The 72,089-nt window shown below is 34.9% G+C and overlaps 2 protein-coding genes across 4 annotated transcripts; both read right to left on the reverse strand.

The window, feature by feature from the left end:
* Window positions 1–21,837: 21,837 nt before the first annotated feature.
* Window positions 21,838–46,263, reverse strand: LOC137401830 (uncharacterized). Its single transcript, XM_068088302.1, has 8 exons — window positions 46,100–46,263; window positions 44,566–44,722; window positions 35,641–35,824; window positions 35,129–35,319; window positions 34,417–34,587; window positions 33,626–33,734; window positions 30,426–31,163; window positions 21,838–22,004 (listed from the first exon to the last, which is right to left on the reverse strand). The coding sequence occupies exons 1-8, from the start codon at window positions 46,261–46,263 to the stop codon at window positions 21,838–21,840; spliced, it is 1,881 nt and encodes a 626-aa protein (XP_067944403.1).
* Window positions 46,264–52,981: 6,718 nt separating this feature from the next.
* LOC137401770 (uncharacterized) lies at window positions 52,982–55,055 on the reverse strand. 3 transcript variants are annotated; one of them, XM_068088253.1, is made up of 4 exons: window positions 54,858–55,055; window positions 54,382–54,598; window positions 54,076–54,226; window positions 52,982–53,575 (listed from the first exon to the last, which is right to left on the reverse strand). In XM_068088253.1, the coding sequence occupies exons 3-4, from the start codon at window positions 54,177–54,179 to the stop codon at window positions 53,224–53,226; spliced, it is 456 nt and encodes a 151-aa protein (XP_067944354.1). In that variant the 5' UTR covers window positions 54,180–54,226; window positions 54,382–54,598; window positions 54,858–55,055; the 3' UTR covers window positions 52,982–53,223. The 3 variants fall into 3 exon arrangements, 2 of the variants coding, with proteins under 2 accessions (XP_067944354.1, XP_067944355.1); XR_010979391.1 differs by lacking the exon at window positions 54,076–54,226 and having other exon boundaries at window positions 53,474–53,575; XM_068088254.1 differs by lacking the exons at window positions 54,382–54,598; window positions 54,858–55,055 and having other exon boundaries at window positions 54,076–54,343.
* Window positions 55,056–72,089: the final 17,034 nt, after the last annotated feature.

The following is a 72,089-nucleotide window of genomic DNA, read 5'->3' on the forward strand; positions in this document are numbered from 1 at the left end:
ACTAAAGTATAGAAGACTCTAAGTTAATTTACCTCCATTCTGTCTTCTTCTGCAGCAAAACGCTGCTGACGCCTGTCAGCTTTGGCCATAGGCTGTCTACTCTAATCTTTTACTAAACGTTGCTCAGATAACTCTGAGTAGCGGTCGCTCGAACTTGAAGCCATTTTAAAACTATGTATAACTTGGTAATTGTTGAAACGCGTTGAATCAGTAACGATGAGCATGAATTCTCTAGCGATGAGAATCTTCGAGATCACAGACAACGCGTTTTACGAGTGATAACATTTATTACGGTCTATATAAAAATTTCGCAATCGTGATTGGCTAACGAAGCGACCTCATATTTATCGCTCGTGGTTTCGTTTCAGAAAACAAGCTAGTGACGTCACGAAATTGGCACCCGCTGGAACGTGAGCTTTTTAAAAGAGGGCCTCATTCAAACGCATATATCTCTGGACAGGGTTGGTCTACAAAGACAAAAATGGCATCAAATTGTAGCTTATGTTTTAGCCTTTTATGGGTCCTAATTTCATTTTTGACGCAACTACATCTTTAATGCGATATTACAAAAGCCTCAACAACAACAAGACCCTGCTGCCAGTTTAATTTTGCAGCTTCTTGAGTAAGTTGTGGGCTCGGGCGTAAGTCATCATTATAATTTTCAAACACCAGTTTCTTTTAACAGTACACAGCTCTGACTTGTTGGTAGTTTGCCTAAATCTTCCAATCATGGTTTTTTGAACTCTCCATTTTCTTTTAGGCTGCATAGCTTTCTGCTCACTAAAATAAACAAATAAAGTAACTCAATATTTATAAATATGGTCTATGTTATAGTTTCTTATTCAGTCACATATCGCTGCTGCACTGCATACAAAAACTTAAAAATGTTAGTTGGAAACAATGCATGGACGCAACTCAGTTACTGTGATTGCTAAAATGAAACTCACACATTTTTCCTTGCTGTGCATATTATCTACTGTAATAATATGATTTACTTGCACAACATACTTAGTTACTCAATCTAACATACAATAACAGCAATGTCTTTCTATTCATCTTAAGCCACTCTTAGAACGTTAAGTAAAAACATTTCCCCACTCGGGGATGGAACCTGGAGAGTCAGGTTGCAAAACCGGCGCAATACCGCAACACCATAAATTGGGTAGATTCCAAACAAGCCTATTGTGTCTATGTAGAAACCAGGAAAAAAATTAATGTCACATAGAGAACCAATGAAATACAATAAACATTCTATTTTGAGGGCATTTTCGCTTTTCAAAACTTTTTTTGACTGCAATTTATTGTTAGCGATGATCAGTCGGGCTGAACCTAGCACAGCACAAAATTTTTTCTAACTTCAGATCTCTCGACTTTGGGTGGTTTTATTGATCAATAGTAATACTGAGTCCTATTATTCACATTTTACCAGTAATAATAATGCCCTAAACTGTCAAGAAATTGATAAAACATTCTACTCAGACACATTCACTTAAATTTGGAAAATGACCCAAAAAAAGTTATTTCTTATTTTGTAGTGAATTTCTGATTTTTTTAGTTAATCCAGTAGAATACCTGGCATAATTACTCAACATTTTGCTTGCATAACTAGTTCAATGGGATTATTGAGGATTAGGTTTTGCTTTGATCATTCAAAATAAATATGAACATTCTTTGTCTTGTAATACAGGTATTTTGTAAAAATTAGCTCAGTTGATTAAATACTCTGGAGTGGCGAGCAGAAAAACTAAAATTTGGTTTAGTAACTAGTTTTACCAACATAGGGCAGAGTACTGGCAGTAAAAACTGAATAGAACATGGTGTTTAATTAAAATTTAACTTAAAAAACGTTTTATTTTGTTTTGGTAAGCTTGGAGAATATATACTAGCTATGGAGCAAAATATTATTTTGCTCCAAATACTTTACGAAACAAGTGGTAATAATTTTGTTGATGCAAATTGTACTGAAATTATATTTGCTACGAGCACCAATGGAAGTCAAAATAAGTAATAAAATTCTTACAGACCTTTTAAAAAACAATGGCCTTTGCTGCTACAAAACAGTGAGTAGACCCATAGGAAAAGAAGTATATGTTCTTATACTGCTAAAACTACCTTTGGCTCAGAAATCAGTTTTGAAAAGAGCAATGAATTATAATATTGGCATTGGCATAATGTTTGTGATGGCTAGGAAACAAAGCTGGGTCTTGCACATGAGGGTAATTTAGCTAATGTAAATAGATTTCCTACACTATCTAATTGAAAGCATCAATGCGAAATCTAAATACATGTAACTACTTACTAGCCATAGTACAGAGTGACCTTTTATTGTTGGTCCACATAGCATCCGTCCGCTTTGAGCATCTTTAAACTCTATTAAAGTTGATTTCATTATGAGCTCCCATGATATTTTAAAGTATTAAAATGGGCAAATACAAATTGCAATTTCAGAGAACTATTCAATTGAAGTCATATGCCACAAAAATTTATCTACTTTGTTTGTAGAATATTCTATAAGTGCAAACACTACATTTGTTTTAATTTTTAAAGTTGACACCAATAATTGAGCAAATTATGTAGCTTATTAGTAAAACTTTTGTTAACATCAGTAAACAAACCGCATACATGCTGCCCAATACCAAAGGCCAAAAATAACAATATATATTGCTATTTATATTTTTACCAATAGTTTTGCAGTTTTGTCTTTGTATTGCAATTTATATGCAACCTATTGTATTTCAGGTTTGAGCAACTATGAGTTTTAGTAGTGTTCTGACCCTTCCTATCAGGTTGTTTCAACATTTTGAGGTAACAATGAAAAGCCATGAGTGGAATTTCTAACAAACTATTAAAAGCAAGTCATTGTGCAACTGCAGCAGCATCTTATATATATCATTTGCCAAACTCATGGTCTTGAATCATCAAAGTTCACCAAATCATTCAAAAAGAAATACAAATATTTGTACCGCTAATTATTCTATAGCTTAAGGAATAGAGAAAACAATATTATTATGTTTTATTAGTTTCTTTGAGGCATTGACCAATGTTCTAAAAAAAGAATCAAGGAGATTGACCCACTAGGAGCTGAGATATAGCCAGCCAAACACAGGTCTACCTAATAACGAATCAAAGGAAAACTCTTCGAAAATCCGGAGATATATGACATATGAAATCGACTTATTGGTCATGTGCCGGTGTTGCACACCCTTACCACCGTTACGTATAATGATTGTTTTAGGCTACGAGATGTGAAACGCTTCTCGTGATAGTAAAAAATTTACAGACTACATGTAGCTCTGGTTTCTCAGAAAAATCAAGCAAACATGTGGTAAAGGCATTTGCCCACAATCCCTTGCCATGATTTTTCAAAATAGAAGAGCAGATTTTGACTCTTGTGCTTCAAATTTCAACTCGATTTCTACGGATTTTCTCCGAAGATCCTCTGTTCAACGAACAACCTGTGTATAGTCTACATGCGACATCCGCAATTTGCAGTTTGTTTAGAATAAGAAATGGGATTGTGGATTTTTGATCATTCATCATTTTTCTACTGTGTACCTACTGCAGCATTCAGTAGATTATCATGATTATCGCCACTATTAACAGACGGTAAGTTCACTACAGCCATAATTTAAAAAAAGAATAACTTGACCGTTTTGCTCTTGCTGTATGAAAAGAAAACGATAAATTTTGATTTGATTTTTCTATTTATCTATTATCTTATCTATAATTATTTTTATGATTAATATAATAATCATAATGCATATTATACAAAATAATAATATAACTGCGTATGGAATAAATAATGTAACTAATATAATTTGTACATAAGTCCAATTGATAACCGAGATTAATGATTGATTTAATTGATTCCATTTATTAGCTATAGTTAAAGAAATCTGAAAAGCGCTAAATATGAGTCTGAATAAGGAAGCTAAGTAAGAGAACAACAAAACTGAACTGAACTAGCAAGATAGCGAAATGTTGCAAAATAATAGATGCGTGTAATCATTTTATGCTAAAACTAATCTACACGTCAGAGGGACTGGTTCGGAATTCTCAGAGCAATGATTGTTAGGCTCAATTTTATTGTTCTATACTTCCAGGGATTAAACCAATTAAAAGGCCGTGATTCTTATAGGAGAGCACATTAGTTGGTTTAATTGACAAATGCACACAAGTCGATTTCATACTGTTTTCATATACTGATTTCACATAATGATGATTACCAAAACGCTTATGTTTTTTGGTAGACTTGGGTTTGGGTGGCTATATCTCAGCATCTGGTTGGTCAATTTCCTTGATTCTTTTTTAGAACATTAGTCAACACCTCAAAATAAATAATAAAGCATAATAATATTATGTTGTAGTACAAGACTTTTTATGGTATTGACAGTGTTGTTTGAAGATTTCCCTGTAAAATTACCCTAAACTCACGAAGCAATTTGAAATTTTTGTTTAGGACTTTTCAACCTAAAAAGAAACATATTTTCTTTCTGATTTTCAAATTAGTTAGTGCTATTATAGCTTTCGCAAGTACATCCAGAATTGAAAAACAGAGAATTACTTATTTTAATGACATTATTGATGATTGTTGATGACCGATTCAGATTTTAGTGATTACACATATAATTAAAGTAGCAGCTCCAATAATGACTCCAATGGTGGTCAAAGTAATAGTTTCGTATTGTAAGGAACATGGCAAAGCAACGTTTTTCGAGCTTCGAAGTGATCGTAGCTTCACATAGCTTTAGCAATGCACGAAGTAGGAATGCATTAAGTTTTTTGAATAGTGCTATTTTATAATGTGTTGGAAAAATAAAACCTATAACAAAAGTGTTTTAGATAGAATTTGAAGCTAATAAAAGTTGAACATATACTATGAAGCACAATCGACAATTTTTGCCACTATAATTGGAAGGGTTAAAAACTGCAGTGCCATGGCATTCAAACAAAGGTTTTACAGTAATCTTATTTCTTATAAACTTTGTGAAATAAAACTTTTATTAATGTGGCGCGCTCTTGTGTAGATTTACCGTTAATCAGCAACATACCCCCCTTCAAAAAAGCGTTCAGCTGTGCTTTGTACCATTTTCCATCATGTGGATATAGTGCTTGGATGCGGTGACCAGGTTTCTACCAAAATAAGCAAAACAATTTGAATAGCCCAAACAGATGTTATGCAGATTAAAACTTGATGCAAAAGATGCCTGAATTTTTAGGTTTTTCAGCAAATCCGTGTCCATTCCTCCCATTACTAAAATTCCATGAAGCAGTAATATTTTATCTCATGCGATATTCTTCTACAAAATTGAAACATAGATTTTAAAGCTTCGACAATTTAAAGGGTTTCATTTACACCAGTCACCTACTTATGACTCGGCCTCTAGTTTAAATCTGTATCAAATTACCACTAAAATGCATCAACTTGTTAATTACAATATAAATAATACATTATCATAACTTTATACTGCCCTAAGCAAGCAAAACGCCCTATCTGACAAGTTTTTCAAAATTCACTTTTTTGTGCTTATATGTAATTTAGGTTGAGATCTAACATGTCTCGAAATTTCTTAAATCTGAGACCACCAGAAATAGCACTTTTCACAATGTGCAAAACGCCCTATCCACATTTACCACACATAAAGTGGCAATCAAAGCGCTCTATCTGCAGATACAGCGTTTTGATTGACCTGAACATACACAAAGTTGGACATTATGAGCAGCATTATGTAATCAAAGAGTATATAAACAAAGGGAAGCGAAACTGAAGCACATACATTTGGTTGTTTTAAGGCAGCTCATACAAGCTAGTGCACTTCTAAGTGCTTAATCTTATTGCTATAGCAACATATATCATTTTGTTGACTAATTGCGGATTAATATCAGAATTTAAACTTGTAATCCTTTGATAATCCAGTAATGGCAAATGGTCTTGTGGCAAACTAACAATGATAAACCAGTCCAATTAAGCAATCAAAAGGCCCTATCTGCTGTGATAGGGCGTTTTGATTGCCTAGTGCCAGCTTAGTAAATTGTCAATTTAAGCAAACAAAATGCTCTAAGTGAAATAACTTCTTTGATTTTAAAGTTTCACGAAAAAACTTTTTCGCTAAAAATTGTTGGATATCTCACCATAATAAATAAAAAAACAACTAAAATACTGCTAATACTGATGCCAGGCTCGACCAAAACGTGTTTGTGCTTGTGCTTGTGCTGAACAATTCACAAATATCAAGATGCGGCATTTTGCTTGCTCAGGGCAGTACAATATACTAATAATTCCGCCTGTTTGGTGCTATCAATCAGCTAACACTATTAATCAGAATAAAAAGCATCCATAATAATTTTAATGTTTTTTAAAAAGTTACAAAAGTTAGGAGCATCGACAGAGTCACAGATATTCATCAATTGCTGGCTACCATGCTATATGTTACCATAATAATTTTAATGTGTGTCGGTTAATCTCACAAAGCTACCCTCGTGTATAATTACAAAGTTATCATTTTATGAAAATTAGTAATAATTTCATTCTTTTAGCATTATGAAGTTGGGGTTTCTTGACCTTTTTAACTTGACAATATTATGATCCTGCAATTAAGGCAGTAAAGTCCAAATCCAAAATAGCTGCGAAAACCTACGCATTGTTGTTTGCCGTCACAATTTGATGACACGAGTAAGTTGCTTAGAAATAGTATTTAAACTGGCTTGCCCTAAATATCAAAATAGGCCACTACCGGTCTAACCTTTTGCATTGGTATTGAGGCGAAGTAAAATACTTTTCATGATGCCTTTTCACCATAATATGGTACAATTAATTCAATGACAAAATTGGCAAAAGTAATATAAAACAATTGTGACAAACAAATATACCAATTGTGACATGCTTAGTCTGTTCTTCTGCTGCTACAAAACCCTAAATGGCTAGATGCGTGAAAAAAGCAAAATGTTTAGCGGCTATAATCTCGCTAGAAGGTTGAGCTTATGTGATAAGTCTTTAGGTTGTGTAGGAATGAGAGGTTGACTTGTTTCTTCCAATCTATTTAATCAATTGACTAGCATGCAAGAAGATAGCAAGCCATGCCACATTAGGACAATGAGTCAAACCATTCTCCTAATGTGGCATGGCTAACGAGCCTAATGAGCACAAACCACAATTGCATAAGTACATAGGTGATTTCTGCTAGTGAGAAGACCTTGGAGAATAAGACCACATTATGCAATTCTGTGCAGATTTTATTACTGCAGTTATAATTGTGCTGCAATACTTCTAATAGAGTGAAAAGCAAATGAGCTGCCCAACCACAACCTCCTTCATTATAAAGTTACCAAGAATAGGAATAACAACAATAGCTTTCATTCGGAGGCTGAGGCTATTGAGAAGTAGAAAGTGAATTAGCTAAGCAGGCAATAGTAGAACACACATAATAAGAGCATAGGTATCATGATTGACGTGTATGCAGGCAATGAATTTATGTACAATTTCACTACCAAATTTTTTAGTAAAGCTAGACACCTTTGGCTAAGGAGTGCTAGATATAGGTCAAAACAAGCCAGTGACAAATTTCATGTTATGCATCCTTGTTTGGACACTTTATTTCTAAGGTGCTTAATGCATTGGAAGTTTAACATAAAAGTGTGCCAAGAATGCACAAAGAACATTGACAGCAATAACTGCATAGTACTGACAGCAATAACTGAATAGAACATGCTGTTTAATTAAAATGTAACATAAAAATAAACGTTTTAGTTTGTTTTGGTAAACTTGCAGCAAAAATGTTTGTTGTGCACATAAAATATTGTTTTGCTCCAAATACTTTACAAAACAAGTAATAATAACTTTATTGATGCAAGTTGTACTGAAATTATATTTGCTACGAGCACCAATGGAAGTCAAAATAAGTAATACAATTCTTACAGACCTTTTAAAAAAATGGCCTTTGCTGCTACAATACAGTGAGTAGACCCATAGGAAGTGAAGTATATGTTCTTATACTGCTAAAACTACCTTTGGTTCAGAAATCAGATTTAAAAAGAGCAATGAATTATTATAAGCATTGGCAAATGTTTGTGATGGATAAGAAACAAAGCTGGGTATTGCACATGCTGGTAATTTAGCTAATGTAAATAGATTTCCTACACTACCTAATTGAAAGCATCAGAGCAAAATCTAAATACATGTAAATACTTACTAGCCATAGTGCAGAGTGACCTTTTAATGTTTGTCAACATAACATCCGTACCGCTTATAGGATCTTGAAATTATATTAAAGTTGCTTTCATTATGAGCTCCCATGATATTTTAAAGTATTAAAATGGGCAATTAAAAGTTGCATTTTCAGAGAACTTTTCAATTCAAGTCATATGCCACAAAAAAATCCTCTGCGTTGTTTGTAGTATATTCTAAAAGTGCTAACACTACATTTGTTTTAAATTTTAAAGTTGACACCAATAATTGAGCAAATTATGTAACTTATTAGTAAAACTTTTGTTAACATCAGCAAACAAACTGCATACAAGCTGCCCGATACCGAAGGCCAAAAATAATAATATATATTGCTATTTATATTTTTACCAATAGTTTTGCAGTTTTGTTATTGTATAGAAAATTGTATAAAACCTACTGTATTTCAGGTTTGAGCAACTATGAGTTTTAGTAGTGTTCTGACCCTTCCTATCACGTGTTTTCAACATTTTGAGGTAATAATTAAAAGCCATGAGTTGAATTTCTAACAAACTATTAAATGCAAGTCATTGCGCAACTTCAGCAGCATATTAAATAATATTATATATCATTCGCCAAACTCGTTGTCTTGAATCATCAAAGTTCACTAAATCATTCAAAAGGAAATACATACATTTGTATCTCTAATTCTTCTATAGCTCTTCCCTTTTTCTGCCACCCATGTACAAATTAAGCTACCGGCCTACCGCCAGCCATTTCACCGAAAATTGCCAATTTAGCTTCATGATATGTATACAACTTTGTTTCAACTTCAAACTTTATCTAGAAACTTTTTGTAATATATTTTATTTTGCTAAAATATTAACATATAGTGCTATGCAAAAATCAATGTACCTTCACTTTGTGCATTGCTAAAGCTATGTGAAGCTACGATCGCTACGAAGCTAAAACGATGCTCTACAATGTCCCTTACACTTACAAAACTATTACTTTCACTATCATCAGAGTCACTGCTGCTACTTTAATTATCTGTGTAATCACAAAAATCTGAATTTGAATTGGCTATAATGTCATCAACATAAGTAATTATCTGTTTTCTGACTTGCGCGATACTTAACGAAACCTACACAAAAAATGTCCATTTTTATTTTGAAAATTCCCAAAAAAAAATTTGAAACTGCTTGGTTATCTTAGACTAATCTTTTAGAGAAATCTTTGGACCACGCTGACAATACCATAAAAAATTTAAAATCATCGGTTATGTTTTCAACGGAGGATAAAATTAGGTGACCACGCAATTGTTGGAAAATTCGCATAAATGTGCATACGGCAGTAGCTGATAGATTTAGCATAAATTTGCATACGGTAGAGTAAGAGTAAAAACAAACAAAATATTTGTCAATCACTTGTCTCTAAACATGATATCTCAAACCTGATAATTACTCTCAGTGTTGGCAGAGTAACTAAAAGTGGTAACGGGTAACCATAGAAAACTATTCATTTTATATAATTATGCAATTGCTAAGCAATTGCTACCATGACACATAAAGACTAAGAAGAGCAATACTAAAACTCTATGCTATGCTACATTCCTTTGATTGGTTTGCGCTATTTATATTATGTAATCTGCCAATAATAGATGAATAGAACACAAAAGTGGCATAATGGTTTATGTAAGCGTTTGAAATAATACAATGCCTTTAAAAATTGACAACTTTTCTTACTGAAGCTATGGCTATATCAAATTATCCCACTAATTTTTGGCTCATATGTATAATGTGCTATTTTACAGCAACTTATTGCAATATCGCATACCTTTAATTTGATGTCTGCAAATCAGTCTTTGGTGTGGGCCATCAATGCTTCTCATCCAGCAGTTATCTATAACTAAAGCGTCATTGATTATTTGCAACTATACAAGGAAAAACTACTTTTGGGCATGCTGTTACATTCTTACGTCAGGTATACATTTGCTAGTTACAGTAAAACTTTGTACAGTATATTTTGTGTTGGTGAATTTAAAGTTTTGCTTATCATAGTAACTTTGCCAAAACGTCAAACATTACTACATTTCAAAATACAACCTTACTGATATAATGTTTTATAGTTTGTAATCTATAATTATGAATATATGTTCAAAAATATTATAAAATTCGGTAGATGAAACCTTGATTATTTTGACATATTTTTAATGCAAACCAACGTGTAATTAGCAACATACCTTTTCTATAAAAGAACATCCAACTTTTTCTAATACTCTCTGCCATCTGATGAATATGCCATCTTGGCAATAATGCTTACCAAGTTTCTACAAAAAATGAAAAGATAATTCAAATAGCATAAACAGATATACAAACCAAAATGAATGCAAAGTTCACTGGTTAGGTTTTTTTGGCAAACTTGAATGTCTGCCTCCTACTTCTGAAGCTCTATAAAACAGCTAAGCTCTTAGTTACTACACAATTACTACACAAGACTCAAACTAAATACTAAAAGTTTTAAAATTCAAATGTTGCATATACCCCACTTACTTGCTTATGCCTATGCATGTACTACTATTACTTACAAAATCATAACTGAGATACGCAAACTCTCACTATTCATGATAACAATAATACAATTACATAATGATCATGTTATTCTAATAACAGTTTTGACTGTTGGTAGAACCACATTAATAACTTTACTTATCATTATAAAAAAGCATCAACAATTATAATAATAACTGAAAGTAGATTAAAGTTGGAGAATTAACTGATTCACTAAAATAACTATTAATTGTCAGCTGGCGTGTCTGTGTTAATGTTACAAAACTGAACATTCGTGTAACAATAATGAAGTCCAAATTTAGGATTTTACAAAAAGTTTTGATATTCTCCTTTATGGTCTTATAATGCTGACCTTTCTTTATTTTCTATGCAGAACAGTATCAGCAGTTGGATGACATAAACGGATGTAAAAAATATATCAAACGTGTTCTATGCTACATTCCTTAAAAATTATAATAATTGAAACATACTTTTTTCACGCTAGTTCTATTTCAATATTAAATAAAATCTATACTGCTTTTATACAACTGTATGTTTCAAGTAAATAAACTGTAAATTGACTAAAATAACATGAACAACTTACCAAATGTGACGTGCTCCCTCACATGTAGTTATTCTGCTGCTACCAAGCTCTAGTAGACTACATGGGTGACGAACCAATAGTCCTAACAGCCACAGCAACATTATAACAGCCACATCTCTCTAGCTGTTATATACTGTTGTTATACTTTTGCCACTTTACTTCAATAAATTTAAAAAATCTATTCTTCGACTAAAAAACCATCTCTCAGGTATTGCTTTCGGATGCAAAGTTTCAAAAAAAGATTTATTTTGTGGCTGGATGCAACGGCAGCAAAAATATGAATTGTACTGATTATAGACTTATTTAAACTTTTACTACAGCCATGCTTAAACATCATTTGAAACCATAATGTGCAATTATTGTGAATTTTCACAAAAAAGAGCAGATCAATGAGAAACCCTGCAAAAAAGGGAGTGCTTAAATGGCAGTCTTGAAAACCATAAAGAGGGTCAGCAAATAAATTGTAATGTATTGTAGTTTGTTAATATACAACTTTATTTCTCAATAAAGCTACATATCATGAATATTAGCAAAACTGACTGTATCCGACATAGCTGCTAATTCCTTGTATTGGCTGATGCTTAGTCATAAACTTATTGCAATATGTTTTTAAATAGATTGTGCTATTAACTGAAACGATACCAAAACAATTAAAAGTGAGAATGTTTTATAATTGATATATGCCTCCTAGTTCCATATATAAGAGCCTCCTAGAGTTGATAATTTATTGATAGAAAATTACACATTTTCGTTGGAGTTGTCTCCTCTTTTCCATATATATGAATATAGATATATAAGGTGATTATGGGAATCATGTTTAAAATACTTCTATAGGGTTGTTAAGCACTATAAACACTGCTAGAATTAGGAGGCTCCCTGGACGCCTCCTAATTTTTCAGAGCCTCCTAACATGGATTATATATTGATAGAAGCCTCCTAGTTGGAAAATATAGTTCTATATATATATATATATATATATATATATATATATATATATATATATATATATATATATATATTTCTCGAAGTATGTCTGCATGTCGTGTATGGTATATCTGTCGGTTTTTTGGCTACAGATCTTAAAATCTTGATATTCCGCATTCTGATGGATTTGAACCTACGACAATTTTTACATCAACGAGTGTTTTATCCGGATGCTCTACCACTGAGCATCGTACCAATATGACCATTGCTGGTCATATTTATTTTTCCCTACAATTTTTGATGTAACTATCTGTTGCATTTTTTGCTGTTTCATTATCTATTTTTTTAAATTTTCAGTGTAGTATTTTAACCTTTAATACTTTGGATGTTTTAAATGCCAAAGGTACGGCATGCTTACTTTTCCTTTCTTTTTCCATCATCATAAATATAAAAGATTTTATTAAAATTAAACACGATCTATATATACTCATTTCTATTTATAGTAAACAGTATATAGTACAGCTTATGGTGTAAAATGTTGAAAAAAATACTGAAGTGTACTTCTGAATTTACCCAAGTTTTTTTTTATCTTGGATCGGATTAAAATCTACATAATTTTATTTTAATAGGACAAATGGTTTCGAATCTCCAAAAACTCGGTTAGCAACGCTAGACCTGTTCTGCTAGAATAGGTTCCACTGTACGTTATTAAAAGCTATAGGTCGCTGAAAGTTATGAATTTTTAAATTCACATTCGTTTGAAAACCTTTTCCTCATGATATGAAGTTTGAAAGTTAGAGTTGTATGAAAAAGTTTGAAAACCTTTACAGTTGTTTTTATTTTCTCTCTTAAATTATTTCAACTACACAAAACACGTCTCATGATATGTATTTTGAAGGTTAGAGTGGCAAATTTTGTTATATGTTAAATACAAAACAATTTTCTTTCCAAAGAATTTTTTATAACCCAGGCAACGCCGGGTAGCACAGCTAGTAGTCAGATAAAATTACAAACAATTATGATACTTTGGAAGATTGAACATATAACTCCTCCTTCACACAAGCATTTCACCATAACAGAGCACCACTGTTAATATGTTAAGTATTATGCATAACCTTTCCTAAATGCCACAAGTTTAAGACCAGTTTAATCACCATCCATAGGAATATCTCATGGTGATATTATCAAGCATGATTACATGATGATCAGAGTTTTACAAGTCGTAACATACTTGTGGAATTGTTTAAAAGATAATCTTTCTTTTATTAGGAGTCATGTTCACTTGCCTGAAACAATCGTTGAAAGTTGTTAAAAAATATTACATTGGATTTGAACTCTTGAAACTCAGCTTGCTAGACGGACATCATTACACCTCCACCTTTCGTTGGTCATATAGCAGAATAATTGTTTGTATAGTTATCACACATGAATATCTCTAACACCAGGATACTAATATAATAACAATTATACAGTAAGTTAAACTGTAAACACATAATTATTATATTTTCTCTAAAGTAAGTACTATTAACAAGGCTAACCCAAAAAACCAGAGAACTAAAAACTGTTTGTGGGGTTAGGAAAAGAACCCAGCCACAATTGTTTCTGTACCATATATCATGAGTGAATAGTCGCGATAGATTCCATACTAGGAATAAGACCATTTGCAGTAGTGATCCCTAACAGACAAAGCTGATAGTTGAAGAAGAGTCAACAAACTGAAGATTAATTGCATACGGTCTGTGTTCATGCTCTCATATTAAACATGTTTACTTTGATATACAAGTGATGTTCATCACATCTCAGGGTTTAAGCAAAGAATAAGAACATGTCTACTTACACTACTCTAGTGCAAAAGGGAGAGCAGCAAACTCCTTCAAGCAAATAAACCACAATGCACAAATACTTTTTTGTAGAATAGTTCTGGAGCCAACTGGTGCACAACTTGCAACAGAGATCACCTATACTGTAGATCATTATACTTTAGAATTGTAAATTTAAATTGTTTTACAAATATGGTTGACAGAATACAAAACTTACCACATAACAAAAATTATAGCCGTAATGACACCTTACGATGACCTCAATGTTTGTGTAGTGCCTTACTACAGATATATGGCTATGTAAACAATAAGATGGAACTATTATTTTAAAAAGTAAAAGAAAATGACAGGTTGTTGTCCTTATGTTTTTTCTCACTGAATGTAAACAATTATTTATAACTGTAAGTTTAGCCACAGCAGATTCAACAAGAGCCTTAGTTTGTTAGCTCATGAACTGTTTAATCTTTGACCTATTTATATAGACTACCAATAAAATCTGATTCAAAGAGCTGACTGAACAACTTGGAAGCTGGCATTTTATTAGGAACACAACTCCAAACATTTACTGTTTCAAATTTACATGTATATCTCTCATATTTATATTCACGGAATTAACTTGAAAAACTGAAATTATTTAGCCAACATATTTATGCTTTTTAAAATTATGAACACGATATATACAATTTTATTAACAATTTTAGCTTTTTATATTTTGCAATAAATAGAGTTAATCCTAAAATTAAGTGATTGTAAAGTTGTACATAGTGGAAGTTGCCTCTTATGAAACCCATGAAATGACAACTTCTGCAAAAAAACCTTGATTATACACATAAAGGGCGGCTATTTAAAACAGAAAAAATATAGACTTTCATAAAACTCTAGTTGATTTCATCAGATTGTATACGTATTATTTCATCATTTGTGATTGTTTTTGACATTTGAGGAGGTCTGACTGCAAGTATGTTTCGAGTTTAAAATTGACACAATTTTCTCACGGTAAAACGCTCAGTATTAAGTGGTTGGCTAATTCTGTAAGTATAAAGTAGTGTATGTGGAAGAGTCCAGAAGCTATAAATATATAGTCTCTTCTTTAGCTAATCATCAGCACAAGTGTTTTATTTAGGTCGTAATAAATGTTATCACTAAAAACTAGTTGTCTGTAATCTCAAATATTCTCATTTTTAGATAATTTAGAATTCACAGTTAGACTTGCATAGGTTAGAGATTAGCATAAGCATAGATGGTTTTCCAAAATAGAAAATTATTGAGTAATTTACCCGGGCAAAACTTAAGGAATGGAAGTTGTAACACGACAGAACTGTCGCATATTATGAGAGAAGACAACGATTTACTAAATGACGATCGGCTTCCAACTGAATCTCCTTCAACAACTGAATCGGCACGATTTACTGAATAACAACAGAATTAAAACTTGGCCTCTAGTTTCAGTGAAGATGCCTCAGACTATTTTGAGCATCAGGTGGTGAATTATTGGGGCAGACAGCCTATGGTATGAGCTGACAGGTGCTAAGCTGCTGAAGAAAACAAGAGAATGTAGGATATATTACTCTCTTTGTGTTTGATTCCCTTATGAAACTAAAGCAAAAGGAATAAATTTACTACTCAAGAATACATATACTAACAAGAAACATTGAACAATTGTTTGTAGTATATTAACTTGTTAGTTATTACTTGAAATCTCTAGTTGTAACAAATTTTTATTTGTTTATCATTTCATTCAGCTATATTATATTAAAAGTATATACATGTATAAAAATCACCTTTTTCTAAAGCCAAAAGTTTCAGAATTTTAAATGGACCAGTTGTGCTTGTACTTAAATGTTTGAAAACCTTTCCCAAACCATATCAAGCTTTATATATATACCAAACATTTTTAGTAGACAGTCTATACTCTATATCAGGGGTCTCAAACTCAAATTGCTCTGAGGGCCAAGTGTTGACTTCTAAAGTACTTCGAGGGCCGCATAGCCAGAAATTGTTTAAAATTATAAAAAGTTAATAAACAAGACGACATAATAAGAACGTAGTGCTTTACAAACTTTCTAAAATCCATTTATTGCAAATGTAATGTAGTCAATTTGAGTACCGTATTTGGCGTATCTGTATTTGGTTAACTTAGGTTTCAGTCACTTTCTGTACTGACTGCTGACCTGGCAGCGTTTTGCGTCAACAAGGGCATCAATATTAGGCTTGATTTTATGAGAAGAAACCAATCTCAGTGTTGCTTGCAAATGTTCATTAGTGAGCTGTGACCTCAGTACAGACTTGTTAACTTTCATGGATGAGAAAAATTGTTCACATGCAAACGTACTGCCAAACATTGCAAGAATCCTTGCAGTAGCAGAGAGTAACTTTTGAAATCTTTCTCGTGAAAGAAATGTGTAGAATTCGGATATCGCTACTGCATATTTTTGCTTCAAGATAGTATCACACTGGAGTTCCACCAACTCCATTTGCAATTCCTCTGCAATAGCCTCAATTTCTACAGCAAATGGCGTCGAAAAAAGTTGAAATTGTGGCTCCAGTAACTTAAAGTCTGCAAAACGCACATCAAACTGTTGAAGTAACTCAGACATCAAATCTACATATTCTTTCAAGCATTTGGTCTCAACTTTGCCTAAGGAATTCAGAGTTGAGAAATGGGCCAAATCGCCCTCACCAGGTTGCTTCATCCACAAACGTAGTTTAACTCTGAAGGATTTCACACTGTCGTACATCTGTGTAATAATCTGTTGTTTACCTTGAAGCTTTATGTTCAGTGTATTCAAGTGATCCGTAATATCAGTTAGAAAAGCAAGGTTGCATTGAAATTTAGAATCAGTCAGTAAAGGAACTGCCTTATTTTTCATTGTCATGAATGAAGCAATTTCATGTCTAAGTGCAAAGAAACGCCTCAAAACTTTTCCACGACTTAGCCATCTTACTTCAGTGTGATAAATAATTTTACCATACTCAGATTCCATATCCGCCAGAAATGAAGTGAACTGCCTGTGATTCAGCCCCCGATAACGTATATAGTTGACTGTTTTAACTACTACACCCATCTCCTCTTTCATCTGTAGGCTTTTACTACAAAGGGCTTCTTGATGCAAAATGCAGTGTATACAAGTGAAATTGATTCCTGCTGTTTCAAGGCTGTTTAATTTGTTTTTCACCAATCCAACAACACCTACATTTTGAGAACACATTGACAGTGCACCATCGGTGACCAAAGATACAAGTTTATCCCATGGCAAGTTATACTTCTCAATGCATTTTTCAAGGGCTTGAAATAAATCACGTCCAGTTGTAGTACCCTTCAATGGTAATAGTTCCAGGAATTCTTCTGTCACATTTAAATTGCGGTCCACACCTCTGATAAACACAGCACATTGTGTCGTATCTGAAGCATCTGTGCTGTCGTCGAGAGCAACTGGGTCGCGGTCACAGAAACCATGGTTAAGTCGCAAATCACGAAGTTGAGTTATTCGACTTTAAAGTTGCACTAACAGAATTTATATTTTTGGTAAGGATTTTGGTATCGCGTGCTTCTGGACCAATCAAAGAGTGATCTTTCTGAATCTGAAGTCAGTTTAGATAATAAATGTCTTAAAACCTTGCAAAAACCCCTTAAAACCGTTGCTATGCTAAACAGGAAGTACTGAAAAATGGCGTCCGAAAAACGTAATCGTTTCTTTTTTGCCGATTTGAAGGATAATTCTGACATTTTGGACACTTATAATGAGTACTTTGGTATTCCAACTGATGCCAAAAGCAGTGTAAGTAAAGGGAATGACTATGATATATTCCTAACCAATCATATAAGATTTTTACAATATTTAATTATAAGAATAATTATTCGATTTTATAAGATTTGATTATAAGAAAAATTATTCGAATTTGCAAGATCAAGGTATAGAGTGACCAATGATGTGCAATATGTTACTGTTATTATTTTTTTAAACATTTTGTTGATCGTACTACGGTTGCGCTCAATATCGCGGCACTGCCAAGCCGTTTTTAATATCTGCAAAATTAGGTAATACATTTTCTTATAGATATACAGCCATTTCTATGACAACCAGCCAAAATCTGTTTAGATTTTTAAATTCAGCATAATTTTTTTGATATAAAGACAAATATCTAGATAAATATCACAATCTCTTAATATTGGTTGCTATGACGTTTTGAAATGCAAACAAAACTGCATCGGTTTTCGTTTCTCAGACTTTAACACCAGTTTTCTCGGAACTAGGTTTTCGCACTGATGGTAAACATGCATTCAGTTTATTGACCATAAAATCTGTTGTAATTAAGCTAGAATCAAAATTTTTTTGCAAAATAATTGTGAGAATTTTCTCCTTCTGTAAATGCAGATAACTCTAAATCTTATAATCTCGACTTAACCATGGTTTCTGTGATCATGACACAATTGAAAATGCTTCAAAGTCCATAGCTGTCTCAGTTAATTGCATCTCCACATTTGCTGCTAAATCTGTAATCCTGCTGGCTACTGTATTGACTGACAAGCTTTTGCCTTCAAACAGTTTCTTTTGATTCGGACATAAAATGTCACTTGCAGTTAAAAGACATTCTTTTATAAAAAAAAACCTCTGTAAAGGGTCGTGATGACTTCGCTATCATCCCACTTAATGCAAAACTTACTCCCACAGAATCCTTGTTGGACTGGTTAATTTTGGTGAAGAAACTTTTTTGTTTGCATAATGCTGATTTAAGTTGAATAACTTTATCCTGTCTGACTTTGCCGGTGTACGTGTCATATTTCACATGGTGCATTGTTTTGTAGTGTCGACGCACATTGAACTCCTTCAGAACCGCTATCCTTTGCTGACAAATGAGACAATGAATTTTTTCGCTGACTTCAGTCACAAAATATAAAACCTCCCATCTGACTTGAAAAACTCTCTTTTTATCTGCGAGTTTTCTTTTTTTCGAAACAGAAGACATGGGCACTTGATTTTAAAAAATATAGTAAAATCAAATTTATACAATTCAATCAACAGTGAGCGATAATAACCCGGATGTATGCTTTGAGCGCTACACGGAAATCAATGGAAAGACTATGAATAAATAAGTAGGTAAGATTTTATTCTGGTTAAGATGGCGCTTTTGCAAAAGTTCAAACACCGACAGTAGAAATATGTTGCGGGACGCATGAAATGCCTTTGCGGGCCGCATGCGGCCCGCGTGTTTGAGACCCCTGCTCTATATCATGCAACTGCTAACAAAGATCATGGTGGAATAGCATTTATAACCATAATTAATAAGTTGTTCGTGGGTTATACGAATTAAGAGCTTGACTTTATTTATGATAGTGTAAAGTCATATTATGACTGTTCTTTGGGGGTATAAATAAAGGGGGGTCTCTCATGTTTTGTGACGATTCTGATGACCTGACGACAGGTATGTTTAAAAGTGACAGACGAGACGACCATTTATCAATGTAGGTGACGATGATTATGTAAGTAGGATTACTATGGCTACACGTAGCGAATTTTCCATTGATTCTAAGTTCTTGCCGAAATCATGAAAAACACAGAATTATTCGGTCGAAATTCACAGATTCGTGTTTTTGTATACGTGTATTTGAGCTGCGCATGCCCATCGAACTCGTCGAGGAAACGCTTTTAACAGACTAAAAAATTAATAGCGAGCACAACTCTAGCAGCTTTAACAATTAGTATAGTCCAAGACACATATTGCGACTCACAATGAAAGTACGAAGGCACTTCAACATAGTACACACGATGTAACAGTTTAAGTTGCGCTATTGTTGGTTAACGAGCACGAATTTAGCAAATTTTGAAATATATGTAGTCCGAGAACATAATGCGATACGCAAGAAAATATCACAGCAATTCACCATAATAAATACGATGCAACTGATTTGATTGCGCTAAAGAAGGCAACATTTTTTACCACAAAACTTTTGTTGCTAAAATTTTTTTTACTAAAAATACAACAAACAATTTGTAGCCATAGTGTCCAAACAATAAATACATACAATAGCGCAATCTAAGCAGTTGCATCGTATTTATTATGGTGAATTGCTGTGATATTTTCTTGCATATCGCATTATGTTCTCAGACTACATATATTTCAAAATTTGCTAAATTCGTGCTCGTTAACCAACAATAGCGCAACTTAAACTGTTACATCATGTGTACTATGTTGAATTGCACCTATACTTTTATTGTGTGTCATTGTACGTGTCTTGGACTATACTAATTGCAAAAGCTGCTAGAATCGTGCTCGCTAGCACGATTCTAGCAGCACGGAATAATTCTGTGTGTTTAGTTCATTTCGTGATTTTGGTCAGAACTAACAAAAATTCGTTACGTGTCGCCGTACCTTTACTAACTTATTATTTGTCCATAAATCAACACAATCAAACGAAACTTCCCTAGTTTTGGTTTGAAGCATCTGACCCAGCATTTATAGACTGCCAGGTAATTAAAGTAAACAACAATAAAATGCCACGACCCTGACAGCAAATTCGTTTCCAAGTCTGTGACTGACAGTGATTATTAAAGGCAATCTCGGTCTATTTTCAGTACAATAAATGTAGCCCTAAAAACCTAAGACGGCTGTCACTCTTCGCGGAGTAATCAGCAATGCTCCCAAACATCACTAATAAGTTTGTGAAGGTTGCTGGTTGAGCCATGCTTTTGATTAGCACAAGTTCAAGCTGAGCAAGTTTCAGGTTTTTAACGCAATACAGTGCCACCAGAATGGATATTTGTATTAAAATAACGAGTGTGAAAAAAGTGATTGTTTTGGTTACCAACTTGAAAAAGGTGACGACAGTGATTTTAAAAGTGACGACAGTGATTTTAAAAGTAACAATTCTGACGATGACTTTGTGTGGTAGGACTCCCAATAACAATATGAACAAAAAAGCGTAATTTTAAAATTAATTGAGGAATGAACAGAAAACATAAAAATCTGTAAACTAGTAATTTATATAATAAGTTAGACAGTGATCGTTGTTAGCAGGTCTGAGAATGTTGTCATAGTACTCACAATTACTACGTAGATTATAAAGTATTTTTATCTTTGTGGCAACATTACATACCATCACCATGTTTATTTCTGGATATATCTGTGTCTATGATCGCACCCATGTCCATGAACATGTCTATGCCCTTGCCCTTAAATGCCATGTTCTTTTACATGCCTATGTTCAAGGTCCTGGCTAACACCATTGCCTATTCCCATGTCAATTTCTATGTCTATAATAATTTTCATGTATTTAAATTATATTATATATCAAATATTATCTGGTAACATGAAACATAATATATATAAAAAGGGGAGACAATCACTTTGCAAGAATCTTATTCAAACACATCCTTATAATAGAATATATTTATCAGCTTCATTGTTAATGTATAATTTGATGATCATAAAAGTATATAAACTTCATGTAAAAATGTGTATATAATGGTTGGAACACAAATCGCTCGTTTTCGAAAACAAATACAATGACACGAAACCAAACAATCGGCATGTTCTGCCGCTTTAACAAAAAGGGAGGTGGCAACAGAGCAGAAGGTAAAATTAAACTTCTGACAGCAATACATCTAAATAAGCAGTTTAAGATCATACAGTTAGCCCTTTAGCTAAGAAAGTTGATAGAAGATAAACTATGATGATAATAATAATGATACTGTTAGTATAACTTCACTGTAGAGTAGTCAGTCTTGATGAAACCTGATCATGAATATCGTTATATGATGATTAATCAGAATGTGGTCCTTATTTCTCACTCAGTTTATAGAAGAGCACATTTTTAGTCACCCAGTCAGGTACCACAAAGTTGTTACCAGTAACACTCAAGCTAAAGATAGGTTTGTCAAAGAGGCAATAGCCAAATAGACTATTGGTATAAACACCATCGTCTCTCATCTCTGATACTTTCTCACCTGTAATAAAAGTATATGAATATCTTAATTGTTATTACTGTACAATCATTACATCTACACTTGTTATCTAGCTGTATTAATAGATAAATATTACACCGAGCATCTGACAACACTTTTGATATAAAGCGTATGTCAATCTTGTTTATAATATTATGGGTGATAACAGACAAACTAGCACACATTTTGCTATAATAAGATAAATTGCAAGTTCTACTTGTGAGAAAATCAATGAACATTTGGCTATAGTGCAAGGACAGAACAATCATAACTAGATTGATACCATTTGAAAATCCATCAGGGCATGGCTTTGTCATTTATTGTAGCTACTACCCTTGGCACACCTTGTACATGACCTTTTACCTTTTAATGTATATAAAAACTAAATGAAAAATAAGCATAAAACCAATGAAATGCTGATAAATAGAATGAGTTTTTATTGTCAGCTGTCAATTATCATTGCCACAGATATGTTAAATTTTATATTAAAGGCCCATTCACACTATCACTCAAATCGACGGCTAGCGATGAGCAAAGATCTGCAATGACGTCATTTTGCCATGTGTGGTCAACGCAATCACTGCTAGCGACGATGTGATGGACTTTCAATATGTTGAGCTTTGACATCGATGATCACAGCTATATACATATTGAAGGGCTGTTAGTATATGGCATCAGATCTAATTTCAACAGTTGTGAAGATCAATGTCAATGTCGTTTGGCAAGCATGGTGAATAAGTATGTACGCGACGAATTAATCATTAGCTTTATCAAATAATACCTGTGCCTCCATGACTTTAGTTCAATCCTGAGTTAGGGCTGTTGCAGGAAGCATAAAAAGTAGCTTTGTATGATTAATTCTGATACCTCGCTACTTAATATTATTCATGTTTTTAATACTTGGCAAGTATCGGTATCCAAAAACGTTGGAAGGATATCCGAGATGCACTAGCATCATATGTGAAGGAAAAGGAAAGAAGAGTGTTAGTTGGCAAGCACCGATAATAACACGGCCGCTTTGGGAGCATCTTCGTTGGCTATGGAATAACAACAAGACAAAATTGTATGTCAGTAAATTGTAAAATATTTTATAAGTTTCGGTTAATAAAATTGTAGTAATTGTTTGTGGATCAATTGTTTTTCCACTTGTTCTTAGGCTACAGAGCAATTACTATGTTACGATCTCGCATCCAATAAAGACCACCTGCTCTGAAGCAGCTTTAGCATAGAGCATTAAATGCCCTTCCACCTCAGCCTTAAGCAGCCCTCCTGCTGATTTATCTACACCTTCATGTTCATCTGCACAAACACCAACAGTGCGTGACTTGCCACCGACCAAAAAAAGGGAGACTGCAGAAAATGCAGAAGATTCGTTCCAGTAAGCATATGTTAAACACTAAAAGTTGTGAAGTATGCATAATTTATGGCATCCTTGTATCCAAACACACATGCGCATCACTGTCCAATTTTACAGAATGCAATTCGACGCCATTTATAAGAGAGTTCCCGAAAATACTGCCAGGGAAAAAAATAAAAGGATATTCGTTATCACTTTAGAACGGAGGTTGCAGGATACCTCAGAAAAATGCCAAGATCCAGAGCTCTCAGGACATGATTAAAAATCCTTGATGTTATAGCAAATGAAGGAGATGATGAAGGATATTACGAAGGATATGATGAAGCACCTCCAGCTTCATATTTAGATAAGCTCAACTCTAACTAGATTATTTCATATCTTTATCTTATCTTTTATATAAACTTGCATTTGGGCGTGTTCATAAATAATGATGGGACATTTAGAGTTGTATTATGCCAACTACACATGCGCTCCCATTATAAAATTCTTTGAATTACTTGATGCAACATTTTCTTGGCTTTCAGATAATATACAATTTACTGCTTTCAAATTAGTAGTTCAGAAGCTATGAAGCGCAACATGTGTAAATGATGGGATATTTGTGATGTTCCATCATTTACGCCAGAGCTGTCAACTCTCCCGGACTTTGCGCACTCTCCCAGAATTGAGATTACCTTTACTCAAAAATAAAATCTCCATGTAAACTCCCACATTTACGCTTTGTGCTCTAGGATAAAATACCAAGCCATTTATTTATTAGTTTCTATAACATTAACACTATGCGCGTAATCTAATAATCACGAAAAAAATCGCTGTATCGCCAAAGACACTTTCTTATGGCTTTGTGCACAGAATTATCATTCGGTAACTTTATGGCCTTTGAACTAGACCCTCGAACATTTCGGAACATTTGTTTTTTTAAGCTTACATGCCAGCTAGGCCCAAGCAAATATTTATATGTATAGCTCTTTGGGTGGGCGTTTCCTATGGCCATTTGAAGTCTTTAGATACGATTTACTATTCAGTTATGTCCAAAAAAGCCAAGTACGCATCAAAATTAAACCAGATTGGACCAAATAATGGTCCTTCATTGCATCAAGCACTAAGGTTAGTTTGGATGTATTGTCCTGTCATTGTACCTGGTGCAAAATCAAATTTAGCATTGAGTATGGCGGACCAAACAATGTCTTACAACACATAAAATCTGTCAAGCACAGCTAGCACAAGGAAGCTCTCACGAAAACCGACAAACTACCAGAATTTTGTCAAATAAGAAATGAAGAAATTGATTATGTAAGTCTTGAGAATAAGCTAACAGGACCACTAAACAAATTAGTAATGAATGCAAGGTAATGCAGCGCTGGCCTATATTCTTTTCCAGCTTTGAACCTTCTAAAAGATAGCATTATATTTGTTAAACCTAGACTAGTATACTTTAAAGTACAAAAGAAAGAAGATGATTTACTTTCACATTTATGCATGTATCAGATCACACAAATGTTAAAGCTTTGTCAATTTAACACTGACAATGTCTGTTTCAGGTAACAAAAGCAGAATCCTTTTTTACGCTAATCATAGCAAAGCACAATATGTCATTTTCTGCTGCAGACCACTTCACCAAGCTGGTCTCCGAAATGTTTCCTGACAGTGAGATCACCAAAAAATATAGATGCATGTGAACACAGACAATGGCTATGATAAGATGTTGGTTGGTTAGCATTTTTGCTACAGCCGCACGCATCTTTATTGAGACAGCTATCAAAACTTTAAATTTAATTTAAATTATTGATAAAGTTTTGTTTAGCTCTATTTTTATGCATGTGTTTTGTATAATTGGTCTGTTTGATACATCGGCCCAAGTACTACTTGAATTCACATGCTCTGTTAATCCAGAGGGTTATGGACCATACTGCACAGTAGTGTTGGGCCGGTATCTAATTTAGTGCCGGATCGGATATCCTTGCACTTTTTTATCGGTTTTCTCGGTATCGGTATCCTCTGTATTTACCATCCTCGGTATCCTTTGCCAACTAAGAAAGTTCGGTATTGTCGGTACTATTGTTCGGTATGTGGTTATCAGTGTATGTGTCTTTAAATGGTTTAAAGTTTAATGGTTTAAACTTTGACCATAACTGTCTCGAACAACTTTTATCGTTGTGCAAAAAGTAGCCTGTGCAAAAAACATTCTTTAGTCAGCAGTATATTGTTACGGCAAGGAGACTCATTGCTTAGCCAAAGAATAAGATGGAAATATAAGTTTCATGATAAATGTTTTTTATTGTTTATTCTATTAAAAAATATAGTTATTGATACAAACGTTATGTATAATAGAGAACAGATAGATAATGGCAAGGGGCTCTCTTTGTTAAATATACTGAAACAGTTTACAGAAATCTTACTATCACATATTGTAATCAGGTAATGTAATCACATAATTATACGCAGTCCAATTAGAGTCCAGTCCCGTTAAAATCTTTATACATTCTCCCATCTGTAGAGAACTCCCAAACCTTCGAGGCTGGTGGCATTATCAATGTAACGTAATATAATAGTAGATACTGTAAGCGTGGAAATTTTCGTTGAATTTGTTCGCCAATGCGTGCTGAGATTAGCATGTTCGTCAACGAAGCGTATCCGGATATCCATATAATCATTTACCGATAGACTTTTACAGATAAATACCTAACATATCAAACCGGCCGCGGATAACTAGCTGTCTCCAAAAATGATTGGTTTTTTCGGATACCGAGAATCCCTCGGTATCGGTAAGAGCAGATAACCCAATACCGGCCCAACACTACTGCACAGCACAAGCTGCAGAAATCAACCAATCATCCTATTTTGGCCTTTTGATAGATGAGACAACAGATTGCCATGTAGATAAACAACTTGCCATACCTGCACGAGTGCTTAATGATGGTAAAGTTATAACCAAATTTATTGGCATGCCAATATGTCATATGTCCACAGCAGGCAATTTGTTTTCTACTGTAGACCAAGCTCTTTGGTGAATTTTAGACCAAGTATCCTTGCTGACTAGATTTTTGTTTTATGACTTTAGGCCTTTTAATTCGGCTTTATTATTTTAGGAATAACAGGTACCATAGGTAGGTACAGCAGCTGTTGAGTGGCCTCTAACACTTTCTGTAGAACAACAGCAATTATATATATATATATATAATTATATATATTATATGAACCATTTTGTCTTAAATGTTGACTTGCAACAAAATTCACATTACAGGTATTTGGTATCAAAATATGTCTTACATGTCTTACTCTGCTGTGTTGTAGGTGCAAAATATGTGGAAATGTGATTACAAGCTCTTAATAGCTCAAAAACGAACAGTTAATCGTCAACATCACGGAACCGCGTAGATCAGAATTTCTCATCAGTGATCCTGAGATAAAGAAACAAGCGGCCATTACAAAGGTTCCATATGCAGACCCACAGAAAAACATTCTGATTTAGAACTATTTGTTGGCACAGAGTGTCGAACCCAGCTAGTAGCCTTGAAAGATGAGGCTAGTTAAGTCCAAATCAAACAACTCTTCTGGTTAATAAGTTAGACAAAATGTGAAGTATGGCTTATTGGCAGTCACTCGGTCTAGTGCTCAAAAATTGGTTTTCTCATTTTGCTGTTATTCTGATTGCTAGCAATAAGTCTCAACCTTAAAAGTCCAATTAAAGAAACATCTTGCCATACTTTTCACAGTCAAATGGCCATAAATAAATTATTACTGTATATTTTACTGTTTACTTTTAGCTCAGTCAGAGATGTCCAAATGGCTGCCATATCTAAAATGTTGGAATTAGTTCATTTGGCCAGCGAAGTCCTAAAGATTCACGCTAGTGGTGTTAACCAAACGATGTCCTTCAAGCCCGATGACATAAGATGGCTAGCAAAAGGACTTGACATATTTACGCAGCCCACTGATCTAGACCGTATTCACCAATAATGGGTCAACCTGCAGTTAGATGATACTCCAGCATCGAGATCAACACCTGCAAAGTTTGGGATGCTATGACATTAGAGCGTTACCCCTTACTAAAGACTTTAATAAGGGCCATCCTCTGCATACCTCACAGTAACACAGCAACTGGGCACGTTTTTTCTATGCCTAAAAATACATACCGAGGCTAGGGCTGACCTATGTTCTGAAACAGTGAATGCTCGGATAGCCACCAAAATAAACTTTTCTACCTGCTGCTTTGAAACAGAGTTGAAAGCTGACCTACTCAAAAGTCTTAAAAAATCGTCTAAAACATTCAACTTGCAACATCAAGGAGCAGCAGCTACTACTGTACATCCCAAATCAGTGCAGACTCAAATGTAGATATATAGCATTCCTGTCTAATTACCAAATTCATTTACAGTTAACTTTTGAGTTTTGTTTTTACGATATGTTCATGACCATGGATGTGATACAATATTTTTTGCCGAACTGAAATGTAGAACATTAAGTTCATAAAAGTTGCCTATGATTTGTTTTTATATTTGTGTAATTCACTTGAGCATAATTTTAGAGCTGAAATACAATGTTAACCTGCCTATAACAATAATAATACATTAGGTTGTATTAAGTTTAATTAATACTAAACTTAATAATATTATGTTTAATATTAATTTTTGTCACCTACTCATCCTTTGGCTATTAATTTCCAATCATCAAGTGTTTGAGGAGGCTTCAGGTATAGCTGCATTAGGAAATCCTACAGGGCATTGCAAGTCTCATGGATAATCATGCCTTTGGTTGGTTTACGGTTAGATTCTCTAACGATATTAAATTGAGTTAAATAGGCAGCCTTCTGCCAAGTAGTGCAAAGTCATTGGCAGTCTCATATCAGCAGGAATATATTCTCTCAGATGAATATACTGCTTTTCTATTCTGTAACACAATTTTACACATATATTTTATATACTACTCACTTCTACAAACAATATCGCATAATTTAGGCGATTCATTGCCAAGAAGGTTTTAAACTCACCTATGCCTGATCTTGCTAAAATTCTAATCAAACATGTTTCTTGTCATGCAAAAATACTGATGCTGGCAGTAGGCTTGGTTGGCACCTCTTCTCAATTCAGGAAATAAATTGTAGTACAACCCTTTCATTTTTTGTTTTCCTATGATTTATCAACGAAATTTCGCCAAAAACGTCTTTTTTTAGCTCGTTTATTAAGCTGATGCTGATCATAGTACAACATCATTGCTGTGAGTTAAAGTTGAGCCTGTTCCCAAAACATCCTGATTTGGTGATGCCGTGAAGATCTGCGTAAATATAACAAAATGACTCGAGATATAAGGAAGGCTTTTTCATAATTGCTATTGGTTGTAGGTAGGAATCACCTGCAGTTGATTGCAGTAGTGTGTAGACCTTATCGTTGGTGATGACGTTAAGGCAGCCCAATGCTAATCGTCAATTTGAGCAATAGTGTGAACGAGCCTTAAAGCACATCAATTATATCAGTACCTTTATCATATATTTCAGTACTTCAGAGTATTGACTTTCGAATGAGCCTTTATTCAATACACGAAGGATAATGGAACTATAAAAAAACGGGTGTCAAAAGTAGGTCCTACAATAAAAAAACACTTGGTGGCGGTTCCCACAATGTGATGTTATAATTAGCATTTAGCCTTAGGTCATCGATCTTTTTTGCTGCCAACAAGGCTGTGATGTTCTGCAACAATCGGTGCTCTTAAACCCGTGGAGTGCTAACAATAAACTAGGATTCTAGGTAATCAACAATGCCCAGGGATCGTGCTATCACCCAACCAATACAAACACGTGTTCTGGGTTGATAGATTTCTGGTGACTGTTAAGAGTTTGCTTTTTTTATCCTTGGCTGTAGTAGTATCATCTGAAAAAATTGTATCGCTTTCCACATTGGTTTCTAAACATGATAATGCTTCAATAAATATACTGTCGTTGATAAACGTAGTAAAATCACATCAATTAAATTGTGACCTGAAGCAGCGTGGCCCTAGGATTATATGTAAACTGCACTCTCGCGAGACCACGAAATGCTTGAAATTAATTAGCCACAGTCATGCCCCTCAACATTACAATGAAAAGAAAGGGCTAGTGCCAAATATCCTCAGGAAAACATAGTATGGTGCTTGGAATCTGAGCTATTTATCACAGAAATAATCTGTACATGTAGAGCTAATGACACTGATTCCTTTGTCATTTTCGTTATTTCTCTTGAGTTGCGCTACCTTTTCTTGCCACTAGCGTAGTTATCGTAGTTGTCGTAATTAGCGTAGTTATCATAGTTGATAAAAATAAGCGGTAATAGCACCCAACACCGAATATGAAAATTGTTATGTCATAATTTCCGAGCCTGTACCATTGAACATTTCTGCGGTAGAGCTCTGGTTAAATCCTTCAAACACCAACCAATGTCTGTCTCACCATGTCAAACAATGGCTCATTTGAAAGCCAAGATGTTGAAAAATCTGAACAAGCTAAAACAGCACTGATATAATTGATGTGCTTTAAAGTATAAGCCAATGATCGACTGTATCCTTCAAGAAACAAGCCAAAAACTGGTAGCTGAGCCCTGGCCTGCTCTGTTTGATAAACTATTTAATAAGACTTTAATTTGCATACAAACCATTCGTATACTCATCATTACAAAAACTGACCTTGACAGAACAACTTAATAACCACTTTGTATTGTCTTAATAGGTTAGTGAGATTTTTACTCATATTAAATTATATATAGGAAATTATACATCTAAGATCTAACATATTGGATTGCTTCTGAACTATTTATAAACAAGAAATTACTGTCAATGTCTTTAACATTGAAAAACAACAAAAGGAGATCTCCACAACCTTTTACTCAACTTTACTGGTAACATATTCTAATTTAATTTTAGAAATCATAAATGAAGTGGCGATTGATTAAAAATATTGATGTTAGGATTTAAAAAATATTTTCTAAATATTAAAACAATTTCTAACGAAAACTTTTACTAAATGATAAAGTGCATCAAAAGCTAAAATGACGCCCTCGATAAATGTTAGTAACCAGCACCTCATACATACAACTTACCAGTGGCATAGCTCAGGGCGCAGATGATATTGCTGTTGTGCGCAGCTACTACTATGTAGTCTTCATAGCATACCAGACCTTGTGGAGGATTAGGATGGGTGAAAGTCCACATGACATTCCCAGTGGTGATGTTAAATCTGAAGACTTTTTTTGTCTCATAGTCAGCTATGATGACATTATCGCCTTGTCCAGTGCATACCGAGACCTGATTATTACTCATAAGAGGGCAGCTGACATTACGCAGAGTCTCACCAGTAAGAGAATAAATAGTTAGTCTCTTGTTAGGAGGATCAGCAACTACCACATTACTTGCTGCTACAGTCAGCATGCTACAGCAACTGCCATGGTAAGGGTGCTGCCAGGTTGTGATCACTCGTCCTGACATATCATGGGCCCCTATTGTGCGAGGCTTACTACGAGCCAATATGTATAGTTTGTTCGCATGGATGCTGATGGACTCAACACGACCAGAAGTAGAGATGAATGAGTTATGCAGCTTGTAGTTGGTATCAATTCTACTGACTGTACCATTGAGCAATCCTACATATGTAACTCCTTCGTGCTGGCATACTGATACAGGAGCTGATGGTAATTCTATAGATTTGAGTAGAGTTAGAGACTTTGGAGGAGGACGAGATAAAGAAAGTTGTATTGATTGAGGAACTACAGGGTGTTGGTTACCGTTAACCACTATATCACCAGCCGAAACAATCTTCAATTCAATCTCACGCTTTTCACCTGAAACATTAATAGTAGAATAACGTTTACTAATATGAGCAGCGAGAGCAAGCTCTAGTGACATTGCCTACCACAGAGCCCTATGCCTATTTTAACTGAGATAACAACTCATATCACCTAATGAATATACTAGATATCCTAGAGCCTAAATGGTTAGGTAATCACCGGGTGAACAGGAGGTTTCAATATTAAATTAAGCACAAAGAGGATCTTTCATCCCTAGCTTTGAACAACAATAGCTAGACATACCGAATGACAGACTTTGAGACTATATTTACAAGTATATACATGTATATATACACATATATACATGTATATATGTACATATATATATACATATTTGTAGTGATATGCTTACAATGTGTAACAAAACATTCGATTGCAAGCAGCGCAGCAGCCTAGAAAAAAGCTAAGACATAGAACTTAATTACTCATTAGCTCAACTCAACCATGAGAGACATGAGAACGTTTAATGTATCAAATTGTGCAATATGAAAATAATCAGCATAATAACAATGCATTGTCTTTTACAAACTGACTGAAATTTTAAGGTACTAAGAGTTTTGAAGTAGAAAAATGCAAGTTATACCAACAATGAAACTTTAATAGTGTCTCTGCGGTTTGTTACCAGAAAACCGATCATGTATTTAGAGACTGTACAAGTGTTACTATTAATGCATGCAAAGATACTGTAACAATATCTCTTTATGTATTGTCCTAGCCTGAGAGTAGAGAATGCATGACTCTGTTTTTTATTGCGCATATCATTTTTGTTAACTTGCCTTAAAACATGGGATAATTTGAAAGGATTTGTTAATTATTGAAATATGGAGTGAAAATATCACTTACATTACTCTAGATCCATCTTTAAACTTTTCACTGTCATCCATGTACAACTTTAGCTATCGGCCTACTGCCAGCCATTTTACCAAAAACTGCCAATTTTTCTACATGATGAGTATGAAATTTTTTTCCACTTCAACCTCTATCTAAAAGACTTGTTATTTATTTTATTTTTTCAATATGTTAACAAATAGCGCTATGCAAAAAAGCATTTTGTGCATTGCTAAAGCTATGCAAAGCTACGATCGCCATGAAGCTAAAACGATCCTTGACAATGTTCCTTACTCTAACAAAACTATTACTTTCACCACCAACAGAGTCAGTACTGCTACTTTGATTATCTGTGTAATCACCTAAAATTGAATCAGTTGTAATGTCATCAACCAGCAATTCTCTGTTTTCTAACTCGGGAGGTACTTAGAAAAGTCATAATAATACTAAATAGTTCCAACGACATAAAGAAAAAATGTTTTTTTTTTATGTTGGAAACTCCTTACAAAATTTTTTAAATTGTTTTGCGATTTTAAGCTAATTTTATAGAGAAATCGTCGGGCAACACTGTCAATACCATAAAAGTCCTAAAGATTGTTGGTTATGTTGTCAACAGATAATATAATTAAGTTACTACGCAAATGCTGGGAAAGTTACAAATATGTGTCTACGGTAGTCGACCATAGATTACCCATAAATGTGCCTATGGAAATGAAAGGGTTAATATAAATGATATGGGTAAAGCCTTAGTATAGACCAATGATATAAACCACCAGGGTAGTGACGGCTATCATCTGGGCGGGGTTTGATGATTGAGCTCTGTTCAGATTGTGCTAGCCTGGGTTTCAGTGCTAACACAGTCTACACGGGGCATACGTGTTGTCTTACTAGGTTTTGGAAAACACGACTCGCTGTTATCGTGTCATTAGCTCATTCATTCAGTAGACCCCGCGGTTCACAATAGCAAACCTTGAATTTCGGACGATGTAGGGGTAACGACTAACCAAAAAATGGATCTATGGAAAATAAAACATTGCAAACTACCCAAATTGATTAATTTCAAAATTGGTAGGGGTTGCAGTATGTGCTTTAAATTGAATATAATTTACCCAAAATCACCTGAACAATGACCTTTCTTCCCTATTTTTTGATTAATATTTTGCCACCCCTAATATAGAATGACAAAGTATTTTATTTTTGTCACATTGTTTTACCAGGCCAATAAGATGGGACATCAGTCATAGCTGTGTGGTGTAGTTTTCACACTCGAAATCTAAAAATAAAACCGAATTTAGGCAATTTTATTATTGTGACTATTAATATCACGAATGCTTGTGAGTGGCAACTGAGTGATCATAACGATGACAATTTTAGACAACTATATTTGTTTTGCAACAAAATAAAACCAAAAGATCAGTAAAATAACCACTATTGCTCATAATTTTTGTAAATTCACCAGGGCCCTTACTCAGCGCATTTGTTTGTTCAAGTGCCGTGTTACGGTTCATCCCAACTGAGCTCGAACATTAGGCCCCGCCCACATGATGCCCGTCGCCTATCCTGTGGGGGTTGTATATCATTGGTATAGGCTATAGCATTTATCATTGATTTTCATTATTTTTACATACATGTTTGCTCTATTTGAAGTTGCTCTCCCACTTCTAGTCGAGGCAACTCCTCCACAATAAATTTGTCCATTTGTTCCTTCAGCTTTTTGAACCCTCTCACAATCTCATCCTACATGTTAAACTTGATATACAAACTGTTATAACCTTGACATAAACGAACATCATGTAGATAAACTAATATGATAAGTTAGAAATGTGGTTAATACCAGAAAATATGATGCTCAGGTTTGTAGTAGAATAGCCTACAAATTAAGGGTAAATTGTGTATTCACAGAAAATATCATTTTTCTTTTTATTGCACAGAACTACAGAGCTTCACTGAATTCTCCTGATACTTTATAAAACGGGAAAATGTTCAATGCTGATAAAATATAGTGCTCTGAAGCCAATTAAAAGTGTGTATTTACTAAATATTTTTGTACAAGTAGCAACCACAACCGTGTGTAAGTCTCTGCATAGCAGTTGGCTCTAATGCGGCTTTAAGAATTTCAGGTGGCCGATGATAAATATATATATAATATTACCAATGTATAAACTACTATGGTTGATACAATAGTTTATGAAATAACATGAGATAAACTACTACCGACTAAAAGTATGACATCAAACAATTGAATTGAACCTACACTCATGTGATTATATAGCCCCACCACAATTTCCTAAATAGTAATACTCATAGAAACTGGTATGATGTCTCGACCTTTCAATTACAACATTGGTGTTGGAGAATTTTTATAAGAAGTCCTTTCCTACTCTGAAGTTCCACTATATATATTCAACTGTTTACTTACCAGTGAATAATGTTTGATTTTTGCCTCCAACATTTCTCTATGGTTTCTGAGACTTCTCCACTTGTCAAGAACCACATCCTCCAGAAAATCAGTAAGCTGTACTTTAGACTTCTGCCTGTTCTCGAGAACCTTCTTCTCTATTTCATCATACTGTTCCTTCAGTGAGTTTATCTACAGTTGTAGTCAAATCTGATGCAAAACATGAATATAAATGGTCCTCAAAAATGATATAAAATATATAGGTAATACCAACTATATGCACAGTGGCCTTTCCCAATTTCTATATCATTATTATTTATGTTATAGCTGTAGATGAGACAAATCCCACAAACAAGTTAAATTAATACACACATGCATAAATTAGCTAGTGGATAGGTTTTGATTAATACAATAAATAAAATTGACCCCCGACATCGTTGTTGGACCAATTGAGCAGCTATGGCAGACGATCCGATAATGTGTACATCCAATTACTTGAATAGCACATAGCTTAAAAAATTAGATAAGGTTTGTGCTTGATGCTACGTAAGAGATTGTTTATGACGTAATGTATCAAGTCAGTGCCAAATCTACGATTCGATATAAACACTGAAAATCTCAGTTTAAGATCATATTATTAGAACATAGGAAACAAACAATAATGAGTTGAAAATGCAAGTCAAAGGGTCCAGAAAATAATTAAACACAAGCAAAGACTGAGCTAATTTACTACCTGCTCGTCTCTCTTCTTTTGAATCATATTTAACATATCTTCAGTCTGACTGTCATATTCAGAGACTATCTTAGATATTCGTTTAAACAGCGCTTCATATTGATCGTCTTTAGCAGAACTCTCAGCAGATATCGTGCCTGTGAGAAGGGCTGATGCCAGGTCCTCTAATGGAATCAAAGAATGTGTAGAACCTAAATCCAGAAGATGACCTCAGAGATACCAATCATACAAAATAAATAATAACTTGTGTTAGATGGTAAACACATCTAGATAATTATTTATGCATTGCTTACATTATTTGCAGACAAAATGAAAATCACACATGCTAGAGCCAAAATCAGATATATTGATATAACTTAACCATGTTACCCTGACAACAGGGTATCTTATGATATCATAACAAGTCACTTAATGTCCTGAGTGAATAGATATCATACTAGAACTAATATATTGCGTTTAACAAATCTAATAAAATTTAGAGACCTACACGCCCCTACAATACGCTTACATACCAGTTTCACAGGTTTGCAAGTTTGGAACGCACTTCAAGCAGCTGAGCACATTGCAGACTTCACATCCAAAAATATATTGTTGGCCTTCATGCTTGGGGCAGTTGCTGACTTTAGCTTTTTGTTGTTGAGCCAAGTACTCAAGTATTGTTATCTTGTGATGTTCACCGAGTGCATCATCATGGGTCTAAAGCATTGATAAAGTGATCAACTGTTAATTCTTAAACTGCACGATTTTAGTTTACCAAAGTCTAACAGACGGTAGGAACAAATTGTATCATTTGACGATGTTAGCAAATTTACTAACCTCTGACACAGAACTGGTAGACAATGTTCGTATATGGAACCAACTACTTGATAAAAACTAAGTTTGGCAAAAATTAGAAGGAAATCTAAAACACCACATTCATATACGTGTAGATGTTATATTGGTGAAAATACCAATAAATATTTTCTATAAATTTTTCTCTTACCATTCCTAAAAAGCTATGATTTGTGATTTATCAGTTTTTGCAATGCCTGTAATTCCATGCTTAAAGTTGTCATATTCAATATTTTGTTCAAGGTAGACAAGAGAAATAGTGTTTACGACTATGATAGTCATATATGTTACAAACTACTTTTATCCTGATTGTCAACCCTAAGACTTAACAATACTTAAGATAAGTTGAACAACATTTAGTTAATGATGTTTTAGTATCAACACCTATATCAGGGTCGCGATTCATCTACTGTAAGAGTGACTTTTATATGTCAGTTTGCTGTATATGAATAAGTTTTATATTACTTGCTAAAACTTTTAATTATATGTTAGTATATGTTAACTATGTTTATGGCTCTTTTGTAGCATACCCCAATGTAAAACAATATTAGTATAATTATTAATGAATCCCATCTTTGGACTGACAATAAAAAACATTGATATGGCAATATTTCGTACAATTTCCGTTATACTTACCTAAATTGTCATTTAAGTTTTTACGAGCAATTGCTTGCAAATATTTTGATATTAGCATCACTTTATTGGCAGACATATTTGCTCTAGTTAGGTGATGAGGATGTAATACCTATGAAGTTGAGTAACCAATTAAATACCTGCTAATTATGTTAATACAAATGGTGACTTAGTACATTAATCTAGCAAAACTAACACCATAGAAAATGTAGATGAGAACTACCACTTTATCAACACCCTTTATTAATTATATTAACTAATTATTATAACATTATATTAACTAAATATTCAATATTTGGAATAATTGGATGAGATGGCTGAGATAAAATCTCAGGTATTGAACGAGGAAAGTGATCTTAGTTTCAACAATAACATTAGGCCAAAGCCTACTCCAGTTGCAACTGCAGGTATAAGAAATCAATGCAGCATTAAATGAAATGATTGGCCATAACTTCTTTACAAAAATACAAGCATGTACTGATATACATGTACAAGCATGTGCCTGAATCCTAGACTTTATTAACAACTTTTGATCAGCTGCACTTGAAGCAGTACACTTTCTCAATTGAGTTTTAATTAAAGCTTAAAATTATGCTATGTTATTTGTAGTACAGATATATTTAACCAAATATCATTTTACTCAAACATGCAGCTGGTTCCAAGTTAAAGACAAAGGGCCTTTGCAGATTCTTCACATTGGTGTCATCAGTCAAATCCGTCATATTCTAGCTCTAACCCTTGTTTTAAAGTGGCAATCGAAAAAGAACTCAAAGAGACTGAGTAACAGGGAACGAGACACCATCAAGACTGGTAATGGTTTTCTTTTACGGCTGAGTAACCATAAAGTAGTAACCTGCTTCTAAACCTCAATGGAATAGGCTTGCAAATGGATAACCACAGCATGGCCATCGGTGTGTCCAAAGCAGGGAGATCAACAAGGACTGTCAGTCTAAGATATTAAAAAGGTTGATGATGGTACCAACGACCCCTGGTTTTGGCACATCAAATTTAAGTGCTTAGTATGCATGTACTGAAGATGTATAACACTTTTTACGTTGCTTCCAAGAAGTAGCTTCAGTTGACCGGTAGACAGAAAATACCACGCTGTTACATCAGAGGGAGGCGATGAAGGAGGATGAAGAAAATTGTGGCCTGGCCAAACAAGTCAAAAAAACTTGATGCATTTTGATGCATTCATGGCACAATTTAGCGTGTTTCTCAGGCAGGCTCAAGCAGAATTGCCTAGTCTGTAAAAAACTCAGAGACAACCATCCAAATCATGCCGTCTGGGTGGAACAGCTAGTCTGAGTGACTTACAACAATCGACCAGACCGGCCTGAGTCAAAGCGGCAAAATAAATCTTTTGCAGCTTGCTGAACCACTTGTGCACACAAAAGCATTTACTAAAAGTATCAACCCTCACTTTGACTAACGTTACGTGTCCTGGTACAAAGATTCTCTAAATCAAGACAGAGGAGAAACAGGATTCACCCTATCACGACTGAGGAAGGGGAGTCCGTTGGACAGGTAACAGTGGTAAACGAGCAATATTGTACCCTGCACTTTAGTGCTACAATTAGAAAAACATGTATTAGCAGCTGCAGTATGGAAACTACGGCTATAAAATCGTAACTGTAGAACAAACCTATCTGTGCTAAAGCCGTGAGAATCAGGAAGATGATCACACAATTAAGACGTGCCCCACCTTGGGAAACAACTAGAGGCCGTAACATAAGTGGTGATCACTGATTACACAAAGGCCTCCAGCACTCGCGACCTCAGCAGTAGGGGCTCTTGTCAACTGGTTAAACCAATAGACTCATGATGGACTCATTCTCAAAATACCTTGAGAACATGCAGCGGATTAGAAAGGGAAGAATTTATTGTGACTATTCGCAGCTATGATATGGCTCTTAGGGAAATTGACTCCATCTACCAGACGCCAAAAATAAGGAATACAAGCTGAGCACACATTTGACTACTTCAAACACAGTGATTAGAAATAAACCAAACCGATATGGGATATGAGAAGCTGGACCAGCTGTCTATATGATGCCTGCCTTGAAAGAAGCAAAAACTTTTAAAGCTCACCCATGCGGAAGAGCACTCGCGGAAGCTAGTTCCTGCTTGAGCACTCGCGGAAGCTAGTTCTGGTAGACCAGACCTTCTGACCCAATCTAACTAGCCTCTAGCTCTAATAACAAGTAGACCAGATGAATAGGGGACAGGATAAGCTGCTTACAGCTACCGTCCGGCAGCAGATTCAGTGGGATGTTGGAGTCAGATAGCAGCTTCGAAAGAAATGTTGACACAGCCATGGTGCAGATAACGTTTGACACTCACTAGAGGGCGCTGCTGCTCTAATTAAGAAAGCCATCATCAATGCAACAGGCTTTGACATCCACCAGCACAGACTGGAAGAAATGTTCAAATGGCTGAGGGAAACGGGACGCAAGCTCAATCAGCTAACGACAAATTCCGGTAGTCTCAAAGCTACAAGGTGGGCTATAAGGTGAAAAAAGAATAGATTGCTATCAATCTTGAGAAGCCCCAACCAGATGGTAAATGGCTCATCTTTAAAGGTTGACTTGCAACAAAATTCACATTACAGTTATTTGGTATCAAAAGATTCACCATGTCTTACTCTGTTGTGTTGTAATTGCCAAATATGTGGAAATGTGATTACAAGCTCTTAAAAGCTCAAAAACGAAAAGCCGCTGTAGATTGGAATCGCTTTATTTCGATGACGTAACCACGAAATTTGGTTATCATCTTGTCAGGTATGTTCTCATGTGAATTCAAAGATCAATAAAAAGCTCAACATAAAACTTATCGTAGTACTAGTTTATGACAAACACTTCGGGTTTTACCGAAGACCACGTATCAAATATAGATGCTCTCTACTTTACAGTTTTGTTTCGGCATTATTCAATCATCAAGTCGTAATCTGATCATGTGACTCAATACTTCGCAAATAATTTTTGCAGCACTTTTTGATTATCACATGTGACCAACAGGCTCGTCATGATTATCAGACAAATATATGTAGTCCGAGCTAAAGTTAAGTTTAACGATTTTTTATGGTAAGTTATAAGATATCAGTGCTAAAAGTGACAGCATTACAATGACGAGAAAACAGACGCGAAAGAGCAATAGACATAGTTTTATTGAATGTGTGAAGTATATTTGTAAAAATATTTCGACGAATAAGGTTGCAAGAAAGTGTAAACAGAAATCATCTCTCACAACTATATCACATTTGAGCTGTTTTGGAAAGGGAATCCAAACTACGCCGGTATCGTGTGGCTGCGATTTTCTGTTCGTTTTTGAGCTTTTAAGTGCTTATAATCACCTTTCCACATATTTTGCACAGGTCTACAACACAACAGAGTAAGACATGGCAAATCTTTTCATATCAAATCACGGTAATTTGAATTTTGTTGCAAGTCAACTTATAACCATTTCACGGCTATTCATGTACAAAATTTACCTATCGGATACTGCCAGCCATTTTACTAAATATTGCCGATTTTGCTTCGTGATATGTACACAATGTTTTTTTTCAACTTCAACCTTTATTTAGACCATTTTTGTTACATATTTTAGATTGCCAAAATTTTAACAAATAGTGTTATGCTAATAAATTCAATGTATCTTGGTGCATCCCTAAAGCTATGTGAAACTAGGATCGCTACAAAGCTAAAAGGATCCTCTACAATTTTCCTTACTTCTACAAAACTACATGTATTATTTTCACCACAATCAGAGTCAGTGCTGCTACTTTAATTATCTGTGTAATCACTAAAATCTGAATTAGCTATGAAGTCATCAACATAACTACCTCTCTGATTACTAACTCGGGAGGTACTTACGAAAGCCATAATAACACTAAATAGTTCGAACGTCAGAAAGAAGGAAATTTTGTTTTCAAGTGTGAAATTTCCAAACAAAACATTAAAATTGCTTCAGAATTTTAGGCTATTTTTATAGCAAGATTATCAAACAACACTGACAATACCATAAAAGTCCTAGAGATTGTTGGGTATGTTGTCATTGAATAATAAAAGTAGGTTAGTGCGCTATTACGGAAAAGTCGCAACAATGTGTCTACGGCAGTCGACCATAGACTACGCACAAATGTGTTTATGGCAGTGAAAGGATTAAGGGCTCTCAGAGCTGCATAGCTTCCTGGGTACAGTAGAATACAATTGTCAGTGCATTCTGAGTTGAGCTACCTTGGCATGGCCCCTGAACAACCTGACAGGCAAACAAGAGGCGTGAAAGTGAAAAGATCAAAAGCAGGCAACCATTGAAAGTTTAAAAGATAGTATCTTCTTTGCACACACTCTAGGATATCTTAATTCAAGCTAGTCAGACATACTGTATACAAGTGCCAGCGGATGTGGAGGAAGGGCAGTTTTGTCCAATATGCAATCACTTACTTCAGTAAAGCTCTGCACTTGCAGATAGGAATTGCTGTGCCACTAACAGGGAGATGCGGGCTGTAGTCAAGACTAAGTAACATACCTTGTACAGGCACCAGCACCTATTTAGGAAGAGCCGTCTCTCTCCTTGTTGACTGCACAAAAAAGGAGCCATTCACACATCGAGTTTTTTAAGCTAATGGATGGCAGACGCCCAAGGAAAGACCTGGTCATGTAAGAATAGCTCCAATACTATGAACTTGAGAGAAGCAAAAAACCGAGCATGTGCCAGTGAACTTGATAGGTGCTCCATCCAACAATCAATAAGGGTGCAGGTGGACCCTCATGCTGACAAACCAAATGATCAGGTGCCAGGATGGACCGACCTCTGCCAAAACCACTGCACTGCTATTACCCGAGGACTTGTGAAAACAGAGTTTTGCCACATCGGTTTGCCAACGCAGAACACACATATGCCGTGAAGCACAGTTTGAGAGATGCTTAGTGGTAGAGTTGTACCAGAGGCGAAGCAAATAATGAAGCAAACAAAATTGTTTGGGCCAAACAAAGTAGTGATGGCCACGCCCAACCACACATCTGGTACAGCGATTGTGCAAGTCATTCATACAGAGCAACAGCCAGCTGAATCCTTATCATGCATGCCGAAATGAGTTAAGCTGAGATTCAGCTACAGTACAGGCAAGAGGGGCCAACTATGCACCAAAGTCAGATAAACAAAAGGGCACAAGTTTTTGGTCAGAGGAAGAAGCGGAGTTCTCACTTACAAGACTAAACCTCTAGGACCCTTTGAAGCGAATCTCAAAGCCAAAGGCACTGAGGGAAAGTCCGACAACAATGCCTCCTGAGACACCAAAAGAAACAGACCTTGAAGTACTACGGCAACTAGCCAAGTTGACAAGTCCACAGGTGATGGCACCAGCAGTTGCACCACAATCGTCGACCATCCAGGACAATTAATCCACCAGGCAAGAGTTGATGAACCCCTACCCCCATCAACCTTGACAGTGTTGTGGGGTAGGTTGATGACATCATAAGGGCACCGGGACAAGCTATTTTTTATTATTCATTTCCCTTACACATACTACTACTGAACCAGTGTCACACTACATACTTCATGATACAGCTTACTACCAACTTTTAACATGTGGATTCACAGCAACAAGGTAAGCTTAATTAATGATTCCTTGTGAGTATGTTGAGCCAGCTGGAACTACTAATGACAGGATAGGAGGAAAGGTAGAGAGTTGCCTTGACTCACATGAGTAGACTGGTTTCATGTGTGAAAGCCAACTAAGTCAGACGAGACAGAGAGTCTTTTACCAGAGAATATGGAGACCGATGTGTGAAATTTTTGAACCAAGCTGGCTCTACGAATATCATTTGTACTGCTAAAAAGAAACAGGGTATGTTTATTTTATAGTCACACCTGGCTGGCATTTGAACCCTCGGCTGGAGCTGTCCAGCCGCTGTCGGTTGCGCTAAAGAAAAAGAACAGTTTGAGCTGGATACGAATTATCGATCCGACTCACTCTCTTCAATATTGTCAGCACTCCTAGAAATACACAAAGACTAAAACTAGTTGAATGAGGCGAAGCTGGCTGGCGCACTTGTCGCAAATTCTACGGGATTTGGCAACGATCTCTTCTGGCTACTCGCTCTTGCCTGAAGAATTATACAGGAAACTAAATTGGACATCTGCAAAATCAGCCAGGTTTGCACCAAGGAAAAACAAGCTACCAAAAAGGCTAAGAGCTCCTACTTGCTAGTCCAGCCACCAAGATGCTCAACATTAGACTGAGATAGATAGGTTAGATGTCTAGCCTTTAAGGGGGATGATACATATGGAAGAGTACATCTTCCAAAAGACCTGGGATAGAGTGATGGCCGCACTGAAAGACAAGAAAAATGAATATGACATAAATAAGATGTGAAACAAGCAACCATTAATGTGTTGAAGCCACCACCACATTTCCAGCACTCTGCCGTTGTTTTGTGTCATTTGACAAATAGCAGCATGTGTCAGAAAACAAAGTGATGCAGCTTCTAAACAGACACAAAATGACTGGTATGAAAATTTGTATTTTATCATTTGCAATGAAATGCTAATAAAATGATCAATATAAAACGTCTCGTAGCACTAGTTTATGACAAACAATTCGGGTTCTACCAGAAAACCTTTACCAAATATAGATGCTCGCTAATCTACAGTTTCGTTTCTGCTTGGTATAATCATCTAGTCGAAATCTGATCATGTGACCCATATTTCCGTCAAATGTCACGAACAATTGATGCAGCACTTTTCGACCATCACCAGTGACCAACAGCTTCTCATGTATATCCGATGATGATATGCACTCCCTCGAGCAAATGTTAAAAAAATCAAACAAATTCTTAGACTAGGTTTGAAAACATCAGTGCTCAAAGTGACAGCATTACAAAGATAATGAAATAGACGAAAAATGACAATAAACATGGTCCTATTAAATGCGTGAAGTTTATTTGACTAAATATTTCGACAAATGAGGTTGAATGAAAATGTAAACAGAAGCACGTCATGCTTCTGTTTCATAGAATTGCAACCTATGGCGTTTTCGTGACAGCTGCGATTAACTGTTTGTTTTTGAGCTTTCAATTGCTTGTAACCACATTTCCACATATTTTGTACCTACAACACAGCAGGTTAAAACATAGTGAGCTTTTGATACCAAATAACTGTAATGTGAATTTTTTTGAAAAGTCAACCTTTAAGAACAGAAACTGGACTTGATAATATAGTCGTGTACCCCTTTTCTAAGTGCAGTTTTCCGACTCCGAGTTAGCTAGAGTGGCAAGCCAAAAAGACAAGCGCGTTCTACAGAAGAGACACCACCAACAGTCACTGCAGTGCATCAATGCCAGAAGAGTTGGCCAAACCTACACTGCCCACTGACCGCCGCAAACAGATCTTGAGGTGCCAACTTACGAGTCAGCTACTTAGAAACTAACAACAGAGACCGCTGACATACTGCTCACTTGCAGTAACCTCTCAACAGATGCAGCCTTTGTCAAAGCTAATATCACGTATTACCTGCAATGGAGCCAGCAGGAGAGATATGCTACAACAAGAAATATGTCACCTAGAATATGGAGCCTGGCAACGCCACCTCAGGGCCAAGCCGGCCGCCTCACCAGACTATGCATTATAAGCTCAATAGTCGATAATGGAATAAGTTTGAATGAAGCTAACCAACCACTATTTTGGCCAAGCACTAACTGGCAGCAAGATAGCAGCAAGTAAGCAAAAACTATGACCTTGGAAAGTTTAAAATCAAATTAATAAATAACTACCAATAAAGTTTGGCCAGACTGAGGGTACTAACTGTCAAAATAATTAATAGTGTTTAAAGTAACAAGAAGATAATGAGAAAATGCTTCAAAATAATTCTAAGAATTGATAACATGTCGTGCGACAGAAACTGGCACAGTTCACCATGGCTAAATTATGCTAAATTAATGCTAAATTATGAATAAAAAGTGAAACTAACATACCTCCAAGTGAGCAGGGCAGAACTTCTTACAGCAGTAAGTACAATAGCTGATAGCTTTCTGTCTTGGTGAGCTCTTCTTTAGACAAACATCACAGAGTGTCTTGTCTGTACCCAAATCATATGATGGGAGATTGTCTGGTACCATCTCAAACACCTGACTGTATTAAAACAAAAAATTTCACATCTGCTCCAACGTTGTCTTGATCTGATGTAGTGAGAATTTTTGTGTTGCGTACACAGACAACATGGAGTTCAAGATGTTTATCTAAGTTTCTTTCATTCAACAAGTAGCGCATCAGCACCCGTACATTCATGTTTGTTTCTACAGTTTGAAAGACTTAATTTGCAAGTGTAAAACTTTGATGCATAACTTAGAAAAGCATTTTTAAATTTTGGAGCATAACCATGAAAGCTCGAGAAGCAAGCCGACTGCTGAATAACTTGTTGGCTTTCAGGTTCATAAGATGGTTCTTTGTAATCATGTACTTATGAGAATATGCCGAAAAAAAATTTAGTGGAAAGACCATGATCAACATTTCATTTTCCTTTTCGAGTACTCACAAACGCGGAGTGAAATCTTATCTGGCTCATAAAGCAATGCAAAAATCTCCCAGTAATTACTCATTAGGTATCTACAGAATGAGTAAAAAATCTGTTTTGCATGTACTGAAAGACTGCAATAAAAGCAAGCGTTTTATTGTCTCAAAGCATGAACATATTCAGAGCGGTTTCAGTCGACAGCTTTTGCTGATGCATCATCATACATAACATTGATCACTGTTAAATAACCCTTTCTAATCCAGTTGTCATCTGATATCATGCACCCTAACCAACCTAACTATGGTTTCATAGTGTATCATAAAACCATTATGCCTGTCTTCTGATGTTGAATAGCTCAATATTGTACTCTTAACACGCTCCCCAAGTAGCTGATTAGTAAATTTAGAGCAAGTAAAGTTGGTCATGTCGCACCATGAGTGTATGGGAGTTATCTGCACCTAGTGCTATATAATTTAAAAATAATATAAATAAATCATGACTCACCCACATCCACTACGTCCACAAAGCAGCAGGTGCTTGCTCTCATAGTAGGAGGTCAAACAGGTCATACAGTGAATATTGCTGTATGGTAGCAATTTTGGGGTTGATGATAGTGTGACTTAGTGGTACTAGCGCATTTTGCCAAGTAAAGGCCGGCAAATTCATTTACAGTATTAACCTCATACTAAAGCACAGCTGCAGTACATGTCAAGTCTCAGATTTTGAAAAAAGCGCATGTGCAGTGCACATAAATTGATGGGTTTACTTTCATGTGTGTCATGGAAGTAAATCTGCAGTAGATTGCAGAAAGAAATTTGCAGTAATAATGCAGTTCCATTAGCAGTAAGTGTCAGCTCCACATTATAAAATTGTAATTGATTGCAAAAACACTTGACATTGCGCTGCAGTGATGCAATGTAGTTTTAATGCATCACAACCATAGCTATGTGCACTATCATATAATCTAAGTTTGACTAACAAATAGTAAGACTCACCCACATCCACTGTTTCCACACAGCAGCAGGTGTTTGCTCTCATAGTAGGTGGTCAAACAGGTCATACAGTGAATATGACTACACGGTAGCACTTTGGGGTTGAGAATGGTATCACTTTTACGGCAGCAAAATTCACACTCGACATCTGCTGCAGCTTCAGCCATTGTACTCTAGAAATAAAACGCACTTTGTTTGAGATTAGTCTTACTACATAAATCGAAATATTGCATTATGCCTAAAACTTAGCGGTAAACTGCAATTGAATTTGCGAAAGCTTTTGGTTGGACGCAAATCACAAAGTAAGAAACGCTGTTTACATTTAAGTGACCTTTCATTTTAATGTGAGCAGCAGTCGGAGGAAAAAAGTAAAGTTTATGTGAGTCCAGAATTTGAAATGATTACACCAAGTCTGTCAAGCCTCTAACTGTGTCGTACATTTTCTTCAATGGGTTAAAGTCAAGACCATCTAATCGGTTGTAATAATCTAATAACAGATAAGGGTTTACAGCAAGTCTACAATCTGTATGAATACTATAAACCATATAATTTCTCATCCTAACATATTATTAGTAATCAATAAAAATCACTCTGCTAATTTAACTACTCATATCTGCACACACAACTCTAGTTTATCAATAGTTACTTTATGTTACATGGAAGCTAAAGCCTGGTTCCAAGAAATGATATGATATGGGACCTAGGCTTTAGTAAGCAATCATAAAACATAACATCATTATCTGGAGAGACATGTCTTCTTCTCTCGTAGCAAAGAGTTAGATAAATAAGGCTGCGAGTTCTGTCAGCAAACCACTAGCATGATGACGTACATCCTTAAAGTAGCGCCTAAAAGGTTGACTTGCAATAAAATTCACATTACAGTTATTTAGTATCAAAAGATTCACCCTGTCTTACTCTGTTGCGTTGAAAGTGCCAAATATATGGAAATGTGACTACAAGCTCTTAAAAGCTCAAAAACGAACAGTTAATCGCAGCCACACGAGACCGCCGTAGTTTGGATTCTCTTTCCAAAACGGCTCAAATGTGATGTAATCGTGAGAGATGGTTTCTGTTTACACTTTCATGCAACCTTATTTGTCGAAATATTTTCCCAAATATACTTCATGTATTCAATAAAACCATGTCTATTGTTCTTACACGCCTATTTTATCGTCATTGTATTGCTGTCACTTTTAGCAGTGATATCTTATAACTTACCATAAAAATTCATTGAATTTTTTACGGTAAGTTATAAGATATCACTGCTAAAAGTGACAGCAATACAATGACGATAAAATAGGCGTGTAAGAACAATAGACATTAAATTCTTAATTCTAATTCATTAAATTTTTTACCTTAACTCGAAGGAGTACATACCATTGTCTGATAATCATGACGAGCCTGTTGGTCACTTGTGATAATCGAAAAGTGCTGCAAAAATTATTTTTGAAGTATTGGGTCCCATGATCATATTACGACTTGCCGATTAGACCAAACCGAAACAAAACTGTAAAGTAGCGAGCATCTATATTTGATACGGGGTCTTCGGTAAAACCCGAAGTGTTTGTAATAAACTAGTGCTATGATAAGTTTTATATTGAGCTTTTTACTGGCCTTTCAATTCACGTGCGAACATACGTGACAGGACCATAACCAAATTTGATGGCTACGTCATCGAAATAAAGAGATTCCAATCCGCGGCGGCTTTTCGTTTTTGAACTTTTAAGAGCTTGTAATCACCTTTCCACATATTTGGCACTTACAACGCAACAGAGTAAGACATGGTGAATCTGTTGATACCAAATAACTGTAATGTGAATTTTATTGCAAGTCAACCTTTAAAGTAATTTTCAAACCCCATCAAACAACGTTCCAAAATCAGTTTTATTATGTAATGTCCTTTTAAATGACATTGTGGTACTATCCCAATGCAGGTCTTATATCTCACCGATAAAGTACAGTATGATCAATTGTCAGTATCGCTATGGTGAATGGTTGTAAGAACTAGCATGCAAGAACAGAATAGTTTCGTTTAATTTAAACTCTCTGACGGAATAAGTGTTCCGCCCTTAATTAACTTTCTTTTGTTAGTTAGTAACCAGTAGGTCAATGTGTGTAAACGACAGATGAAACTACTCAATTGCTGAATGGTTGCTGTTGCACGAAGGAACAGGAAGTTGTTTCATTATAGATTATTATAGATACATTAGTGATGATGACAGTTATTGATGACAGATGATGACAGATACATCAGTTCTTGATTCAGCCATCATGATTTTGCCATAGAGCTATCGCTATAAGGCAATACACAAGGCAAGTTTTTACATTCCTTCTACATTATTTTCAAAATGAAATAATTCTAAAGTATTATAAGCGGTTGCTCTGGCTGCCAAGTTAGGGATGTTACAATACTGGCACACAAGAGGAAAAACTGTTTTTAATTAATAAAAACTTGCAATTAAGAACAGCTTGAGACTAACTGACCTGCAACTTGGAGAAAATTAATTGAATGTAGCCAATGTTTATTGACATAACAAATATGAGGTTTACACATGTGGCGCTATCCTCTCCTTTCAAGGGATACTAGCTGAGCCTCCCAGCGTTGTCGTCATTGATCGAGTAATACTTACCTAATGAATGTTAGTAACTCACTTGGAATGTTAGATTTTTACTAAAACAATACTCGCATTTTGGACGAGCTTAACATACACTAACATAACGACCAACGTAATGGTCAACAGTGCTAGATCTAGATATCTTCTAAGATCTATAGCCGGAATGACGCACAGATATATCCACATACACACATACATTGAGATATATATATATATATTATGAATATAATTTAATTAGTGCTGCAGCTACCATTAACAGTCAACTTTTTTGAATCAATGAATCTTATAGCTTATCGGCTTATGAAAGGTAACTTTAAAGGTCAATAAAAATCCCTTCATGAAGATGATTATGAATTTAATAAACAGTTGATCTTTGATGGAACTTTTTTAAAGGACAATTTTAAGTACTTTTTAAACCGTTAAAAGGCCAACTAGTAACATTGATATCCGCCATTATTGTATATTTTAATTATTTATTAGTTTAGATAATGACTCTGACTTTTCTGGTAAACATAATCACAGTAGCTACTAAACAATCTTTTTCAAATTTTGTTTTGGAATTTGAAAACTGGCATGCATAGGGAATAAGAGACATGATTGTCTGCTGCATAAACCATGATATGTGACATTCAGTTTATCAGACTAGTGTCAAGGTATGTTGCGGAAAAGCAAAAAAAATACCAACTTATCAAACCAGCTTCTTTGAAAATGACCTATTATAACTACGGACACTACCGTAGTAGGTTTTGTAGCTGTTTGGATTTTTGTTGGTGCTAATTTTACTTGATGTCATATCACTTCCAAGCGACATTCAATAAGTGATAAAAAAAACATGAAAGTTAAATATTTTTTAGTACTCAGGTATCCCGATGTGGAGAGATTGAAACTATCTGAAAAGTAGCAGGAGCACGAGGTGCACAATATGGTATGCAAAAACAAAAAAGAAAACGTATACAGTTCGATTGTATTTTGGAAGTACCCAGATAGACTTAAAGTAGCAAAGTAGTGGCCCCTACTAACCTGTGTATGCAACATAGTAAGAGCTACTTATCTTATCATTAAGGATAGGGAGAAATATCCAGATGCGATACATACAGAGTTTGAGTTTACTGCAGTAGAGTAATTGTTCCTATTATATGAGCTAAAACTATGCAAGTGGCAATATCTTGGGTGGATTTTTGCAATAAAAAACTTTTGCTGAGATAAAAAAATTTGGCTTGTGAAAATTAGATAATAATATAATAATGTTAAAGATAATGCAAAACATGATTTGCATAACATGTTGAATAAATATTAGCCTTGTTGCTACATGTGCCAAAGTCTTGTCTAGTAGATTGGTTTATGAGTGGTCAATCAGAGCTGTATTAGCAGGTAATTTTGCACAGCTTGATTCAATTCCATCGCACCAAATATTGAGAGGTATTCAAATGATTCTATGCGCTTCACTAGTAAGTAAAAATTATGAGCTTCACCAGTAAGTGAAAAAATGTGAGTCCATACAACAAACCGCCAACCAGGTGCAGAAATGACTTTATTAACCCTTTGCCAGATTCAATGAGTTAATTGATTTAAAAGAAATTGACATTGTTTTGCAAATTGGTCAATTCAAAAAATCCACTTATTTTGTACTTCAATCAACTAATCCAATGTTGCTAATAAAATTATTTCTACAATTTTATACTAATAATGAATAGATGATGTTGACAATGCATGCTTGTTTTTGGAATGCGGTTGGATTCAGCTATATTCAAACATATTCTTTACGAAGATATGATTTGCTTATTTTATCCACTAACTACTTTTCGGTTTGAATAGCAACTGAGAACTTTACTGATACAAAGGCCTCAATAAAATAAGTTCACACAAGAACCTAATTACCATAGACTGGCAGAATCGTTGTCAGTACTCAGATGTTTACATAAAATTTAGAGAAAAGTAATATGACAAACATTTAATTATCTTTATTTCAGACATTTGAGACATTCATAACAATGTATCTGTAGCTATATTTGAACCTTTTTTCTATCAATCATGAGCAAATATAAAATAAAATGTATGCTGATACAGCCGCGTAGAGCTTGGCTTTTATTGAAATAGCCAACATGAATAATAGAGATCTATAAAGACAGGCTTGCCTTCCTATATACTTCAGTTTGGGCAAGTTTGAACAGATCTTTTTCTTCTAAGCATTTTTAGCAGGGATGAAGTTTGGTTATTTTCAAATCAATCTTTTATCTCATCATTTCAGTTTATTGGTGTCTGTAATTTCAGGTTGCATAATAATTAATAACTTTTAATATCACATTCTCTTTATGAGTAAAAAAAGTACTAACTCAAGTTATATAGTGCATCTCACCAGCATCATTTATCACTCTGTAATTTCAGGTTGCATGAAGAATGATTAGAAGACTAAAATAGCATCATAAAACATTTTATTAACTGCTACTAAATTAGTAACTTAATGTTTTATTTAATAATTAGTTCTGTATTATGTGAATGAAAACAAATAACTACACGTAATCAACCAATCAGTAACTATACGAAACTAAAAATAGTCCCTATTAAATAAAAACACTCATTAGAGCATGTGTGGCATGTCATGAAACTTATTGCATGTCATTCCTTCTGTAAAATATAATTTTGCCTCTCCGTAAATCTTCCATGAGCTAGTTTTAGTCAAATATTGTTTAATCACACGTATTTGTAAAACACAACAATTCATATGGTAATGATCTATTGTCGCTGAATGGGGGACAAAATATTAATAGTGATTCAGCCAGTTGATGAATTATTAGCGATATCAACACTTCATTACGACATATAATACTCAAATGATAAATAAATCTTAATGTAAATGAAACGACATAACTAGCTTTTTGAATTACGGCTTTCTTTGGTGTGAAAAAACTTCCTATATATCTTAAAATTGATGGAAGCGTTGTCCATTTCCATCGCACTATGTACGCGATTAATTAAGATAATTGTTGATTACCGTATCGGGAAAAATAATGTTGTTGAGCTTAAAAATAAGCCTATTTGCGATGTAAACTTTCATCCCTGTTTAATTCATAAAAGTATGACAAGAGCTTGAATATCTGCCTACCTAACGTGTAGTAGCGCTAAGATGCTACAAGCTTTATTCCGAACGGGCTTGTGGCAATCCGAGCGGATATTTAGCTTTAGCGCATTAGTAGATTATTAATTGAGTCGCGTGCACGTTTCTGTACTTCGCGAAATTTGCTTACGATTAAAGGCTTTGTTAAAGCGAAGCGCATTAGAAAACACGCATCCCGTAGGCTGGGCGAGAAAAGCGAATGTTTTTATTAGAGCGAGGAGCTACGCTTGATTGAGCTAATTATAGTCAGTCAGCCAAGGTAGTTTATCATTCAGTTTCGTTTCTACTTAATTTAAACTAGGTTTGGAACTATAGTGTTATGTAAGGAAATTTGTAGATTCCATTTCTTATAATTTGCCCCAAAATCTGTTGCACATTAAATAATTATTCGATTCAAGACATTGACATTTTATTAGCGTAGCCGGCGCAACAATATTTATATATAATCCATCGGAATGTGATACGGTTTGTTATGAACATTGACCAATGAGCATCAATTTCCGGAATCGGCAAACAGATGAAAGTTTGCAAAGGTCGTAATTGATGCATTAGGAGCGATTGATGATCTAAATGACTGCTATAATTGCTACTGACGCTTGTTGCATTCATCTTGAGGGTAGCTCATCAAAGCCTGAAACTGTATCACGATTGACAACAGTTAAAATGAACAAGATAAAATAATGCTCTAACAGATGGGCTGCTGTTTCTAAACAACCTGAACATTCACATCTAAACAAGTCATCAACTGTTACATTATTAGAGGTAAGATAAATTTTATTATTATTATTTGATGGTGTAGCTGCTGTATATACTAAATTAAAAAATTTCTAGGAAGTTTGTAAACACCAACATTTTTCACTATGAACCTAAGGGTGGAAGGTATGTTAAATACAAGCAATCTATGTAATTAAAAAAAAACATTGCTTATTAATCAGTCAGCCACATAACAGAAAATTGACTAGAAATAAATTTTCGTTTCTACTTTAGTCAAACTAAAGTTTGATAGTGGAAAAACATTCTCTATATAATAAGGAACTTATTTATAAACTTTTGCCCCAAAATTTCTATGCACCTTTTCGAGTTATTTCCAAAATTGTTATCGCAAAAATTTGGCCTATTCGCAATAATTGTCCCTATTGTGCCAAAAAGAAATATTTTGAGAAAGGCTGTTACTATCTTTATAATATATGTGCATAACAATCAAGTTATGTTTAAAATTATATCATGCAAACATGTACTGTTGATTTACCTCTTTTGTAGCAAAAGTAGAATTGTTTCTTATCTGCAAGTAATACAAGACGGACAACTCCGAATTCTATATTTAGATAATAAATGTTGACTAAAATTGGATGAAGATTTGACAAAAAATTAGAAAAATAGCCCAATTACAGATTTACTTAATCATCAAAATTATCAAAGTCCTCAAAGTCACTGGAAACATGCTGCGCATTGTCCAAACATTTTTCCTTTGTTGAATCTTCTATGACATTTCTTATTTGTAGACCACTATAATACAGTTCTCTGTTTACATTAGATGCTGAAGACGGTATCGACTGGCTAAGATTACAGTCTACAGAGTCTTCACTAGTTGTTGATGATCTGGCGAGTCGAAAACTGTCATCTGCCACAATATCAGACAGTGAAGCAGTTTCAGCATAGACAATTTCAGATCGAGTTCGGTTTGCAGGCTTGTAAAAGACCAATCTGTCAAACTGCTTACGAAGTCGATACTTTAGCTTAGCTGATGTCCTGTAGCATAAAACAATAAAATCTAAATTTTGTGCTGCATGAGGCACACAGCACAGAACACTTGCTTATTGCTACATAAAATTACAATTTGCACACCGAATGAATACATCTTCTACCTAGTTTGTAAGTCAATCTCAAATGAAACAGCTACTAAACACCTATAGGTAAGTGTTCCAAAATCACATGTAACTAGGACAAACGCAACTTGGTTTTTGGCTGGTTACAATGACACCTAAATGTAGGCTCCTCACATTAAAGGTAAAGGAAGTATTTATATCCCGCCTTATGTACCAAAGCTGGTAGTTCAAAGTGGCTATAGTACAATGAAGTGTCACTATCACAGCACACAGGACATCCAGTATTTTACACCAAGTATTTAACAACAATGAAAAATACATACATTTAAGAATGCTAAAAACAGAAGTGACAAAATTCATTTAGTAACGAGCATGCCAAAAGCAGTTTTTTTTAATCACAGAGATTAATTGTATTTAAAATACCTTCCACCCTTAGGTTCATAGTGAAGAAAGTTGGTGTATGTTTGATAACAAGACTTATGATATCGAACCTCGGAGGCTACAGGATCCGCGTCTCTTACATACATCAAGATTCTATGATCATTTCTTATTTCAGCTGCTTTCTTCAGCAGCCCTGCAATCCAGTTAAATAATAAAGTATGGAAAAAGATAATTGACAATAATTAATTAAAATGTTAAGGCTGTAAAACATTAACTAATGGAGATTCGAGCTACTATTAATTTCAAGGAATTAGTACAAAAAATATAACTATATTAATATAGGCCTACCCGCTGTAAGAGTTTGGGTCTGTGATAATGCTTCCGATTTCCTTTTGTGAGTACGCTTAGATTTTATGAACTTTCCCAACCTTTGATATATAATGCAAGTAGAATCAAGAACAGAGGTTCGTCGACGTGCCCTCACAGTTGAGCTAGAGCGTAAAAGCTTGGCAGTTGGTTCACTTTCAGAGTTTTTAGTTTTCTCCTCATCAGAAGATGGGACGCTCTGGCAAACATAAGTATACTCATAAGAAAAAAAGTGCTTTGTTGGGTACAGGCCTAGTACATGAATATGTAAAGATAATTAGCAGCAGCAGCCCATGTAACCTTCAGTTTCTACATGCCAGTTATTCACATGCTGCTACTTACAATAAAAAATTGTATTTGTCTAATTTACAAATTTGCTAGATTTTTTATAATAAGTTTTTTAATTTAATATATACAGCAGCTACACCATCAAATAATAATAATAAAATTTATCTTACCTCTAATAATGTAACAGTTGATGACTTCTTTAGATGTGAATGTTCAGGTTGTTTAGAAACAGCAGCCCATCTGTTAGAGCATTATTTTAACTGTTGTCAATCGTGATACAGTTTCAGGCTTTGATGAGCTACCCTCAAGATGAATGCAACAAGCGTCAATAGCAATTATAGCAGTCATTTAGATCATCAATCAATCCTAACGCATCACTCACGACTTTCGCGAACTTCATCGGTTTGCCTATTCCAGAAATCGATCCTCATTGGTCAATGTTCATAACAAACCGTATCACGTTTCAATGGATTCTATATAAAGATGATTGCGCTGGCTACGCTAATAAAACGTCAATGTCTTGAATCAAATAATCATTTAATGTACAACAGATTTTGGGGCAAATTATAAGAAATAGAATCTACAAACATCCTTACATAACTCTATAGTTACAAAACTTAGTTTAAATTAAGTAGAAACGAAATTTTATTTCTTGTCACTTTTCTGCTATGTGGCTGACTGACTATTATTGTTGTGGAAGTCAACGCTGACTAGCCACTTGCAAATGGCTTCTGCGTACAAGATGTCTCATACCGAATGAGTAATTGCTTTCATGCACGGCTGTAATTGTTGCAAACAAGATGTCTGGCGAATAATGGCTCTTTATTTAAAGGTTGACTTGCAACAGAATTCACATTACAGTTATTTTGTATCATAAAATTCACCATGTCTTACTCTGTTGTGTAAGAGGTGTCGGATTGGTCAGACTAATCGGATGCGCATGAGAGGACAGGGATTGGGCTACGGGGTCATTTGTCAACCTGGAAGCTTACAAGAAGGACGTCAACGCCCGACTAACAGGTTTATACCCCGAGTGTTCCTATATTGTAGGTGCAAAATATATGGGAATGTGATTACAAGCTCTTGAAAGCTAAAAAACGAACAGTTAATCGCAGCCACACGAGACTGCCGTAGTTTGGATTCGCTTTCCAAAACGGCTCAAATGGGACGTGGTTGTTACAGGATGGTTTCAGTTTACACTTTCATGCAATCTCATTCGTCGAAAAAATTTCACAAATATACTTCACACATTAAAAAAAACCAGGTCTATTGTTCTTATGCGTCTGTTTTATCGGCATTGTAATGCTGTCACTTTTAGCACTGATATCTTATAATTTACCGTAAGAAATCGTTAAACTTTTTAACCTTAGCTCGAAGGAATATATATCATTGTCTGATAATCATGACGAGCCTGTTGGTTACCTGTGATAATCGAAAAGTGCTGCAAAAGTTATTTTCGAAGTATTGGGTCACATGATCAGATTACGACTTGACGATCAATCCAAAACAAAACTGTAAAGTAGCGAGCATCTATATTTGATACGGGTCTTCGGTAAAACCTGAAGTGTTTGTCATAAACTAGTGCTACGATAAGTTTATATTGAGCTTTTATTGGCCTTTTAATTCACGTGAGAACATCACATGACAAGACGATAAGCAAACTGTAATGACAACGTCAGATAAATAAAGAGATTCCAATCTACGGAGGCTTTTCGTTTTTGAGCTTTTAAGAGCTTGTAATCACATTTCCATGTATTTGGCACCTACAGCACAACAGAGTAAGACATGGTGAATCTTTTGATACCAAATAACTGTAATGTGAATTTTGTTGCAAGTCAGCCTTTAAACAAGCTCTATAAGCATGAACTTTTGGGGGATGCTGGGCCATAACGTTATATTTCTTATTTTATTCTATTTGTTTTCCTTTGTTTTATCATTGTTTTACTCATTGTGAAGTCACTTGTGGTCACCCATGTTGTCGTCTTATTTTATTGTATGTCATTTTATTATATCATTGTTTTACTCGTTATGCTATTACTTATTGTCTCTTAAATTTTTGCCATACCAACGCACTAGAGATCCTGTTTATTCACCTTATTAGCTGAAACGGGGTATATTATTATATTTAAAGGAGTGCGCTCACTTAGTTGAGCAGAGCAAATGGTCATGCGCTCCTTGGCTAATGAACTTTCCCTCTCTAATAAAAAATTAAATGAAACCACACGCAATTTATTTCTTCATGAAATAGTCTAGATTGTGCCAAGTAAAGGCCCGCAAATTCCTTTACACTGGTGGCAACAGTGGATTGCGAACCCGGGCCACTATAAGGCTGCCTATGTGCTGGGCTATTTGTATCCCTCCAGACCAAAAAGATAACGGCTTTACTACATCATCAACAAAGTCATGACTTTAAACCTTCATCTCACAAATAACTTATTAATTATTGCAATAAATGCTGATACACAATGATGCTTGTTAGCTGTAACACGATACAAACTGGCTACTAGACACGAGATGCAGCACTGTCAGATATCAGCGCTGCAGAAATTGTGTACATGAGGACATATTTTGTTCGAAAAATCTATAAACTACCATGCCCTTTGATGACAACAAGGCGTGAAGAAAGAGTTAATTACCTGCTCATCTTAGACACAACAAACCAGACTGCCCAAAGGATGTCCGTTGCTAATTTGACAGCAAAACTACAATTCACTGTATCTCACCGTAATATATATTATTTATTTGTATACTCATTCCGTTTCAACAAATCAGAATATTGCATGAACATGGTGTAAGATTATTGTATGAAATGATATACTGTGATAGTGTCGATATAGAGTGTATTTATTTACATTAATTCAGAGCACATGTTAAACTTTTAGTCTCACCATGGCTGACTCAAAACCCGAATAAAGCATGCAACTAGAACGGCTGCGAGCTAAAACTCAGCTACAAAAGCACAACTCCCAAAAAATACATACCATGACAAAACAACTATTAAACAAGACATAGCAAGTTTAAAGCAACTCCATTGCTGGTTAATAGTCCTTGCATAATGTCACATCCTCCCCTTTTAGTAATTAATAAACGGGCTATCTGGTTTGTCAGCAAGATTACGAACAGTACGACCAAAACGTGTCATGTAGTATTCTTTAGCTGAAGCGATTGAAAGTGAAGTATGGTGTTGACCAAGCTCACCATCTATACCCTACAGGATGAAACTATTCGCGGAGTTATATTTCGTGAAAATTGAAAGTTCATGCATTGTCGCGGATGAATTTGATCATGGGGCTGAACACTGTCACTCTCTAGGAAGAGTTAATTCTATTGCGGATAGCAATAGAATTTGGTTTCTATTTAGTTTACGAGTCGATCGTGCTATGCTATAATTTTTTTGCTGCATTCAGAAGTCTTCACGAATATTCATCAATTTAGAGGCCTTTGATGAGCCAACAATTTGTGGTAATGAGTTTCTTTCAAAACAATTTACTAAATTAGTTGAATTTCACTTTGGTTCTTCGGTAAAACGCAATATTTATTTTTTCCATTCCTACCGCTTTGTTATTTGTTTTAGTGTGAGAGAGAGAGATATTTCATCATACACGAAACCACAATGACTGCAAGGGTGGTAGATGTCATTCTTAGAAGATCACCAATCATTCAGGGAGAGCTTGAAAATGAGGTAGAAGTGACTGCAGCTGCTAACAAGGAGAATATATCTGCTTTAAAAAAGGAACAAAAACGCCTTAACGAGCACAAATTTTTGGCCAACCGGCAGAGCTTTGCAATAGTAAGCCACAAGGAGAGTTCTGATGATAGCTTCCTTACCAGTCATGTATTAGCGAGAGAATCGCCTTTAACATCTTCCCAAGACAGTGACAGCGACAGGGCTGCTGTTACCAAAATAACTAATCAGAGAGCACCTTTACAAGCTAGTATTCACTGATCAAGAGTATCAGTTTAATTTTATTGCTAGACAACCACCATATGGACTAAACTGTTTATATTTACTCCATACATCGTTTGTAAAATTGTATTTGAAATATTTTATTTGTACACACAATGTGTAATAAATTATAATATATATACATGAAATAAAATATATAATTTAATCATGTTTGCTGCAGCGATATCAAGGAGTTGTTGTCGATGGAGGTGTCTAAGTTGACTGGTTGCTTATCTTCCAATATTCCTGCCTTGATGAATATTACTACTTGTCTCTATTTTTCGTAAATGGAGTAGGTTGTTTCATTTTCAATCTGCAGTAAACACAAGAAAGAAAAAATATTAAGTGTTAAGGAAGTACAAAAACAATAGCTGAAGTATTTGATGAAAGCGATCAGTTTTTAAACAAAATAATTAACTAATGCAGTTAAATATGGAAAACCGTACCTTCACTGCAAATCAAATACATACCATAATGTCAGATCAGAATCATGATCGTCCTCAACTTTGGTATTAGAGATTGATGGAGTTGATTTCAATGTAAAAAGACTAATAGAATTTGTTTTGCTATGACGAAACCATGCCGAATAACTTGTGAAAACCTTGAATAATTTTGTAAAATTTGATGCAATGGCAATAAAACTCGAAGCCAGTTAATGATTTTAAAGAAGTTTTGGAACTCGGCTACGTTTAGTACTTCTGCCTAGCGGCTATTTTTGCGATTACGCCATTCTGCATATCTTGTGACAACCTTGAATAATTTTGTAAAGAAATGTGTTGCATTGGCAATGGTGTTAGCTCAATGCCCAAGCAATGATTTTAAAAATGCTTTGAAACTCAACTATATTTAGTACTTATATTAAAAACTAGCCTAGTGGTTAGTTTTTAATTTGACGCAGTAGTTATTCTCCATTGTGATTAAAATAGAACTAGTTATTTCACGGAATTTAATAATTCACGGAATTGACTGTTCGCGAAAGAAGGGTAGTTGTTGCCGGCTGGTTATTAAAGTTGCCTGATGGAATTTCACTGCTAGTGTTGTCATTAACCTCTTTTGATGGTGGTAATCTCAAGAAGTGCTGTCTAGTTTGGCGGTACTCATTGCCTTGTTCATTCTCAACCTGACAAGAAGTGTCTGTCGTTTCAGAACAGTTGACTCTAGCTAGCTTTCATAAACCTTTGGTAACCTCCATATCCACTAAATTTCCTGGTTTCAGTAAGCTGAGAGGATTGATGTGATGAGATGCTGGCATCACAGTTTTGCAGCGAGATTCCGATAGTCTGTGCTCAACTTATTCACCGTCTACCGACTGAGGTCTAAGCAGAGACTCAGCTGCAAAAATAAGCGTCCTTGTTCGTCTATCTAGATTTTGCTAAGCTGAACAGCCTAACTCTGGTCTTAGTGGGTTTAATAAATTTAACATAGCCAGATATATATCTCCACCCTCGTTTTCTATTTTTCAATCTTTTGTCAGTTTGAACTCCCCTTTTAGCACGACTGTTTGATGCTGCATGCTTTGGTGCACTTGTTGTATGCTGAATATCCCAGGCTTGGGTAAAAAAACCTAAACTATTGGGGTGATTACTGTGGGCCATTGTCAGATATAAGTTGGACAGAAATCCCAAACCGAGCAAAGTGAGCTTTGAGCTTTTCAATGACCAATTTTGCCTTGGTTGTTGTCAGAAGGTCAACCTTCATCCAGCCTGAGCACGAGTCTGTGGTAAGAAGGTAAGTCTTTTTGGCATGCTCGAAAGGTCTGTTGCAACCACTGCAAATGGTCTAGCTGGTGTAGAGTAGTTGTTCACAGGCACTTTAGGCTGGTGATTTTATATTTGCTGACAAATGTCACAATTTCGAATGTGCAGTTTAATGTCTATGTTCAAGTTGGGCAAGTACATTATGCATCTGGCTAGTCTCCTAGTTCTTTTGATTCCATTGTGACCATGGTGCAGAGTACTTATGTACTGCTGTCTTGGTTTCTTTGGAACTATGATACGTTGAAATCTGTACAAAACACCGTTCTCTGATCAAATTTCATCTATGCATGAAAAGTAACATTTGAGTTCTGCTGCCATAGAAGAGTCATGCCTTGGCCACCCCGTGTGGCACAGTTCCATGAGTTTGGTGATTAAAGCATAACTTGATGATATGCGCTACAGTTCTTCCATTTGTGTTTCAGCTATAGATACAGAAGATACAATCGTGGCATCATCAAACTCTATCACTGAAACTTCTGCCTCACATAAATAGTGCCTTGACAGAGTGTCAGCAATGACAATATCATTGCCCTTTTTGTACTTCAAACACAGTTTGTATGGATGAAGCTGTAACAACATTCTCCGAAGTCAAGCTGGGGCTGCACTCAGAGCCTTTTTAGCTAAGGAGACCAATGGTTGATAGTCAGTGTCTACCAGCACGTTTTGGTTTTCCAGGTTGTAGTCACAAAATCTGACGCAAGCAAATATTACATTACTGCTAACATTTCCTTTTAATTTGTGAGTAGCGTGTTTCTGGGTCTGTCATTGTCCTGCTAGCAAAGCCCAGCACTTTGCCATTTTAAAGATATCCTGCTCCAATCCCCAACTTTAAAGCACCAAATGTGAGTGTAACTGGTTTCCTCACGTCAAAATAAACCAAAGCGGTGGTGTTAGCTATCTTGTTTTTGACAGCCTGATAGTCCTTGATCTGTGAGTTTTTCTATACCCATTCAGAGGAGTCTTCCTATTCCAGTCCAGAGAAGCTGCCATCTCACTGAGACCTGTTATGAGCTTTTTAGGTATTTGGTCATACCCAGAAATCGAAGAAGCTCAGTTTTGTCCCATTGAGCCTTCATGTCTGTCATTGCTTTAAATTTTGCAGGGTCCGGTCTAAGGTCCTTGTTTGTGAGACTATGGCCTATGTACAACACTTGAGATCTTTTATACACACATGTGCGAGCCAAAAGATTGAGATCAATATTTTGTAGCCTTCTCAGTAGACTGTGAAATTTTGCATCATGTTCCAACTCATATGTGCTCAACCACAGCAGACGTGTTGCACTAGGCCTCGTCAGAATTTGCAAATAACTTGCTAAATGCTGACAAAAAGGCAATCACCCTACAAGATGAAATTATTCGCGGAGTTAAATTTTGCGAAAGTTGTCTTTTTGTACATATTCGGGGACTAAAATATTTGCGGACGAATACAATCTCGAATAAATTAGTCTGTGAAAGCAGCTAGTACTAGAGTAAAACCTTCGCGTGCATATACCATGTGTTTAGGTTTCTATTAAGCAGAGAAATCTATGTCAATCATGCTAAGCTATACTTTTAGCTGCATCCGAAGGTTTTCATGAAGTTTCATCAGTTTGGAAGCCTCTGGTGGACCAACAAGTTGTTGTAAGTTATGAGTCTTTTCAACATAAAGAATTGCAGTAGAGAGTTGTTCGATGATGATGCCGGATCAATTTCCGAGTAACTTGTTACAACCTTGAATAATTTTGTAAAGAAGTGTGATGCATTGGCAATGGGCTTAACTCAGAGCCACAGCAATGATTTAAAACGAGTTTGGAACTTATCTATGTTTACTAAGTCTGCTGAGCGGCTAGTTATTAATTTGAGGTAGTAGTTAATCTCCTTGTTGTTAAAAATTAACACTAATTATTTGTGGATTTTAATTATTTGCTGTATTGACTATGTGTTCTCTTACGGCATCCTCACATGATATCTGATAATTGTATTTAAACAACACATGAAGATTTTAGTAATAAAGTTTGAGAAAAAATTCACCCGAAATATTCAAATATCTTAATAATATGTATATATACAATAATTATTATATGTCACAAAGAAGAACAAACCTTAAGCATTTAGAACAAGCCTCAGGCTGCGGCTCTACTGAGAAGACAATAGTTTCATCGACATTAGTATTACTGAGCTACCTCTAATTCTCGATGATATAAAGATTAGGATGCGTCTGCTTGACCCCCTGTGTTCAGAGATTGACTTTCCATAACGGCAGTTTGCAAGCCATGATCCGTCACATATGTCTTATCGCTACTATTACAAGTATGATTACATGCACATATAAACATGCTGTATGGAGATATATTTGATGTTACTGGTCTTGTTAAATTTAAACTGAGAATCAGCCACCAAAGAATACTCCTCTACTGTTCATATCGACCAGGGTATTTGTTTGATGTGTATTATATGAACTCTATTAAGCTTGCTATAGTTTTTCCACTGTATCCTGCATTAGATATATTAGTTATTTTGATGGCATTCCTTACATGTTCCCAGCTTCGAATCTTGAAAACTAGCTCTCCCAAGAACCTGATTGAATAAAACTCTGTGGTGTCAACTGCTCCTCCCCTTCTTTGATGTATGGTTATTATACTTCTGAACCAATCACTGGATGGCCTGATGCCAGTATTGAGAAAAGAGAAAATAGTAAAATTATATACACCTCCTACAAAACAAAAGCAAGGCTAATTTTTTGCAGATTACTCAATAATGTGTAATTTTGTTTAGCTTGTTGCATTGTTTTCCTTTAGTGGTTTGGTAGGGTCGATTGATTCGTAAATTCAGTTACACAGAGTGATTTACTTATAAATTACCAAATAATCTCTTTCACATTTTCCTCAGTGTTTATCTTGGATGTAGTTGACTTTTTCTGACTTGCTTTAGAACAAGTGTAATTAGTTGATTATCTTGTTCTGCTGGCCTACACATGGTCTTTGACAGGTCCTGAGGTCCTGAGCGTAATACAGAGCCAATGAGTTGTATTTTTGGTTGAGCTAACGGTGGCAGCAAAGGAGTTGAGACTTTGTAACTGTGTTACAATTCATGTGCCTTCAAAAAAGCGTAGAATTACACGAACCAACACAAGCCTATAACTCTAAGCTTGTTAAGGCTACAGAGTTAGAGATTTAAGCTAAAAAATTAAAAGTATATTAAAGGTACTCTTACTTAAAATCTGAAAACACAGTGCAGGTTGACAGCTGTAAATATCAAATGAGTCATAAAATCATTGCAAAATAATGCCAATAAAGTAGATTTCGATCCAACTTGAGTAATCTAAGCAAATATTGAGCAAGCAACTCAAGAAAATCAAGGTACCTTGTAATGTAAGGAATAGGATGGCAACAGTTTCTGCAATATATTCTTGCCTATTTTGCGCCTTCTGCGTGTCTTCTTTAACACTTTCCACCTTGCTCACGGCTTTCAAGTACAGTAGACAATTCCATAACATATACCTCTCAGAACATAAACTCCAGACAACGAAGCGAATTATGTGAAGGTTTTGCTTCTTACTATGTAAAAAAAATGTATATAATGTAAATTGTCAAGATAGGCGAGTTTTCACAATCAATTTCACTCATTTGCACCCAAACCGAGTTAACTCGCTTAATTATAACGCTGCTATGCACCCAACGCGAGTTAGCTTGCCTCTGAAGTTTACTTACTAATTGTGTCGTTATTATTAAATTCTAGAAGAAATTTTTTGATTAGTTAAAAAAGAAATTTCTGGCTAATCAGACAACTGTACCAATATAAATTAGTGATGTCTTTGGCAAAAGTTATGACCAAAATAATAGCCCTACACCCATATCAACATCTGCCTAAACCGGAAATCATCATTCCGCCTTGAAATTTAATCATTCGCGATAAAAAAGTTCAACTCCAGAAGTAAATATGCAGATTAAAAAGTGGTAAGACAGTGAAAGAGTGGATAAATCAAATCAAAATATTATTTCAAATGTTTCTAAGTTTTTGGTAACTTTTAAATTCGCCAATTTGACTTGTTATCCTCGAATGAAAATACACTTTTGAGGCTGTCAGCTGTAGTCAGCCTAAAGTTATCGTTTACTTTCGATAGCATCATATTGATTCTTAAAGCCGTATATAAAGTCTGAAAGGTCAAGAACAGAGTTATTGAACATATCTTTTATTATTTAAACATGTTTATGACAGTTTATTTGAGTTATATTGGCACGATTAGCTATCTTTTGGTTTGAATGATGAAACCTGTAAAGAAAAGTTCGAAATTTAGGTTTCACAATTTTCATGATTACGACTAACTGTATGTGTGTTAACAGTATTCATAACTGTGTACTGTATGTAATAAATAAGTAATTTTAGTCAAACTTAGTATATTTTGCAGTGCAGGTCTAACTTTGTTTCAACAAAAAACAATTTTTTAAAATCGGAAGTTTTCTGAAACTACCTTTCTTGAGACACAGGGAAGAGATATGAGTTGTCTATATGGATGCAATAATGTTTAGAAGAAAGGACTTGGATGGTTCTTTCGCAACTTGAATGAGTAAATTATCCCAAGTCTGTTTCTAGTACTAGTAATTTGAATCATGGCAACTGAAAAAATGATCGGTATTTGAGGCTAATCGCCTAGAAGTTAGTTGAGTGCAAATGAATTAAACATAGTTCAATTTACAGCACCTGCAGAAGAAAAAATGCCTTACAATTAGCATACTACATATTTTATATTATATATAATTTTTGGGACATTTTGGTTAGTCGTAATAGGTTGTTGAATGTGTTGACAAAAAGGCTAATAGGATAGCGGCGCAATTGTTTATAAATATAGAGACGATTCATAAATGTAAGTGTTATAGCGCCAGTCTACCAGTCTTATTGTCTTTAGTTGGAGTATCATTGACAATTTTCTCCATCTAAGCCTTGACCTGAGGATAATAATAGGCGAGGAATAAGTAGAACTGCTTTTTATAGTAAAATTATTTTGTGTTTTGCCTTATTGTAGACGTACAAAATGTTTATTATTAGTTTTACTTTTCAGAATAAATTTTGCCGAGCAGAAAAAATAAGCAAATTTTTGTAAAGGAATGTCAATATTTACAGCTCTTATTAACTTGTTGTAAATTTACCGCAATCATGGTCTACTAAACCAGTAAAATTGATCAAACAAAGGAGAAAGTTATTGATGCAAACTAATAATTTTGCAGTTACGGTACAGCCCAAATATAAATAGTCAAGCAAAATTTTTCATTTTTTTGCATGACCAAAGAGGTTAGTTTCAAAAAACATTGGAACTTATTAGACAGTTTACATGTATTTTAATGTTCCTATAGTGTAAACTTCCTATAACATAAACATTCCTGGAACAGATTATTTACAGTATAGGAGCGTATACTGTAATTTGAGACAGTTTGTAATTGATGTGAACACCAATCTCTGTGTGGAGGCCCAGTTTTTATGGTCTCTCCCAATAGCATCTTCTATTTTTAGTCCATGCTCGTGTACACCAAACATCTCTATTACCAGATGAATGTGATTCATGGTCACAATATGTTCACCTGTAAAATGATGCGCTCGATTGTAAAAATCACTAGCATATAATCATATAAGAGTTTGGTTGGAAACCGCTAGTTAAAGTATCATTTCACTGTGAAACACCAACGGGGCATTCAAGTTGGTGAAGCTAAAATTGCTAACCAATATAGGTCCTTGGCAGATGATTCAAGAGGATTAATAAATATTTTTGCCATAATGGACAAAATCTTGATACATGAGTCATTATGGCTTCCCATTATTGATCTTAAAGTGAGCAGTGAAGTTGAGAGTTGAGATAGTTTGACCTTCATCCACCAGATTAAAAAAAGGCATCATCAAGCACTATCTTCTGACATCTCCATCTGATGCAAGACTTGAAATTGTTTATGAATTCCGACACTTATACTGAAACAGAAAAAATCAGCTTAGGTGTGATTGCGATTATTGTACTTTTCCGCGTGTAGCACCTGCAAAAAAGTGTTCACATCACACAGCAAACCTTCAGTGGGACTAATTAAACTTGCATATCATCATGCAGAGGCCGATGCTTAGAACTGTTAACACCACATTATTACTCATGTTGCTAATATTTGAGAGTAGATACAATGTGATATAACTGCATAGCATAACATGTATTGATGCATCCATTGCTATGAAGAAGATCTGTAACTAAACTTAGCCACAATTGGGCCAAGAACAGAATAGAGGTATTGGTCATACAAAGACTGGATTGTTCTCCAATCTTTCTTAACTGCGTCTGATGTGAATTTGTGGCAAGTAGGCGTAATATAGACAGTGGTAGCTAGAGGAACAAGATGCAAAGGGTTAATCATGACTGCCCGTGCCATAGACGCTACTTTTAGAGTGTCAAAAGCATCTGTCAAACTATGATATGATTCACCGAAGGTCATATTACGCAATAAGCAATTATTAGCAATAACTGGTCCTGTGGTAAAACAAAAACAACTAAATAAATTCTCGTAATTTATATTAGTTTTTCTAGTGAACTCTTAATTGAGGCAGTTGAGCTGCGATGTCTTGCTCTCTCAAACTAGACGGACATAAACTAAAAGGGCAATCCGTGCTTTTTCAATCATATCTTGTGTGAAAAAAATATTTTAAATCTGTTATAATACATAGTGAACATGTGATGTCATGCTTAGTTCTGGTCTGTCTATACACCTCAGCAAGTTTTTTGAATTGGTCTTTTAAAGGCCCTTCTTGTTTGATTCTATATTTGAACTTGTGCAACCAATTTTTTCATGTTACATATATATGTCAAGAAAATTAAATATTGATTACTAAGATGATTGTCTCTAAAGATCAAAAATTGAAAATACATGCTGGTTTTTTGAAGTTTCAAAGACACGCCACCCGTTGACATAGAACAGGGTAAATTGCAGAACAGGCTGAACGGCTGGGCTGTAACGCCAATAATTGTTGCAGGTATTTTTTAGTTGCATTCGGGGTCCATTCATTTGTCAGACACAAACTTAGCTACCCCAAGCTTGCAATGATTCGTAGTGCCTCATAGAATTATTAAATGATATTTTATACCGCTTTGGCTGACTTTTGCATTGTAGGTTACCTGATATGTTGTTTGTCAGACGCAGAACTGTTGTTTTTTGCTAAGATATCCTTTGTTGTAGGCATTATGTAGATTGTATATAATAGACTTAGTGTCTTCACTCTTTGCGTAGGCGGTCTCTATGACTATGTTGCTTTAAGTAATCTCTCCCATTCTCCATGGCTCTTAACTTTTCTTCACACACAATATTGGTTCCACAGGGCAAACCATGTACTGTCAGTTAAGAACTCTCAATCAGATTGAATTCAAGAAGCTCTTCTTTGATGTCAAACTCACATGCCAGCTTGGTCAGCCTTGTTCTAAAGTTGTGTTCTGCTGCAGCTAAAACACAAAAACATAACAATTCCAAAGGTGCTCAAATCCTTCATGGCTGGTTATCAAAACTCCGAGACAAACCCATTTTGTGTGAGTTGTCATTATGTAAGTTATCATTAGTTCAGTAATTCAAGTGACAGCATTAGTGCTTGGTAGGTTAGTGAAAGCGACGCCACAGCCCCTAAAAATGCAGATATGTGCAGTAATGTGCAGTGCTCGGTTTGTTTGAGATCTGCCATGTTGTATTGAATAAACTAGGCACATGTAAATATTTATCATTTTATTTGGTTTTCATCAAGATCATTCTTCACCTTATTGTTTTAGACTACTAATAAGTTAAGACATTGTCAGCCATGTATTTTATAGGGCTTTCACTTTTCATCCGCATGTTTTGTCACTCACACATAATAAAAAACTAGTTACTCAAAAACTTAGTTAGCTCGTCTTGAGCAACTTGAGTTTCATCCTGAACAAGAAACACTTCTAGCTCTTGGCTGGTGTTTTCCTCTTTTGACTCAGCTTTATTTAAAGCCAATTGTAAGCAGACTTCCGCAAGTTGTGTCTGAAGGAAAAGAACCAATGAATCAATACCCTGGAAGAAGTTAGAAGGTAATTCCTGTCCGCCTTCAGTAGAATGTAGCACAGTGGTGAAAGAGCAGCACACAAATTTTGGCTGATCAATAAATACAATAATGGTGGGATAATTTTATTAATGCCTGGATCCATCGGTTTACTCAAACTTTTGGTGGCCAGAGGTGCTTTACGAATCAACCGCTTCTGAGCCGACTTTTGTATCTAGGCACAGTTTAGGTCTTTATTGTATTAATCACATACATGTGTATTAAAATTATTTGAGCAAGAATAAATAGCCTATATTATAGCGAGACTTAGTTCTACTTAGCTTAATATGACTACTCGCCTTCTTGGCATTGAGCTTTCGGAAATGAGAAAGCAGTGTAAGCCGTGATCTGCTGAAGGTCACCATCTTCATCACTCCTCTAAAATCACTATCCTCAAGAAGATGTATCGTGTCAAGCGTAATATTTTGGTCTGAAAATTAAAAGTTTATAAATTTATTTAATTAGCATCATATGCCGCTGGAATGCTAGTAAAATGACAACAGCTTAGACAAACACACAGGGTATATGAATGCTGGTGGTTAAGGAAACCAACTCAACAAACTGGAGTTGTTGTGCGAGGTAACATTATGTAACCTTTGACTTTAAAACTTTTACCAAACACATGACTCACTAATTACAGTCACCCAGAGAGAAAAATCCAGGAAGGGCCACACAGTCACTTAGAATGGCACTACAATCAATCAAGCTCATGATGAAATAAAATTCAAATGAGAAATCAAGCGTAACAAAAGGTATAAAAACATATGTATGAAATTGTAAAGAAAATTAAATGCAAAATAAGGCAAGAAATATTGAAACAATTAAAACAGTGATTTTAAAAAAATAAATAAATGAAATATTCATTTACAATTTATTCATGTTTTGAATTATGTTATAACATATTTATAATTAATTTATTATGAATTGATTATCATTATTTATATACTTATTATTTATCTGTATACATAGTCTCTAATTACAACACTATATACATCAAAATACTTTTTACCATTTACGTTTTATCTATTTATGTGCCATTCGTGTGAGTGATGACTTTGTCATGTATTGATTATATGTGGTTGTATCATCAGCATGCAAGTATGTGAAAGAATTCATAATGATAAATGAATACTCTTGAAGTTTCAATTACGAGTTTTTCTCAAAAGTTTTCAATTACGAGTGTTTCTCAAAAGTTTCTCCATAAACAAACATAATTATTTTATAATCTCTGATTCTATCAGAAATTATAAAATAATGTCTATAATGTCTGATAGAATCAATTAAAGTTTGGTGCACACACTGGAGCATACACGTACCTACATACAAACACCTTACAAGCATCAATTCAATTACAAGCCTGACAACAGTTTGATCATGTACTCATATGATTTGTGATTGGTCTACACCCTCCTTATCTCAGCATTCACTTTGCCTAAATCAAACATGAAATAACATTGAGATATGTAATAAATATACAGAAGAATGACATAATTGTATCCAATTACTTGCATGTTTCAATGTAAGGATTTGTTAAAACTTATAATAGCTTCATGCCTTAATGCGCAAAAGAGTCATGTTTTCAAGATGCTTCCTTGTCAATCACGTCATAACCAGTTTATTATAACATAAGTTGAAGAAGAAGTGAAAAACTGAATTCTGATAGCAAGCTGACAATCTCAGACCCCTTTAACCCTATCACTGCCTTTCAATTTTATGTACAAATATAGCTATCGGCCTGCCACATGCTATTTGACCAAAAAATTTTGATTTTACTTTTTGGTGAATATACAATTTTTTCAAATTAAACCTCTATCTACAAAATTTTTCTATATATTTTGTTTTGCCAACATATTAACCAATACTGTAATCACAATAATCTGAAATGGCTAAAATGTCATTCACATAAAAAATTATCTGCTTCCTAACTCGGGAGTTGCTTACAAAAGTCGTAATAACACTAAACAGTTTGAATGCCAGAGAGAAAAAAAATTTTGTTTTCAAGTTGGAAATTCCAATACGAAAATTTTAATTTGCTGGATGATTTTACAATAAATTTATAAAAAAGAAATTTGAACAACAGTTTCAAAACCATTAGAGTCTTTAAGATTGTTGGTTATGTTGTCAACAAATACTAAAGTTAGGTTACCACGCAATTGCTGAAGAAAGCCGCAAAAGGTGCGTCCACAGCAGTTGACCATAGATTAAGCATAACTGCGCTTATGACAGTGAAAGGGTTAACAATGCTCAGAGCAGTATGGCCCTCCACAAATTTACTTCAGCAGCCCGAAGTAATATTCCAATCCTCAAAAATACCACTTTCCACTGTGTAGAACTCAGTGATACAGGTAGACCTGTGTTTGGCTGGGTATATCTCAGCTTCTGGTTGGTCAATCTCCTTGATTCTCTTTTTAGAACATCAGTCAACACTTCAAGATAAATAATAAAGTATAATAATATTATGCTTTCTCTATTCTTTAAGGATAAATAAGAAAGACTGAAACCCCTATTCTAAAAAACAAACCATTTTTGTACCAGATGTGGCTCATGGCTACAAGTTTGGCGTTACAAATTTCTAATAAACTATGAACAGGTTAAAAAAACAGCACAACTATAAACCTGGTAGAAAACTTTTGGCTTATTCAAAAAAATGAAACAGTAGAGATCCAAATCTAAAAAATTGTAAAAGTCATCAAATCTGTCAGGTTAATTGATATGCCAACAGTGTATTGCAAGAACCTGATAGAAAGTCCACTCCACTGTTAGATGGCAGTTATTACAAACACTAGACATAAATACTATAACAATAAATTGATAAAATATGAATAACTACATTCATTCTTCGACATGCGAGCTTCAAACATGGGATAAATTTGAGTTACGAGGTAAATTCTAAACAAACATTTGCCTTGAGATACAAGAATGAATCAAACATTTGCCTTGAGATACAAGAATGAATTTCGATTAACAAGTGAGCCAGATCTTCATGCGGTTTCTATGGTTTTGCTAGAAAGAAATTGCTACAAAGAATCAAAAGAAGAAGGTGTCTACATTTGTTCTATATAATTTTTAACTAAAATTACTCTAAAGTCCTATAAACAGTTGCTCTTGTTGCTAATTTAAGAATGTTACAATACTGGCACGTAAGATAAAAAACATCCATGAAACTAATAAAAATTTGCAATTAAAAAAATATTGAGGCTAACTGACCGTCAACTTGGAGAAAATTTATGGAACGGCCAATGTTTAATGACATTACAATTCTTAGGTCTACGTATGTGGCACTCTTCCTTACTTTGAAGGGATGTCATGAATATAATTTAATTAGAACTCTATATACTATCTCAACATTGTCGACTTTAAAAAATTTCTTTGAATCAAAGCATCCTAAAGCTGATCAGTTTTTCAAAGGTCACTCTAAGGGTCAGCATAATTTATGTCTTCCTACAGTTGTTTATAAATTTCATAAACAGGCAGTATTTTATGATTCCTATGAGAAACATTTTAAGTGCTTCGTTGAACTTTAAAAGATCAAATAATAACATTTATTATTAACATAAGCCATTATTATTTTGTGTTTGTAATATTTACTATTTTAGATAAAGACTGATTTTTCTTCTAAACATAATTCTAGAAGCTAGTAAAAA

This window comes from Watersipora subatra, chromosome 8 (genome assembly GCF_963576615.1).
Source record: "Watersipora subatra chromosome 8, tzWatSuba1.1, whole genome shotgun sequence".
NCBI classification, from domain to species: Eukaryota; Metazoa; Bryozoa; class Gymnolaemata; order Cheilostomatida; family Watersiporidae; genus Watersipora; species Watersipora subatra.

What these genes read in the sequence shown, in the direction of transcription:
- LOC137401830 (XM_068088302.1), bottom strand. Translation starts at nt 46,263, where the DNA reads ATGGCTGAAGCTGCAGCAGATGTCGAGTGTGAATTTTGCTGCCGTAAA. An exon ending in TCTGCCCTGCTCACTTGGAG is followed by an intron (nt 35,825 to 44,565) that starts GTATGTTAGTTT and finishes TCAATGCTTTAG; the next exon opens with ACCCATGATGATGCACTCGG. An exon ending in AAAAGAAGAGAGACGAGCAG is followed by an intron (nt 34,588 to 35,128) that starts GTAGTAAATTAG and finishes CTACAACTGTAG; the next exon opens with ATAAACTCACTGAAGGAACA.
- LOC137401770 (XM_068088253.1), bottom strand. Translation starts at nt 54,179, where the DNA reads ATGTATGTAAGAGACGCGGATCCTGTAGCCTCCGAGGTTCGATATCAT. An exon ending in TATGAACCTAAGGGTGGAAG is followed by an intron (nt 53,576 to 54,075) that starts GTATTTTAAATA and finishes TTTATGCTACAG; the next exon opens with GACATCAGCTAAGCTAAAGT.